The following is a 72,089-nucleotide window of genomic DNA, read 5'->3' as shown; positions in this document are numbered from 1 at the left end:
CTAGGTCTGTATGAAAACAGATTTTAATATGCTTTCAACTTCGTGGCAGTAGTTTCCTGAACTAGAGTTTAGAAGTATAAGATTACAAAACAAACAATCTACACACTACCACCTTCCACCGCTTGTAGTATGTAAGTATGGGGATTTCCATTGCTAAAAGAAAATACCGCAGTGCTTTCTAAACTTCTTATTCTTTGAAAAAAAATAATATATTGATTTATGTATGTATTTATTTATTTTTATTAGTACTCTGGTATTGCATTGCAGTTGGTATATAGGACATCTATATAAGACCTAAAACTCCACTCCTACCCTATTTAAAACAATATTTCTAAAAGCTTTATTTTACATCATGAATAAAGACAACATTAAGGATAGTCTTGAAATCACTTATTATATATATATATATGTAATCTATCTATATATTTATTATTATTATTATTATTATTATTATTTTATGATTATTGGCAGAATTTTAAGATATTCCATGAGCTTCACCTTTTATTAATATGCCTTAGTTGTATTACATTAGTGGCAAATGGAGATTATCCAAATGGACCTAACCTAAGCATGAGCCCTTTACAGCAAGTTTTCTTCCCTTTGTGGCAGAAGAGAAATTTAGAGTGATTTGATCCAAAAGAGATATTCTATTCCTGTCTCTAACTATGGAAAGGATGTGAGAGCAGGCTATAAGAGCTGAGAGTAATCTTGGCTGGCAGTCAGCAAGAAATATGGCCCTTTACCTGCAAGGAACTGGATTCTGCCACAACTTGAAAGAGCTTGAAAGCTATTCTTCCTAGAGCCTTCAAATAAATGCCCACCAAACTAACACCTTAATTTCAGCCTTCTGAGACCCTGAGCAGGACCCATCCAAGCCCTCTCAGACTTCTGACTTATTAAACTGTGAACTAATAACTGGGTGCTGTTTTGAGCCATAAAGTTGTGGTGACTGTTATACAGCAATGGGAAACTGATACAGTTATCATTACTAACAACCTACCTGCAATACGGTGCAACTGTGCCATCACCTAGACCCAGGAGTCATCAACCCAAGGCCCTTTCTAAACCATCACATATTATTTTGAAGCAAATGCCACATAGTATATCACTTCATCCTTAACTATTTCATCATTTGGTTAGTAACAGTTAATTTTATGACTGGGTCATATGGTGCCCAGACATTTGGTTAAACATTATTTCAGGGGCTTTCTGTGAGTGTGTTTTTAGATGAGATTAACATTTTAATGTAGACTTAGTAAAACAGATTTCCCTCTCTAATGTGAGTGGGCATTCTCCAAATCCTTGAGTGTATTAATCAGGTTTCTCCACAGTCTGAACTAATAAATTTCAGAAGCACTAAAACTTACTTGAATGATCGTGAAATAAATGACAAGTTTTTTTGTTTTTGTTTTTTCTCCAAGTAATTAATGGTTAGTTCTAGATCTCATTCAATCCACATCAGTTTTGGTTTGCTGACATAGCAGTTTCACAAAATGTAAGCATATGTCATAGTCTGTTTGTAGCTTTTCTTTTTAAAAATATTTCTCTGTTCTATTCAGGGGATGGTATTTATACAGTTCATGATGTATTAAAATGTGTTAATGATTTCACAATATATACATATATCAAATCATTATGTTGTGCACCTTAAAGTTATACAATGTTATATGTCAATTATATCTCAATAAAACTAGTAAAAAAATTTACTTTTATAGGATAATGTTTTGCTAGTCCTCACAATATGTACGGTACTTTACTTATAGAACTATCAAAAGCGATTTTCTACGTAGCAGTTCCTTGCTCAGTTTTTTCAAGATAATTGTGTCTCATTCTAGATGTAGAAAGATGGAGCTAAAGAAGAAGGAAGTGAGTGAGTGGACTACTACTCGTCCCATCTTATCCTTTCCTCACCAAATGTATTGAGTACATGGTTTTATAGACTTATCTATGGTGAATAAGACAAAATCATCATAGTTTTTAAGATAATATTCATGAGATGATACTGTGTAAATGGGAGATTTATTAAACTAAACATAAAAATAAACATGTAAAAGTCAAATTGTGATAGATGTGCTAAAAGAGAAAAAAAACACAAAACACAAAAAGCCCAACATGATTTTTCTGAAGTTATGACTTATAATTTAGACAGATTAAAATTAATCATGATAGAATTAATCTGATTGCTATTCCAGGCACAAAGATTCACAAGTGCAAAATCCCAAAGATGAGAATGGGTTTAAAATGTCTGAAAAAGAGACACTACATGTAGTTCAGATACAACTTAGCAGGAGATGCACATAGACTGAGCAGTGGCTTTTAATTTTTACCTGTTTTGTCAGCTACCCAATTATTATCTCTAACCTACTTGCTTACCTGAATTCAAGGCTCACAAAATCAAGTGTGTAGTCAATTTTTCTACTGTTTGCCTAGCAGGGATTTCAAACCTAATATGTCCCAAATACTTGATCACCCCCATGATAACCAATATTCTATTTCTTGAAGTTTTCTCCATCTCTTTTCAAAGAAGTATAGAAACAGGAAAGGAATGTCTTTTTTTTTTCCACCTCCTCTGTCATTATCCCCAAAGAGGCCATTATCAGTCTAATCGGGACTGTTGCAAAAGCCCCCTTCAAAACCGTTTTTGTTCCCATCCTTGCAGTCATAGTGATCCTTTATAAACACAGGTCAGGTCGCACTCAGCAGAAGAGCTTCCAATGCTTTCCTTTTTAATCAAATAAAAGGCAAAGGACTTACTATTGTCAACACAATTCTAGCTGATCTAGCCCCTCACGATCCTCTGACCACATCGTCTTTTAGACCCCACCTCTGCCACTGTATTCCAGCCACACTCAACCTTTTGCTACATCACAAGCATACACCCTCCTTGAAGCTTTGCACTGTTGTTTTCGCAGCTTGGTAGAATTCTCCCCCACCCCCTTATCCACATGGCTCATTTCTCAGTCCTTCTTGTCTTTAGTCAAAGTTCACAATACTTAAGAGGACGTTCCTGACGTGTGTTTATCAAACAGTAGCTTCAGTGCCTTCCTTATTACTCTCTATTCCCTTTCTTCTTGGTTTTGTTCTTCTTCATAGCTCTTATTGCCACCCAGAATATTATGTATTTTTCTGTGATAGCTCTCTTTCATACAGTATAAACTTACTAAAATCAGCGTTCTGGTAATTTATTTCTTCCTTTCTTTCTTATTTCCTTCCTTCTTTCCCCTCCCTCCCTCCCTCCCTTTCTCTCTCTCTCTCTCTCTCTCTCTCTCTCTCTCTCTCTCTCTCTCTCTCTCTCTCTCTCTCTCTTTTTCTTGCTTTCTTTCTTTGTTTCCACTATGTTATAGTCACAACCTAATGCATCACCTGAAACATAGTAGCTACTCAATATTTGATTGGATGTTGCTGTGTGATTGCATTAAAAAACAAAAACAAAAAACTCAACCAGCGTATCATGAGAAAAATAAATCATGCTAAGAGATTGAAAGGCTAGGCAGATACTTTGGGAAGATATTAGAGTACTCTTGAAAAAAACTGGTGTTGATTTGGACTACAGTGATAACCATGTAGAAGAAGAGATTTGGAGGTAATTCTGAAGCATTTTGGAGATAAAACACATAGGAATTGTTCTTGGAATTGAGGGAAAGAAGAAAAGGGAGAGATTGTAGACAATCCTTGGACTCAAGGTGGTATAATTTACTAACAGAAAATAAGGGTTATTTGGAGGGTGGAATCAAGGCTTTCATTTTTGCCATTTATTTCTAATGTCTATTCCATAGCACAATTGTATATTTAAATTTTGATTTCAGCAAAAAGAGGTAAAGTTATAAAATTAGGAATTTTGCTATAATAGACGATCGTGGCCTATCATTCTTTACTTCTTTTTTTTCCCATGTGACTTAATAGAATAGATTAACTAAATACCCTTAATTCAATGACTTAGGACTTGGTCAATATGCCTTGCTGTGGCCAAAGGAAAATTAAGGAAGGTGATGTAAGTGGATACCTGCTTGATTGAGGTTGTTATGTTGCCCTTCTGCCATCTTCTTATAGAGGACAATATTTCTAGTAGATACCACTGCAAGAAGAACGAAGAGATGCATGGACCAAGCCTGTGCAATTCACACATTGGAAACAAATCTAACTGCTCCCTGGAGACCTACAGCTAATTGCACAGTCATGGCAGAAATGCATTCTTGGTGAGTTTTGGGGTTGATTTTTCTACATACATAATTATTATAGTAGACACCTGGCATATGCAGAAACAGTTTGCATATAAACAGTAGTTAAAGTGCAGAATTAGGTCATTTAGGTAAAGAGGAAACAGAAGAGATGAGAGTCTAGAACATATACTAGGGCAGCCAAGTACTTTGAAGTTAGATTAACTGAGAGGGGAGCAGAAAAAGACGTTGAGTTTGGTTAGTCTTTTGTGTATATAGGAACACAAGAAAGTAAGGAAGGCAGAATTAACTGTATTGAATGTTGTTAAAAGGTAAAGTAAGTTGATACTAAAGATTTGTTTCTTATATTTAGTAGCATTGAACACAGAGCAGCAACAAAGATATCCAAAAATGATAGTTGCTCAGTTCTTTAGTTGTCTTGATAGTGTAGTTCTTTTGTCTTTGAGTGAAAAAATTCATCAAGCGCGAATAAAATATCCATCATTTTTCAAGTTCTATAAATCTTATGAGGTGAAACACAGGCACTTGATATACTGAAGTCTTGGTTGTTTTCTGTTTCTTTTCTCCTAATTTAGCATTTTGATTAGTGGCGCTCAAAATATTTATTGTATTAAAAAATGTCATTCACATATGAAATTAAGTTAGTCAAATTTTAAGTAGTCAAAATTGAAATTACTTATGGAATTCCATAAGTAAATAATACTGAAAGGAAGACATTTTGATGACATAAGTAAATAATACTTATGGAATTATTTTATTTTATTTTTTCTGTGTCTCCATTCATGTTTTACTGAGGACTAGATGTTTGACCTAATAGTTTGGTCTTTAACCACTTCTCTTACTTTGCAAATGTTTAACTTTGTCTAGTTGATAAGTTATATTTTTTTCTTTTTTCATGGAAGGCAAATTACTCATCTCACAATGTAAATTAATCTGAAAATAATACATTTGTAAAGAAGTATTTGATAGCTATGAAATGTATTCTTGCTACAAAAATTCACCACTAAGAACTTGTGAAGTTGGACAATTAAGTTCATGAACTCATCCTAGAAAAAGTGCTACAAACATCATTGCTGAATATCACTAGGGTCACCTTCAAAGTACTCCCTTTGGGAAGCTATGCACTGACGCCAGTGCCTAGTCCACCCTTCAAAGAAATTTTGGAACTCTTTTTTTCTGGAATGGCCATCAGAGCTGTTGTTATATTATCCTTGATGTCCTGAATGTCATCAAAATGTCTTCCTTTCAATATTTCCTCTACCTTTGGGTAAAGAAAGAAGTTGTTGGAACCAGATCAGGTGAGCAGGGAGGGTGATCCAATATAGTTACTTGTTTACTGGCTAAAAACTCCCTCACAGACAGTGCTGTGTGAGCTGGTGCATTGTTGTGACACAAGAGCCATGAACTGTTGGCGAAAAGTTCAGGTCGTCTAACTTTTTCATGTAGCCTTTTCAGCACTTCCAAATAGGATACTTGTTTAACTATTTATACATTTGCTACAAATGCATAATGAATGATCCCTCCAATATCAAAAAAAGGTTAGCAACATCGTTGCAACAAGTTTGCAAACATAATTGTCAGACCTCATATACATTAAGCAGCTATTTTATTTCCATAATTTCATTCACCCTTAATTTTAATTATAATTAATTCACTTTAAAATTCAAAAGTATGTAATTCATTGCTAGTATTGGGCTTATTAAGCCTTAATCAATTACCATGTTTCTGTATATATATTTTTTCCTCTCCTATCCTATTCATTTTTAGTTTCTTTCCTCTGTTGCTTCATTTCTATTTCTCTCTCTCTCTCTCTCTCTCTCTCTCTCTCTCTCTCTCTCTCTCTCTCTCAGACACACAGACACACACACACTCAAAACACTTATTGCATGTCTTTTGACAAAGTGAAAATAAAAAAGGTGATTTATAGATTCTTGTGAAGTATCACTGAATATTTTATAACATAACGTGAAGTTTAACCCCAAATTCTTTATCACTGATAAGAAACTGTTATTTTATAAAGAAAAATGTACTATGAAAAAATTTTCCTGCAAAGGCAGTGAAGTACCCTGTTTCTTATTACATCATCTTGAAATAGATTAAAAAAAATTCACTTCAGCAAGCTTCCCTCATTTTGTCATGTGTGAAAGTAATTTTCTTTTAAACCTTCTTGCACTTTGGGGTAGTGGAAGAGGGATTTATGAAGTATTTTGTGCTATTGAAATGTAGAATTTCTTTAAATTATGTTGAATATGTTCTGCTCTTTGGTTATGTTCTGAATTTTTAAATATTTGTTTTCAGAAAGCATTCTCAGATCAGACTCATATCACATAACGAGTCTTTCCCATTTACTCAGAGTTGACCATTCATTTGTGACACATACATTGCTATTGGATTCCAAAGCTTGTTTTTGATATACCACACTGCGGTTCTTTATTCAATGTTTTCTTGACTGGTTTCCTGCTGGTAAATTCCTTTGTCCATTGAAGTCAATACCAGCTGTAGATTAAGCCTTATTTCTTGCCTAATCGATCAATTTGGATTTAACTCACTGGGGGGAAAAATTATCTTTAAGACTGTAATTTACTGAATCAACATTAAACTAGCGTTGGTGCAGGTTCTGTCCTATGATAACCAAGTTTCAGTAAATGGAAAATCGTCACCAAATCTCCGGGTCCTGTTCTTCCCACTTTCAGAGACTGAAACTCAGGCCTGCATACTAAGTTTCTCTAAAATAACTGATTCCTATGCTTGAACTCCAATCTCCCAATAAGTCCCTGTTCTCTTTTCCTAGACAACTTTCTCTGCTATATGAGGTACTGGAGATATGAAACTGAAAAGACATAATCCCTGTCCCTCTCATTTCCATTTCCTATTAACTATTATGGGGATACTCACATTATCTGTCCCCTTCACACTTGTAGGCTCATCCCACATTTAATGAATTCATGAGTTTTTTATTAAAAGTATAGAAATCTGTATAACTATCCTAAGAATTATCAATTCCCTGGCTTTGCTAACCTCCGTTTAGAGATTATTCATTTTCCTAAACTTGTTATCTTGGCTATCCCTTATTTGCCTAGTTTCTGCTAACTGAGAACCACTTGTTATTTAATATTCTTTACAACAACATTCTGATTATGTTATGTAATGATGTACTATTTTAATATAAAATGAAATCACTGCACTGCATCAGCTTCAAGCTATCTCTAATTATTAGCATTCATTCTATAATGTATTTAACTCTAACAATAATGAGCATATTTAAATATGAAAATATATAAGAATATTGATATTCTTTAAAAATTAATGTACACATTACTAAAATAAGCTAAATTAATTAAATAAAAGCAAGATTTTCTACTTTATTATTACTATTATTCTTCATAGGAAATCCAAAACACTGTTATACTAATTGGAATTGGTAATCAATAATTCTTTTCTCTTAAGGAAACTCCTTAGCATATTGTTAATTTTCTCTGGTGTTTTAGAGGTGATCAGTTGTATCAGTGGGTTCCAGGATAAGTATCTAAATCCATTTATTAACTCCAGGTGTTAAAAAAATTGGGTACTAAAAGCTGTCAAATATCATGTATAAAGCAATTTTTGAGAAAGTCAAATTTTATTTGCTGTTTCATCTGCTGAGGTGGTTGTCTTTATTACTTAAGAAGTCAGTTCTACACATTTCTAATGGGACAATTTCTCATGCTTGGTATAATATCTGGGAAGAAATTATTCAAATAATGCTTTCAAGTATGTGAATTTATCACTGTGAGGCCAAGTTTGATCATGGATTTCTATTTGAAAATGAATATGAAAAGAAAAAAGAATATGACATTTCCCATTGTACATTTTAGATTATATGATAAAGTCACTTAAAACAAAAGCATGTGTTCCAATGTTTAAGAAAATACTACTCCAGACAATGCATGTATCAAATACGATGATGGCAGATTAACTGAGAAAGGGAATTAAACACAGATGTATTTTTATTTGATTATTTCTTGACTCTTTTTTTCTAGCTTGTTTATTTGATTTTTTGCCTTTTTTTTTTTTTTTTTTATGTTTAAGGAATGTAGGATAAAACATTCCTGGGGTTTATAAACCTATCTGAGATGGAAATATTCTAGCATATTTCTTCAAATTCAAGAAACTTTCAGTTAACTCAAAGATATATAGACAGTAGAAGATTCTGACTTAAAAAATATAATAGTCTGTCACCTGATGTTGACAATAACAGAGGCCAATACTAGTGACTTTAAAAATTAATTTAAAAAAGTAAATTTTTTGAAGATGAAATTGCAGCTATGCTTTATAGGACAAGTTTATTTCACCTTTATTTCTTTACACAGGTGTAACCAATGATATAAAAGTGAAAAATAGATTCATATGTTATTGAAGTAAAAAGCATGAACTATAGCTACATTGAAGATATATGAAAGGTCTAGCATTTTGAACATTATGTAATATTATTTTCCAACAACACATCTATTACCATTATCAAGAAAGTCTAGATTATGACACAGATAAATAAGCTACACAATATTTATGTAAGCCTGAATTCATAATATATCCTTTCTGTGAAACTGGAAAAAAATAGTTAAAATGATGAAAAGTATGAGCTAACTATATTTTGTTTTTCCTACACTTTCTTACATAGAAAAAGAAGGATACTCGATAAAGTTGAAATCCAATTTTCTTGGGAAAAAATATACATTTGTCTTAAAGTGTTTGCTTTTTATTGTCAGAGGAATTAATCAATTCTAACCAACAAAAATATATTATAGTAGCCAGAATTTGTCTTACATAGAGCTCATGTCTTGGATTAAAAGAAAAGGCAAGGAAGAAAAAAAGGAGATGGAAGAATGGAAGAGAGAAAAAGAGACAGAGAAATGGAAAATAGACTCTAAGTGAAGTTAGTTTTTGCATTAAAACAAATTTAGTTTAAAAAAAAAAATTGATCAACCCAGCAGTTTGGAGTCTGGGAAAATTCCTAGTCCTAGATGAAGATTGGCTTAATTAATGATTCGGGGCTTTGGTGATCCCAGGTCGTTAATCCGTATCTGGTTAAAAATGTATGGATTCAACAAGAATTTACGTATTGAAAGTAGAATCCTCAGTACAGATTCTTAAGAGGTTTATAGTCTGGTTGCAGAGAAAAAGAGTGATGAAAACATATATAACACCTCGATCACAAATTATGAATGCATGTAATCATATGCAATTTTCTGAGGTTCAGACCAGAATACTTAAGGAATTTAGATAAGAACAAGATAATCATAATTTGGGATGTGATAGACTCATAATGGTCCCCATCCAGATCTTAATCCCAGGAACCTGTGAATGTTATCTAACTGGCAAAAGGGACATTGCAGATGCCGTTAAATTAAGGATATTGGAATTGATAGATTATTCGGGATAATCTGGAGTAAATCTAAATGAGATCAGAAATACTCTTTTAAGAGGGATGTAGGGGGAGATTTGATTACAGAGGCTAGAAGCGGGGAAAGGCAATGTGATAAGGAACCATGAACCACGGAATAAGGACAACCTTCAGAAACTTGAAATAGCAAGGAAACGGATTCTTCATGAAAAACCTCCAGAGAGTGCAGCCCTGCCAATACCTTAATTTTAATTCTGACATCAAGAACAACAAGAGAGTGTGTGTTGTTTAAGCAACAAAGTTTATGGTTATTTGTTACAACAACCACGTGAAAGTAAGACAAGGTGCATTCCTGAACTCATTTTTACTATATTTGTTACGTACTATTTGCTTATAATTCTAGCCCATCACTGTAGAGATAAAGAACTTACCTGCAAGCAAGAAAAATATATGTTTTATGGGGTATATAGACTATAATTAAGTAATCACTTAAATAAGACAACTTCAGAAACTGTTAAGCATTATACCAAAAAGGGGGACAGAATAATATAAAATATAATAACTTTTAAGAGAGTGAAAGACTAGCTACACAATGGAAGAAATATATTCAAATCACCTATTCAACAAAGGTCTACAATACATGAAGACTCACCTCAGAACATAAGAAAACATGTAGCCCAACTTAAAGCCTGTAAAAACAATATGAACAGACTCTTTACCGAAGATGTTCAATGGCAAATAAGGAAGCACACGGAAGATGTTCAATATTATCAGGGTGTAAGGGAATGCAAATTGCCACAACAATGAGATACCACTAGACACATATTGGAGTAGCCAAAATAAAAACAGACTGCTTTTCGTTTAAAATAACATCAAATGCTGATAAAAGGCAGACCAACTTGAACTCTCATACATATTAGTGGGAATACAAAATGATTTGGCAGTTTATTATAAATTTAAACATATGGTTACCATCTGATCCAAGTACTCCACATTTGGACATTTATACTAGGGACATGAAAACTTTTGTTTTCACAAAAACATAAACAAATGTTTATAGTGGTTCTATTCAAATGTGCAAAAAACAAAAACAAAAACAAAACTGGACAGAACTTAAATGTCCTTCAAACGACAAATAATATGAAACAGCGATATACTCATGCAATGGAATACTACTCAGGAATAAAAACAGAATGCATTGACACAAATAAGAACTTGAATAAATCTCCAGGGCACTACGATGAGGAAAAGAAACCAGTCTCAAAATGTTACATACTTTTGATTCTATTTACGTATATAACATTCTTATACAGATCAAACTATAGCAATGGAGAACAGATCAGTGAATGCCTGTGGTTCAGAGTGGGTGGAGAATATGACTATAAAGGAAAAGCACAAGGGAGCATTTTTGGGATTTTGGAACACAGTTTGGTATCCTGATTTCTGTGTGCCTACATGAAAAACAAGGCTAATGTGTGCCGTACACAGTGGGGATAGGAAGGAAAGTTGCATTATAATGACGGCAGAGAGAGATTAGTTAAGAACTTTACTGAACAGATGGATCTTGAATAGTTATGATAACAGAGGGGTTGGATGAAACACACACACACACACACACACACACACACACACACACACACAACAAAACAAAAACAAAAACTTAAAAAAAAAGGACCAAAGACCAATCTGAAAAGGTTACATACAGTATGATTCCTACTACATGACATTCTGGAAAAAGCAAAATTATGGAAATATAATAGTAAAAAGATTAGTGGTTGCAGGGGTTGAGGAGAAGAGGAGGGTCGAATAAGTGGAGAACAGAGAATTTTTAGGAGAGTGAAAATGCTCTCTCTGATGCCGTAATAGATACCTGTCATTCATCATACATTTGTTCAAACCCATTGAATGTACACCAAGAGTGAACTCTAATGTAAACTGTGGACTTTGGGTGATTATGATGTGTCAATGTAGGTATATTAATTGCAACAAATGTTATCACTCTGGTGGGGAAAGATACACATGTTGGGGACAGAGGGTATATGGAAAATCCCTGTCTTCGTCTTAATTTTGTTGTGAACCTAAAACTGCCCCTCTGAAAATTAAGTCTTATAAATAAATAAATCTAAAACAAAAAATGATATTTTTAAAAACCCTTTTAATATTCTCCTTATATGAATATTCTTTACTATGAAATGTTTTAACTCCTCTGCTAAAGTCAGTTATTTGGCAAGAAATCTACCTGTCTTGATAGCTTAGCTCCAAACCCCCCTTCCGTCGCTTTTTCTTTCCTTTCATTCCTTTCTATACCTGTGTGTTATTTTTATATTTTAAATTATCTTTTTATTTCTTTCTTCCATGTCACCACAATCAAAATACAAATATTTTGAAAGGAAGACTGCATCTAAAACTTATTTGCAGTCTCATGACACAAGATGTAATCCTCAACATAGTACACACTTGATATATACTGGTCAGTGTTTGTTTGCTTCTACACATTTTTATAAAATGTACACATTGTAGAAAGAAATGTAATTTGAAGTTTTATTTAAATAAATTTTCTAATGTCTTAGAAAACACAAATAAGTTTTTACTATATTCTGTATTTATCTCACTAAAGCTTTCTCCACCCCAACATAAAAAAGTTATCAAGATATTTAGAAAAAAAAAAAAGTGTGGTCCTATGGAAAAATGTAGAACAGTCATAGGTATATATGTCGATTGGGAAATAAAAGGTTAAGGGGATAATTGATACCTATTTTCAAGTGTACTAAGCTTGATTATCAGAATCATGTTGACAATATTTTTCTAAATTTCTAAAGGTCATGACAAAGATAAAATTATCATAAGTTGCTCCAATACTGTTCATTAGACATATGGAAGGAAAATAAATGTTTTTAACCATGATGTTAATTAATTACTCAAGAAAGCTATCAGGAGGATTATAGAATTCTAATCCTGAAAAATGAAAAAAAATACATATGTGTATTCTTAGACCATTTCTATCTTAAAGCAAAAGTCTAGTACAAATTAACCCTCTAGAATTATAAGCTTCTCTATGAGAGAAAATACAATTTGTTTTAAATTAGGAATCTGTGAAATTAATAAAGTTGCTTAGTTTTGAAAACTCAGTGCCTTTATTTGTAAAATTAAATACAAATTATTTCTACCAGGATAGTTTTATTAATTGATTGCAATAACATTTCTAAGAGTGCTTTCTAAGTAAATTGAAAGTACTAAAAAAGTTAAATGACTTTACATTAGTCCCTATTTCTCTTCTATATTTCCAACCTTTCCAATAAAATTTATTTTATATAAGCAAAGGGAGCGTTATATATGTCTTGACTAATCTCAAAGTTTAGCACACAACTAGGCCCAGAGAGGATCACTTACTGGACTGAATGCCTTAAAGCCATATCCATATTCTACATGTTGATCAGTAGCAATTTAGCAAAAGCATTCAATCGTGGTGGTAGGTGATACAGGCTATAAAAAAGAAGTATACAACAATGTCCTTTATCAAAAAATAAAGACAAAAGCTACCGCATATGGTTACAGACATGAAAGGCTCATTTTGTAAAAATTGATGTCATTAGATGTAAAATTATATTTTCAAGTATAAGGAAGTCAGCAACAAATGAGCAGCTGTGGACAGCTTTATTTACTTATCACACTGGTTTTACTTACTTCACTTTCTTCTGGGTGGGAGTTACCAACATAGAACCTAGCCTTTGCACAGAAGGGAATACTGGGGAAGTGATGACCATTTCAGAGAGAAAAATGTAAAGTCATGGAGAGGACGCTGACGTGATATGATTTCAGGATGTTCTTTTTTTTTTTTTTTTTTTTTTTAATTTTTGATAACTGATTCTTACCAATTTTATTAAAATGATTTTATTTTACAATTGAATCAAAATGATCAATATTAGTAATGTATTTGATGATGTAGGTATATGATTGTTGTTGTTTTTTTTAATTTTATTTTATTAAATTTATTGGGGTGACAATTGTTAGTAAAATTACATAGATTTCAGGTGTACAATTCTGTATTACATCATCTATAAATCCCATTGTGTGTTCATCACCCAGAGTCTGTTCTGATAAGCAAAAGAGATCACATAGAAGTGTGAGTGGCTGAGCAGAACAGCACCAGACAATGCAGTAAAGAATGGCGTACGAAATGTTATCTTAGACAAGGAAAAATTATGTTGGGCCAATTCCCATTACACGATTAAAAGTTGAAAGAGTCCAACATTTACATGTTTGAAGTCTTGTTCACAGTGATCACGACTTTTATTTTAAGCTGGAATATATTAACAACATTGGTTGAAAACATTTCACTTTTTTTTTTTTTTGAGAAACCTGAAAAATGTGATATGTGATTTTATGATAACTTAAAAAGATCTAGCCTATGAAGAACAATAGTTTCAAAGACTTGAGACAATTTTTATTTTCCACCAACTGAATATTTTTGTTAAAGATTGTTACCAGTAGTACAGGCTTACTGTTACACTCCAAGTTCTTATCTGTGGATTTGTCTTTGCCCCATTGGTAACACTCATAAATGTAACATTATCACACAATAGCATTATTAACAACATTTCAGCAATTTTTCTCTTTCTAGATACCCACTTTAGTCTCTTTCTGAACACTTACATAACCAATGGGGATATCCTTGAGGAAGGTTGACATTGCCTGTTCCATCTCTAATAACCACATTTACCCTTCTAGTTTAAGCCTAAAATGGGCAAATAAGAAAATGGATAAATAAGAAAATTTCCCCTGCCTAAAAATCACAGCACACTGACTTCATCCATTAAAATCTGTTTCCTTTTAAAATGGAAACATTTCCTGAATGAGCCATACTCTAAGGCATCATGAATTTCTATCTGAATTATCAGCTAAGATCTTGGCAGGTATTAATTAGTAACCAAAAACTAAAACTGACCCCAAAATAAGATCTGGGTTTGTGAGAAGGTGGTTGGAGAAGATGAAGACTTTCTACAAAAAATAAAATAGCTGTTTATTCAAAGACTGAGCATTATCACATGTTGTACACTTCATAAATCTAATGAGGCATACTATATATTCTAACCCAAAGATGTTGTTCTTCAGTTTCTACAAGAATTTCTTTTTCTTCATTGTCTTATGTGGGTGGTTCATAACCTAATTCTCATCATTGTTATAAAACGATGTCTTAAAATATTCTGTGCAGTAAAGGATTTTCCATTTCTGAGACAGGGGCCAAAGCGTGGTAAGGAAGGAAGGGCAATTGAACCCATTAGCCAGGGCCAGGATAAGCTGATTGTAAACTGAGCTAAATCTGACGGTCGGCTCATCTGAGCAGCGGGAGCCATACACCCACTGAAAAAGGGCATAGATAAAGGGCAACGCTTTTAAGATCTGGTAACTGTCAAACACTCATTAATCTTCAGATTTGTAGGGGTATAAATGAGGCAGTGATTAAAAGAAGCAAAATAAAGACCTGAGGAGACGAAGAGCTAGTTTGAAATAAGGCAAACCAGGACCAAGCTATTTTTCCAGTAGTTTCGGAAGAACCAGAGGTCCCAGGGACCTACCCGCTCATAGCCGTAGGTGTTGGCTTAATGGGACGCGGGGACGGCAGGTTGGTTTAAAGACATGAGGTAAACCCAGCAGAAAGAATATCACACTAAGAGAAGGCAAACAATAAAACCAGTTGTTTTTTCTTTGTATTTCTGACCAGACTCATGACCTTAGGCAAGTTATTTAATATTCACACAGACCTCAGTTGACATTTCACACTTATGTGACCAGGAGTATGTAGGACACTGGGGATGCAAATAATGAATAAGGCATAGACATAATAATACGGCAGATGCCTGAAGGAAACTGACTAGACTAGAGGATATTGTGAAATCCCTTTATGTAATTTTGTTATAGATGCAATAAAAAATTTCTTTGTTACTGGCTTCCATATCTCCAGATTGTTTCTTTTGTGCAGAGAATCTAAGACAATGTATGCATGTATATGTTTGTGCTGAAAAGCCACCTCAATACATTGGGGAAATTTTATTCGCTAGCAGAGAATCTAAGACAATGTATGCATGTATATGTGTGTGCCCACTGGAATGTTTTTCTTTACTTCTTATCTATTTTTTAAATAGAGTATTCAATTTCATGACTAGGCAGCATGTCCAGATCATTCACGAAGAGGCACTAAGTTCCATTATAGGAACTGAGAACCATGTCTTAATTTTTATTCTGATGTCTACTTGATTGGCTATTTTTGTCAAAGTCAGAATATGCCTTATGTTGGAAAAAATTTACAATGGGACTTCCCCCTCCTAGGTTATATTACAAGATTCTATTCTTTCTTTGATTTATGAACAAAATCCTTGATGGTGGCTGCCCTTCTGTCTCCTAAATGCAATCATCATCAACATCTATCATTTTGTTATGTATTTCAAATCCATCTAATTCTTTCCAGGCTAAATGAGTATCATTCACAATTTTGGCTTTCTTTTTAATTTCCCCACTTCTTCTCTAAACCGTCCTACTTCATTCCTCCAACAGCAAGCAAGAGATCTGCTCACAATGCAAATATGATCATCTCATGCCAGTGCTTAAAATATTTCAGCAGCTTCCTTTTCTTATTTTTACATATACATAAATGTATATGTGTGTGAATGTGGAGAGAGACAGAGAGAGAGAGAGAGAGAGAGAGAGAGAGAGAGAGAGAGAGAGAGAGAGAGAGAAGGAGAGAAGAGAGAGGGAGAGAGAGACCGTCATCCTTCTTCTGCTTATTTCTTAAACCCTTTCTTTCTCCTTCTATCTGTGTGGACTTCTATGAGATCCTTTAAAGCACAATATTCCATTTTACTCAGGATCTTCTCTTGGCTAATTTCTTCTTGACATAGCTTCCTTTTCATTTATCCTTAAATGGATTTCTCTTCATTCTGCAACATTTAGAGTAAATATCATTTCCACAGGAACCTTCACTAACACCACAAACTAGATTAGGCTTCTCTCTCTTTATATACGTAGTCTAAGTATTATTCTCTGTATGTTTACTTTATAGAACTTATCAAAATTGCCAATTATGATACATTAGTAAGTGAATCATTACACTATTTATTTCCATAGGAAAACAACATATATATATATATATATATATATATATATATATATATATATATATATATATATATATATATATCAAAACAAATCACTAGAGCTAGGCTTTAGGGTTTGGGGGCCTGGGCTCCCTTAGACAAGAGAAGATTTGATAATCATTTTATATGTGTCATAAATGCCTAACCTTTAAAACCTCTCTAGGCTGCTCTTGGTTCCTGAGACCTGTGCTTTTTGTAGGCATTTCAATAGATCTACTAACTGGAGAAGGAAACATAACTTATACTTCCATTATAAAACTGGGGAATGCCAGATGCCTGATGAATATATATATATATATATATATATATATATATATATATTCACTTCCTTTGGATCATGTGCTCTATGATTGCAATAATTATGCCTATTATTATATTGCTAGACTCTGGTACTCTGACTCACATATACTAAAAATTCAACAAATGTTAAAAATGGATAAATAATGTATTATCCTAATGTTGCTTCTGCCTAAACTTTTTATCCTACTTCTATCCCTGGATTAATCTCAGTTAGTCCTCAAAATATTTAGATATATATTTACCATTTTTATTATGAATACATTTGCTTCAATGAATAACATATGCATGTAAAGATTAGAAGTTATGTAAAGATTTGAAACCACCAACAGTTTTTAACTCAATAACTTCTAATTAGTTTTTTTGAAAGAAATTAAATGGTAATTGAATTTATCCAATTTCAGTATTCACATCTCAAGGGAGAAAGAAATTTGGAGCAAATACAAGAGAGAAAATCAGAATCAAAACATTACTTTAAGAGGAAAAAGTATGACACCACCAATTTTTTCATTCAAAACATTTTATGGCAGAAATCTGTTTCCACACAATATGTTCAATAGTTCTCATTCCAAACTAATGCACATTAACTTTTAACCATACATAAAATGTCAGTTCTTAGCCAAAGAACAGAGAAATTTTTCACAAACCTTACCCTAATAAATTAAAGCTTAATGTTAGCTCTGCCAAACTCACTAGTAGAATTGCTTTAATGAATTTCAACATAACTCACAGAAATAAATTGCAGTTCAAAAAATTGCTAAAAGAAGCTTTTCAGTTTGAGTTTTCTTTCTTTGTAGTTTACTTCAAAAAAGAAAGAGCTGAGAGAGAGGGATTCTGTAAAAGGCATTGCCTTGCAAACTGAAGCTTATACCAATATTCAAATACATATGATAGATGAAGGTAAAATAGACTTAAAACATGTTATTAAGTTTACTTTTCTCTCTTACCATGTGTTCAATTTTAAATAAGAATCTTATTAAAAATTTAAAATGTTATTTTATTTAACAAACTTGAAAGTGTAGAATTTCTGAATAGAGGCAGAACAATGCTATTTTTTTACTAAGAAGCTTATATTTAGCAATAGTTTACTACTGATTCTTTGTATAAGGTCTTTTATGCAAATAGGTTTGAAATATTTTTTAAATGATCAAGAAAATGTATTAGAATCATAAAATAATATTCAGGGAAAATAACTGTTACCACCAAGACGGTTGCTGTTATATAGCAAAGAGAACAGTTTGAAAATGGGCAATTTTGTTTTTCAATAATCTTAATTGGTCTGAGGTGCAAATACCACCACAACATTTTCTCATTGTGAGTTTAACACCGATGCATAAGTGAACATAAGTGTTTGTCCAATTTATTCTTTCTTTCTTGTCCTTTTTAAAATTACAATTCTTTAATATAGTTGAATATCACTTTCTTTGTGAAGCCTTTCTTTCTGAACATTCTCACCTAAATCTCTGCCCCCAAACTACACTTTCACTGCTGCATAATAAGCTGCCTTCTCTCCTAAACACCCATAATTCTTTGCTATCACGGCCCTCATACTGTTTGCATGAGCTCTTTTCTTCTATAGCCCCACAAACCATCAAAGTCAGGGAATTTGCTTTTTATATATCTATGTATCAGCATCTAGCCTAGCATCTATTTAGAACTGTTGCGCACTTTATTATGTAAAATGTAGGTTAGGGAATAGCGCGCACATTTACAGTGAAGAAAATCTATGCCTGTGTCACATAGACTATAGCTTTTAGAGTGCTTCATTATGCCAGTTCCAGTTTGAATATATGCGATAGGTTTTGTCACTTCGAGACCAGCTTGATTTTTTAATATCCACATCGATGACTCAAAACAGGGACAGCAAAGTCATGCACTAAAGGGGAAAAGACAATCAGTATAATTGAAAAAAGAAAAAAATAATAAGGTAAATGAATGAAACAAGCCCAATATGCAACAGGCAGTGGTGGAAACTGTGACCAAATAACGTTTATTTTTGCCTTTCTGAAGGAGGCAACTACTCACTTCCAGGCAGTTGTACAGAACGAGTGTGCTTTTGGATATGCTGCTTTTTCATGAGAAACTAGATCTTACATTAACTGCTTTGCATCTCACTAACACTTGTACAATTCTTTCACTTATTTTTCTTATGCAGCGTCTCAGAATTAGACTATTACTACTCATATCTAAATTGAATAACCTTAACTGTTCCTCCAAAGATATGGAAGATGTAAATATTTTTATTACCCAATCATACTTCCACTGAACATTCTCTGACTTCTACTGCCTATGAGAGAAATCAATGTGTCTTGCCTGGGGTTCTCAGGTTTCACAGCAATCACCTAATTCACATTTATACATTTTCTCAAACTTCATAATTTAGAGCAATCAATCAAGCAATCAATCAAAGCATTATATTGTCTCTGTGTTTGAATTTGTAAAGAGGTTCAGCTCAGCACTCTCTTAAATACAATCTGCAAGAGGATTAAAAGAATCTGCGTTTCTTTTTTAAAGATTTTTGTTAGAATATAGCTGACATGCAATATATTAGTTTCAGGTGTACATCATAGTTACACAACAGTATCCACCTAGCAATATACAGAGTTATTACCACATTATTGATTATATTCCCTATGCTAAAGAAGTAATCATAATGATAAATCCAGCAACCATCTGACACCATACTCTATCACAATATTACTGGCTATATTTCCTATGCTGTATATTATATCCCAGGGACTCACTTGTTTTATACCTGGAACTTTGAACCTCTTATTCTTCTTTATCTTTCCACCCTTTTAAAATTTTTCAATTGGAGTTGACATTCAATATTATTGTATACTTGTTTCAGGTGTACAGCATAGTGGTTAGTCATTTATATAATTTAGGAAGTGATCCCCCTGACTAGTCTAGTACCCACCTGGCACTTTACGTAGTCATTACCGTATTATTGATTATATTCCCCATATTTTACATCCCCATGACTATTTTGTAACTACCAATTTGTGTTTCTTAATCCCTTCACCTTTTTCACCCTGCCACCAACCCTCCCATCTGTCACCCCAATAGATCTAGTACCTATCTGGCACCATTCATAGTTATGACAATATTATTGGCTATATTCCTTATGCTAGAATTTGAGTTTCTTAATTAACTTGATTACGCAAGGGTCTGATTTAACACAATCACTATCTGATTCACAAATTGTCTTTTCTATACCAAGTATATTCATCCTATGAACTAAAAAAAAAAAAAAAAAACATATATTTTACACACATCTGGATTGGCTTAGATTTTTATCTTATAATTTAAAAATTATTCCAAGGAAAATTTGCATTGTACAATTTCAGGAAGACCTTAGGAAATAGAAAACCTTTTACTTTTTTCCCGTATTGAACATAAAAATCAGAATTGTACTATATTTAAAGAAAGATATTTTATCCATATTTTGTCTTATTCCCCTTGATCTCATAACCATTGGAATACACATGTAAAACCTCTGCAACTCCTTCTACATTATCTTACTGATAATTTTAGTCCAGTGTTTTGATAATTCATATCATTTGGTTTTATAAAATTTTAGTCTTGAAGTCTTATTGTGACCAATAATTTCTATTAATTGTATCCAAAGCCAAATTATACTTTATTCTTATTTTATTTTTTTTATTTATAAGAATGAAATGTGTTCCTACCTTTTTGTAAACATGCCTTGTAGGTACTCATATTCTCAGGCTCCATATTGCTAACCCTAACCTCAACTTAATTTATGCACTGTGAAACATGGAAATGCCTACCATTGGGAAAACCTCTTCTAGGTCATAGTAATCCATTTTCCTGAAATCTTATGTATTATGTTGTATTCCATTGCTTGACATTTTTAGCTATTTTTATTTCCAAACTTGCTGTAAGTAAGCAGCACAAGAACAACGTTTTTTGTTTGTTTGTTTTGTTTTTGTCCTCTTTGTGTTATAATTAGTGCAGTGCCTTGAATAATACAATTGGGAAATAATCTTATAAAAAGAGGTACCAATAAAATCTAGGCTGGCATTGTAACTCAGAACACAAATTTTGACTAAGGCTTCCTTTAAATCAAAATATAAATGGAGACAAGTCAGTTATAATGCTCTCATCATCTAATAAAAAGGAGGTAAATACGTGTATAAGGAGAGAGACATAAACTTTTCCTAGTTCTCATGTAAAGAGAAATTCACTGTGTAAAATTTTTTGAACAACTTAATGGACATGCCTTTCATAAAAGTCATAAGACTGATTTGTTTCTTATGTCTATCCACAATAAAAACCAAAAGCAAAATGCACAAATTTCTATGAGGGAAGCTCTGTAGGATTGAAGTATATTACAGCACAGGTTTGAAGAGTTCTTGTTATGAGAAAGAACCATTGTATATTTTCATATTCCTGAAAGGGTAGGTAAAAGTGTAGGTAGAATAGGAGATGGAAATGTTAGAAAGGTAGGTTGGAGGTAGGTAATGAAGAACTAAATGCATTTTGATTTAACTATGGGGAAGAAATGGAAGGATTATTATGTGGGAGACACATAAATAGACCTGTATTTAGAATGACAGTTCAGAGTATTTGTACCACAACCTCAAGTTCTGTACATTTATCCTATTGAAATCAGCATGCAGATATATTTCCAAAGGTTTCTATAGAGCAATGTTGTATTGAAAAATAGAATAACTTGTGACCATCAGTTAAGATTCGGTTACATAATATACTACAAATCCATATTAAAAATTAATCTATAGCACTGCAAAATAAAGTCGATTTATGTTTACAGATAGAGAAAAATCTATAAAATGTGCTAATCAAAAACAGAGTGAACGTTCAGCCTCAGGCTTTTGCTCTTGGTAATAGGAATGCTGGAAAAAAAGTCTTTCCTACCTTGGCAAGAAAGAGCCAGACTAACTTCAAATTCACTTTTTTCCCAATGCATTGGAGACCTAAGTTTATAGAGTCACCACCTGGCCCCACATGTGAAGTGAGGTGGGAGAGAGAGAACACATACAAGATGGGTTAGAAAGTCTTCTGCACTGGGTGAAGACTAAGTGTGGGCTGGCAGAGCAGTATAAAACCTTGGATGGGGTGGAAACTAGGGGGATTCATAACCTCTGGAAAGCTCTTTCTCTGTGAAGCCTCTAGAAACACAGAAAGACATGGAAAGGATCCAACAATGCTCATGGTGGTGCAGACTTGAGGAGAGAGCAGTAGTCATTGAGGAGGGGCAAAAAGTTCCACCAGGAGCTTTCTCCTGCCTTCCTTACAGGAGAGGAGTCTTGGTGTTTGGGGAAGGGTAACAAGTGCTACTGCCTATAGGCATCAGTGAAACTCATTGTAGGTGGGTGAAGGGAACAGGGGAAACAGAAAGAAAAGCAAACAAACACACTCAAAAAGCATTAATCCTGGGGGAGGAGCGTGATTGTACCCTGAGCTCAAAACCAGTGAGATAGAGTGATACAGGAGAAATATCTGGGAAATATTTCAGCAGGATTTTTGTGGCAAGATTTTAAGATAGATTCAACTCAATTAATAGATCTAGGGCTACTTTGGTTATCTATTTAATCTTGAGTGAGTTGTGGTTATTTGTGTACTGTTTGTTTGTTTAAGAATTAGTTTACCTGAGTAGACTTTTAATGTTTGCAGAGACTGTGGTAATATCATATCTTTCATTCCTCCTATTGTTAATTTGTGTCTTTCCATTTTCTTTTTCCATTTTGTTGGAGGTTCATCGTTTTATTGATTTTTTTTTTTTTTTTTTTTTTTTTAAAGAATCAGCCTTAAGTTTCCTGGATATTTGTTCTGTTGTTTCATGTTTTCAACAACCTCTTTTGCGCCCATCTTCAATATTTTCTTCATACTGCATACTTGGATTTTGTGATTCTTCTTTACTAGTTTTATAAGGGAGAAGCATAGATTATCAATTTGAGACCTTGTTTTCTAATATAAACACTTAATGATATAAACTTTCTTATAAGCATTGCTTTAACTACTGTCATACATTTTATATGTTATAGTTCTTTTTTGTTCAGTTCAAAATGTGTTACAATTGTTCACAGTGACCTATAAATTATTTAGAATTATGTTGTTTTCTTTCAAAATGTTTGGAGATTTTCATCCTATTTTTCTGTAAATTTCAGTATGGTCAGAGAATAATTTTATATGATTTGAATTAAAAACTTTAAAGTTTGTGTTATGATGTAGAGCATGGTCTATTTTGGTGAGCATTCCACATGCAGTTGGAAAGAAAGTACCTTTTTTTTTTGCATTATGTTTATAAAATTGTATTTTGAATTGTTTTTATGTTATGATATTCTGGTCTTGTTTAAGTCCTATGAAAGACAATGGTATTTTTGGTTTAGCAGATAATTGGCCTGGTGACAGTTAGGCCTCAAGTTTCTGTTAGACTTCCAAGAGTTATAATTTTAATATTCATACCAGTTTTAAAGTCTTTGCGGAGCTATTCTAATCTATCCTGCATTTTCTTATCAGTGACCAGTTTGTAATCAAGGTAATGGTATATCACTAGTTCAGATTTCACAGTAGATTGTGTGCTGCATAATATCAGATCAATTAATTTACACCTAATATTCCATGCATCACTGTCAGGAGCTTCTCCCTGTCTATGATATTTCTAGTATTTTTCTGGTTTCCTCAAGCTTTTCTGTTTTTCTGCCAGAGAAATAAGGAACTGTATTTACCTTTCACTTCCAGGCACTCCTGCATTCGTACCTGCGTTCAGGGCTAAGATTCAAGAAGTCAGAAAGGGAGAAAAAACAACAGCAGGGCTTGGCCCCACAGTTTAGGGACCATAACTTGTTTAATTAAAGAGGAAGATACCCCATCCTCAGAGTCGAAGCAACCTGCATGCTCTCCGTTGCTGCTGAACACTGCCAAGCAATCCCTCTACCCTTCTGTTCCAGGAAACTGAATGAAAGGAATTACCCTGAAGTTCTCTCTGCCTCTGATGATGACTAATTCTAGAAGGGAAAAACAAAGACAAACACAACAGAAAAAAACAGTTAACTCAATACCTGTTTAGTGAAACTGTGAATTCCATTTTTCCCCAATAAAGCTGCTTGTGTCCTGTCTAGGTTTTAACCTGCTTTCAGTGGAAAGGAGAGAGGGCAGAGTGTACTTATTCTATCTTACCCAGAATCAGAAATTATAAGCACTTCTTATAAAGGTAAACATGCACCTATGCCCCAGCAATCCTACTCCTATGTATTCACTTAAGAAAAATTTAAAAAGATAAATTCACACAAATATCTGTATAATTTGTCTTAGCTCAAGTTGCTGTAACAAAATACCATAGAGTAAATGGCTTAAACAACAGGATTTATTTTCCCACTTTTCTGAAGGTTAGGAAGTCCCAGAGGTTCCAGCAGGTTTTAGTTTCTGGTGAGAGCTCTCTTCCTAGATTATAGACCAGCTGCCTTTTGCTCTGTCCTCACCTGGCAGAGAGAGAATTAGAGAGGGGGAGGAAGAGGAAGAGGGAGAGGGAGAGGGAGAGGGAGAGGGAGAGGGAGAGGGAGAGGGAGAGGGAGAGGGAGAGGGAGAGGGAGAGGGAGAGGGAGAGGGAGAGGGAGAGGGAGAGGGAGAGGGAGAGGGAGAGGGAGAGGGAGAGGGAGAGGGAGAGGGAGAGGGAGAGGGAGAGGGAGAGGGAGAGGGAGAGGGAGAGGGAGAGGGAGAGGGAGAGGGAGAGGGAGAGGGAGAGGGAGAGGGAGAGGGAGAGGGAGAGGGAGAGGGAGAGGGAGAGGGAGAGGGAGAGGGAGAGGGAGAGGGAGAGGGAGAGGGAGAGGGAGAGGGAGAGGGAGAGGGAGAGGGAGAGGGAGAGGGAGAGGGAGAGGGAGAGGGAGAGGGAGAGGGAGAGGGAGAGGGAGAGGGAGAGGGAGAGGGAGAGGGAGAGGGAGAGGGAGAGGGAGAGGGAGAGGGAGAGGGAGAGGGAGAGGGAGAGGGAGAGGGAGAGGGAGAGGGAGAGGGAGAGGGAGAGGGAGAGGGAGAGGGAGAGGGAGAGGGAGAGGGAGAGGGAGAGGGAGAGGGAGAGAGAGAGAGAGAAAGAGAGAGATTCTCTTATAAATCCACAGTCCTATTAGATTAGGGCCCTACCCTTAAGATTTCATTTAACCTTAATTACCTCCTAAAGATCCTATCAAACTAAGGGTTAGGTCTTCAATGTAAGAATTTTGGGGAGACATAATTTTGTCAATAGCACACATATACAAAACACACACACACACACACACACACACACACACACATCTTAAAAGCAATTATCATGATTTAGTGTTTGTTTTTTGGCCTTTTCACATCTAACATTTTAGAACTTGCTTGGCAGTCCTTTTTTGATTTTCCCAAATATTGGACTTTTTTTTTTCAATATCTCCTACTGCATTTCTTTTAAAAAGTCTCAAAAGTTTTCATAACTATCTGAGATATGTCAGAATTGCAATTTTTGGTTCTCCCTCCCTAGATAGGAGACAGGAAATTGGAGACCAGTTTCCTATGGTAAAAAATCTGAGAAAGACCCTCCCATGCTCTTGCAAGAGAAAGGGAAAACTAATCTTTGCAAAATACACTCAGCGTCTTCTCTATGAAAAAGGCCTTTTTTCCAGGGCCAAAGTTGTTGCAAGACCTTATCTCTTCTGGGAAAGGGAATTCTTCTGTGTCCCGCTCCTTCCAACCTTCCTATGTTACCTAAGGGAAGAGAAATACCTTACCAACAGGGGTCAAGGCTTCAAGAAAATAGATTCAAGCTCTGAAACCAGGGAGGGGAGTGGGGGAAATAAAACTATAGCACTGGAGAAATACCTGTGAATGTTAAAGACCCAGGACACACCTTGCCTTCACCCCAATGGGGTTCTCGTGTAATAGACATGCATGACAAAGATTCTCTTGAAGGAGGAATAAATGGGACGGCTACAGTCAGAGGGGACATAACAAGGAAGACTGGAGAATTTGAAACTTTGATACCTATGGCTACCTAATAAGGTTTTCATATGTGTCTGATAAATGAGATGGGAATATAAAATCATCCTTGAAAGTAATAATATCCTTATATCGTTCTTACTACATTCAGAGTTACAGTCAAAAGATAATTTCAATCCTATTTCTAACATTAATTTGTTTATATCATTGATTTTTCTGGTCTATATACATTTATGTCTTTCCCGATGACATTTGAGGTAGGGTGATTCTTAGGAGGTAATTTCCAGAACATTTCAGGCACTTAGCAGACAGGGCCACTCAGGCACTCAATTCCAATCAAACCTACAAGACATTGTGACAACCAAAATGTCCCCTTCTATTTTTCAAATGCTTTTTGAAAGAAACTCCCCTTGGGTTGAGAAACACTAATAGGTGATCTGAGTATTATACCCAATTCTAAGATTAAGAGATAATAGTTCAAGTGATTTTTGCACTCTAAACAGAATCAAAACACTGTAATTTCATCACCGATAAGCTTTGTGGTTAACATGCTAATTATCTGAAAGAATGGGACTCAATTATATTTCTCACTTTTTATGTTTATGAAACTATCCTTATTTATGTCACTTAGAGCCTGTTTTTTATCTGAATAACAAACAATTTGAATAATCAGTAGCTGTGTTTTTTTCTGACTAGAACTCATTAGTCTACTTCTATATAGGCCCATTTTGCAAGCTAGAGAATTTACAATATAATGATAACTGATATTCTACATAGAGTAGTGGGAAAGACAGAGGTTACCAAGGTCAATTTGCACTAATTCGCACTTAATCAACCATCAAAGATCAAATTATATTATAATAATATAATTGCTTTATCTCCACTAGTGGTCACAATCATAACTCTCTAATGTCAACATCTAGTCATGAGCTGCTTACTTTGACCACACAGCCTTAGCAATTTTATTTATCTTAAAATAATGCTACGTTAAGGTGATATATGGATACATATCACCTTAATATAATTATTATGGCAATATTCACTCCTGAATGCTTATTTATCACATGGAATTCTTTTTAGTTATGCCCATTATAATTCTGGTAAGAAATAGTGATGCAGATTTGCTAGAGCTTTTATCTGGGTTCAGATGAGAAGAGCTGCCACATAAGGGCTATCATAATTGTCTTTGGTCAACTGAAAATTTTTTGATTATTTTCATTGGCATATTATTAAAACGTAGTGTTTATTTTCATCCCACAAATATGTATTGTGGTCTAGAGAGTCTGCTATTGTTGAGAGAAGATTGTGAATCAAACATATGTGATCTGATCCTCGTAGTCCAGTGATGGAGACAGACAATTAAATATACAGTTATAACATGTGAATATGTTGTCAGGAGTTCAGCATGTAATGAGAGCACACAGGAAGAAGTCCCACACACACCCCACTAAAGGAAGTGAAAAACCAGAAGGATGGCCCATAAAAGATACTGAAGTTGTTTCCTATGGCTGCAGTGGGACGTGTAAGGGCATGATAGTGAATGATGAAACTAGAGAGGAAAGCAAATTCCGAAGTTTGAAGTGTCCCTTCGTCTCTGGAGAGGAGTTTGTCCTTCACACATTGAGAAAAGTAGGGAAACATTGAAAGACTTTAATTAGAGAAGGGACATGACCCTTTGGATTTAGACATCTAAGACTTTAGAAAAACTCCTCTGGGTATAGTCTAGAAAACAGATTATAAGAAAAAAAAAATCAATGACCTTCTTCTTGTCTCATTAGATGATTACGTATACTGTTATAACTGCACAGTTTTATTCAATCTAATAATATGTCATATACTAGTAAAATCCTAAAACTTTAAAAATAGAGTATTTTAAATGCTATGTTCTTCTGATATGCTTTCCTATCTGCCCCTACCCTCTCCTTTCATAAAAATAATGATCTTCATTGTGTTTTATAGTATATTTGTTGGGCTGAGAAAATCTTACGAGGAAAACTTTAATCATTTAACCTTGGATATCTTAGTTTTCTAGGACAGTGTTAAATCGTGGCCATCATACATCATTGTGAAATTCAAGTGATGTTGATTGACCGCGAATCCTTGGCCACAATAATTGGACCAGGGAAGAAAAGGTGACTCAGTATGGATAGATTGGGCTCTTTCTACCATGACATTTAAACTCTGACTCTTAATGATTGTCATGGATACCTGTGTCATATGAATGACAGAGGTAATATGAATGTTCTTAAAAAGTCTTATGTTAAGGTCCTTGTAATAGTGTGTGATTGCGATTTTTCTTGGGACTGATTTGCCAACTCTACCTTGGATTCAGTATGGTACCAAACACCCTTAAAATAAAAATCAAAGTCCCTTGAGCTACAATATTTTGATTTGTGTAAGTTTCCTAGAAACAAAATTGTATACCTTCTATATTATCAAAGTAATCATTTGGCAAGCAAAGAAGTTAATGTCTGATAGTATTAAAGTATCTAGTGAATTGGCATCTTTCAATCTGAGGATAAATATTCATGTTTGTGTTCCCTCAACTTATTTAACATACTGTTGTTAGATTTTGATACCTGTTAGGATGATTCCATCTACATAAAACAGAAAATCCTAATTCACCAAATATGAAAATTCAGGAAAAAATATTGTTTCATATTACTAGAAACTGAGATAGGATGATGGTTAATTGCAGATTCTATGAGGATTGCATATGAAGACTTAGTTCCTGTTTGTAGGAAATTTACAATGACATTGGCAAGACAGAACTAACACAAAGAGAAGGTAATTTATTGCTAAACGCTAACGGTAAAATAAAGTGCTGTATTGTATGCAAAATATACTGCACAGGCTTTTAACATTTTAAAAGTCGCTGTATATATAAAGGTTACTGCCAGTCACTTCATTTGGGCACAGACGCTTCAGCTAAAACAGCGTTACTTTATCTGTTTTACACATTGAGTTTCCACCTAATATTATATTTGAAGAAAAGGAGACAGTCACAATGACCCGGGAAAGAATTAGAAAGTCATGGAAGAAGTTGTATCTGAAGTAAGGCCGGAAAGTTTGGTACTATAAATGCTATATTTCAATGTTCTTTTTCCTCATGACACCAGTGTAATATAAATATAAATATATATACACACTAAGTATACATACAGACTTATAAATAAGTATACACACACACACAATGCCAAAAATACATATACACATTTTAAAAAAGGAAAAAAAAAAACTATTGAAACTGTAATACTCAATATATACTGATAACAAAAGATGAATACAAGTCACGTTTGACTTCTGCAATTACAAGAGGTGCTCAAAGTGGTTACCATCAGCGTCCAGACACTTCTGATTACAGTGAACTACTGCTTGAGCAACATTGCAAATGTATACAAATACCCACTTGTATACATTTTTTTTTGGCACCCTGGTATATATATCTCTTGACATGAACATCACAAATAAAAGCAATAACAACCTTGTTTTCATATTGATGGCAACAATGGCTTCATATAACAACAAATGCTTTTTTATTGAGTTTCCATATATGTAGCTTCTCTCTTTTTTATATACAAAGTTTCCTTTTGTGGTTTCTTTTCTATAAAAGTTGAATGTTACATATACACATAAGATAAAATAAACCTTCAGTCAAGATATTTCTGTTTTTAGCCACCGTCTCTATTTGACCACAAGAAGAGCAATGAAATCAATTTTGAGAGGAATTTCAAAGCTAACGCAGCTAAAATGATATGTTCTCTGAGATCAATAGAAGCTATCCTTCACCTGTTCTTGTTTTCTATTTCACTTTGTACCTCTTGGTTTTTGCTGAGCTGAATCCTAAGTGTCAATTTGGAAACCTGCTTTTCATACTGAGGATTCTGATATAAGAGCAGCTAACTTTGGAGAGAGAAATGCTTACTTGATTGAATTCAGTGGTCAATTCACTGCTTTTAATAATCTATCTGAACAGTTTTTCTGAAATATTAGTTTAAACACCATTTAATTGACAGATTAAAAAGAAACCAGATTTTTTTTTCAGAGCAATTTTAGATTCATAGCAAAATTGAGGGGAATGTACAGAGAGTTTCCATATACCCCACACACGCATAGCCTCCTCCATTATCAACATCCCTACCAGAGTGGTATATCTATTAGAATCATGAACACACATTGACCCACCATAATCACCCAGAGTCCATAGTTTTCATTAGGATTTCCTCTTAGTGTGGAACATTCTATGGGTTTGGACAAACGTATAATGACAAGTATATCTATCTTTATGTATCATACAGAGTAGTTTCACTACCTTAAAAATCGTCCGCACTCCAACTATTCATTCATTTTCCCCTTCCACAAACTCTGGTAATCACTGATCTCTTTACTGGCTGCATAGTTTTGTCTTTCTTAAAAGGTCATTGACATCTGACAATTACATTCATAAATTCATCCTAAAAAAAGTGCTACATACCTCATTGCTGAATATCACTGCGGTCACCTTTGAAATACTCCCCTTGGGAAGCTATGCACTGATGCCAGTGCCTAGTCTACCCTTCAAAGCAATTTTGGAACATTATTCTGGAATGGCCATCAGAGCCGCTGTTGTATTGCACTTGACGTCCTGAATGTCGACAAAATGTCTTCCTCTCAATATTTCTTTTACCTTCGGGTAAAGAAAAAAGTCATTGGGGGTGGGGGCCAGATCAGGTGAGTAGGGAGGGTGTTCCAATACAGTTATTTGTTTACTGGCTAAAAACTCTCTCACAGACAGTGCCGTGTGAGCTGGTGCATTGTCCTGATGCAAGAGCCATGAATTGTTGGTGAAAAGTTCAGGTCGTCTAACTTTTTCACGCAGCCTTTTCATCACCTCCAAATAATAAACTTGGTTAACTGTTTGTCCAGTTGGTACAAATTCACAATGAATAATCCCTCCAATATCAAAAAAGGTTAGCAACATTATTGCAACAAGTTCATGAACTTAATTGTCAGACCTTGTAAAGTTGATATAAACATCAATGTGCATGGTTTTGTGTGGACATGTTTTCAGCTCCATTGAGTAAATACCAAGGAGCACTATTGCTGGAATTTTATTGTAAGATTATGTTTAGTTTTGTATGAAACTGATAAACTGTCTTCCAAAATGGCATTTTGCATTCCCAGCAATGAATGGGAAATCCTCTTGCTCTATTACTCTGTCACTGTTTACTGTTGTCAGTATTCCTGATTTTGGCCATTGAATAAGTGAGTAGTGGTATCTCATTGTTGTTTTAATTTGCATTTCCCTAATGACATATTAAGTGGAACATATTTTCATATGCTTATTAGCTGTCTATCTTATTATGTGAGGTGTCTATTAAGGTCTTTGGCTCTGTTTTAAATTAGGTTGGTTGATTTCTTATTGTTGACTTTTGAGAGTTCTTTGTATATTTTGGATAATAGCCCTTTATCAGCTGTGTCTTTTACAAATATTTTCTTCATGTCTGTGGCTTGTTTTCTCATTCTTTTGACATTGTCTTTTGCAGAGCAGCTGCTTTTAATTTTACTGAAGTCTAGTTTTTCAATTATTTCTTTCATGGATTGTGCTTTTTGTGATGTATCTAAAAGATCATCACCGTACCTAATATCATCTAGGTTTTCTCCTATGTTATCTTATAGGAGCTTTATAGTTTTGCATTTTACGTTTAGATCTGTGATCCATTTGGAGTTAATTTTTATGAAGGGTGTAAAGTCTATGTCTAGATTTTATTTTATTTATTTATTTATTTGTTTGTTTATTTATTTATTTATTTATTTATTTATTTATTTATTTGGATGTGGATATCCAGTTGTTCTAGCACCATTTTTGAAATGACTATCTTTGCTCCATTTTATTTTCTTTGCTTCATTGTCAAAGATCAGTTGACTATATTCATGTGGGTCTATTTCTGGGTTTTCTATTCTGTTCCGTTGATCTTTTAGACCATTCTCTTATTGATTCTATACTTTTTTGATAACTGTGGCTTTATAGTAAGTCTTGAAGTTGACTAGTTCAGTCTTCCAACTTTGTTACTCTCTTTCAACATTATATAGGCTATTCTGGGTCTTTCGCCTTTCCATATAAACTTTAGGATCAGTTTGTCAATATTATCAAAAGAACTGCCTGTGTTTTTTGTTGGTTTTACATTGAATCTATACATTACATTGGAAAGAACTGATGTCTTGACCATATTGAGTCTATCCATGAACATGGAGCTCCAACTATTGAGTTCTTCTTTTATTTCTTTCATTAGAGTTTTGCAGTTTATTCAGATAGATCTTGAACATATTTTGTTAGATTTATGTGTAAGTATTTCCTTTTGGGATACTATTGTAAATGATATTGTGTTTTTAATTTCAAATTCCACTTGTTTATTGCTAATACATGGAAGAGTGATTGAATTCTGTGTATTAAATCTTTTTTATTTATCCTGCAGACTTCCAATAATTTCTTATGAGTTGCATAAGTTATTTTTATTTTTTTATTTTTTATTTTCTACATAGGTGATCATGTCATCTAGGAGCAAAAATAGTTTTCTTTCTTTCTTCTCAATCTGCATGACTGTATTTCCTTTTCTTTCCTTATTGCATTAGCTTCAACTTCCAGCATAATGTTGAAAAAGAGTGGTGAGAGGGACATCGTTGCTCTGTACCTGATTTTAATGGGAACGTTTCAAGTTTCTTACCATTAAGCATGATGCTATTATATAAAATATACACTTCCACTACTTATACTTTTTCTGTGTAGTGCAACAGAAGATAATAACAAAGTAAACAAGGAATAAAAATAGTTACAGATATAAATATGTTACAAAGCAAAACAGACTAATAAGAAAGAATAATGTAGGAACAATCTATTTCAGGTGGATTAGTGCGGAATGGCCTTTTAGAGACCAGACAACTTTTTAAGGACTGTCACCTGATGGAAACAGCTAACCATGAGAAGAACAAGGAAGAGGGTGGACTATTTCAGGAAGAGGTAATAGTGTGATCCTGGAAGTGGAAGAAAAAGTGACTTTCTTGAGAAGCTCCAATATAGCATGTGTGATGTGAATATAATAAAGAAGAGCAAGAATATGTAGAGTTAATTCATAGATTTTTATGTCAAAACTTAGCTTATATTTTATTGTAAGAACAAAGTGTTAGTGGGGGTAAAAGTAGAATGATCTGATTTACAATTGAATAACCTTACTCTGCCTAAAACAAGCAAACAACAAACAAAAAACACAACAAAACAAAACAAAAAACAGTTGGAAGAATGAATGAGAGGGTTACCAATTTAGAGGATTATTGCGTTATCCCAGGCAAAAGTGGCTGAGGTTTGGCCAAGAGTGGTGACAGAGAATACAATGAGGTGGATTGAGTTAAATTTTATTTCTGAGGTAGAGTATATGGATTTGGTTTTGATTTTGAGACTGTGATTCAGATAAATTAAAATATTGAATGCAAATATCTGGACCTCAGAAGAGATATTAGAAAATATTCAAAACCATGAGAAAATTCAATATCTCTTAGGAAAGTTTTCATCTAAATAAGTGGACACAGCATCCTAATATTAAATGTTCAATGGATTAAGAGTATTAAAAAATGAGCAGAGGACCTGAATAAATATTGTGCCAAAGAGGACATACAGATGGCCAACACTTATGAAATGACGCTCAACATTACTAATCATCAGGGGAATGCAAATTAACACCACAATGAGATATCACCTCACACCTTTCAGAATGGCTGTCATGAATAAATCAACAAGTGTTGGCGAGGATGTGGAGAAAAGGGAACCCTGGTGCACTGTTGGTGGGATTGTAAATTGGTGCACCAAAATTGGAAAACACTATGAAAATTTTTTAAATATTAAAAATAGAAGTATTATATGATCCAGTAATTCTCGGTATTTATCTGAAGAAATCCAAAAGACTAATTTGAAAAGACACATGCATCCTCATGTTTATTTACAATAGCCAAGATATGGAAGCAATATATGTGCCCATTGATAGACAAATGTATAAAGAAGATGTGGTACATATATACAACGGGATATTACTAAACCATAAAAAAATGGAATCTTGGGCCGGCCCGGTGGCTCAGGCAGTTAGAGCTCCACACTCCTAACTCCGAAGGCTGCTGGTTCGATTCCCACATGGGCCAGTGGGCTCTCAACCACAAGGTTGCCAGTTCAATTCCTCGAGTCCCGCAAGGGATAGTGGGCTCTGCCCCCCTGCAACTAAGATTGAACATGGCACCTTGAGCTGAGCTATCCCTGGATGGCTCAGTTGGTTGGAGCACGGGCTCTCAACCACAAGGTTGACAGTTCAATTCCTCGAGTCCCACAAGGGATGATGGGCAGCGCCCCCTGCAACTAAAATTGAACACGGCACCTTGAGCTGAGCTGCCGCTGAGCTCCCGGATGGCTCAGTTGGTTGGAGAAAGTCCTGTGAACCACAAGGTTGCCGGGTTTGACTCCTGCAAGGGATGGTGGGCTGTGCCCCCTGCAACTAGCAATGGAAACTGGACCTGGAACCCTGTGCCCTGGACCTGGAACCCTGGAACCCTGGACCTGGACCTAGACCTGGACCTGGACCTGTGAGGTGCGCCCCCCACAACTAAGACTGAAGGAATAATTTGAAGCTGAACAGCACCCTCCAGAACTAAGATTGAAAGGACAACTATTTGACTTGGAAAAAAGGCCTGGAAGTACACAATGTTCCCCAATAAAGTCCTGTTCCCCTTCCCCAATAAAAATCTTAAAAAAAAAAAAAAAAAAAAGGAATCTTGCCATTTTAAAAAACGTGGATGGAACTAGAGGGTATTATACCAAGTGAAAAAAAAAATCAAAGACAAATATATGAGTTTACTTTATGTGGAATCTAAAATACAAAATAAATGAACAACAAAAAAACAGAAACAAACTCATAGATACAGGAAACAAACTGTTGGTTGCCAAGATGGAAGGTGGAATGGAGGGATGGGTAAATAAGGTGAAGAGATTAATAAGTACATATTGTCAGTTATAAAAATTACAGGAGGATACAAATACAACATAGGGAATGTAATCAATAATACTGTGATAATTGTGTATGGTATCAGATGGGTACTAGAATTATTAGGGTGATCACATCACAAAGTGTATAATTGTCTAATCACTATGTTGTACACCTGAAGCTAATATAATATTGTATGCCAACTATAAATAAAAAAAATAAATTAAAAAGTGTATATAACAATGGAATATGAAAGCACCTTGTGTGGGTAATATGTGCCTTCCTGTTTTAGTTGAGTCTTGCTTGCTGCTGGCAAATCAGTGACCCTCAGGCTGACTGGCTTTGAGGACTAGCCATGACTATAGTGGACAAACTGTAGGGTGGGGGCTGACGTCAGAGAGTGGGGTTCACTGTAGCAGGGCTTTGGTGACTGCCAATTCTACCCTTTGGGTGTGTCATTTGTGGAGCTAATTGGGTGGTGTTCTAATGTGATTTGAAGCCACCCACTGGGTGTGCTGGTTCTCTGACCTCTTTTGAGGTGCTCCAGTATAGGCCTAGGTCAGCTCCTGTCTGTGCCCAGTCTGGGGTCACTTATTAGAATTCATAAAGTGATCTGTGGTTGGTAGCTCCCTGAGCTGGACTTGTAGGTGCTTGGGAGAGCCTACGCTGTGAACTGAAGCCAACTGCCAGTGGTACCAGTGGCCATTTAGCAAGAGATACAGGGCATATCGAGGCCAGCTGATGCTTAGTTGGAGATTGTGGAACTTTGAAAGATTTTAGAAAAGTTCACAGTGTGAGCTGAGGCTGTCGGTTTGTGAGAAACAGCCACTGAAAGGGGTTTAGGCTGTTGCGCAGATTGGGTAGGTTAGATTCTTGAAATCACCAGGGTGGGGCAAGTTTGATGGAAAATCATATTTGCTACCCACCTGTGCCTATAGGTTGGGTGGGGGAGAGCTCAACAAAATAACAATGGTGTTTGCCAGCAGTTTAGTTCCAAAGAGAGCTGCCTCTTCAGTTCTCACCCTGAAACCAGATAATCTAGTTCCTCCCCATATGCTCCTAATGCTTTTTGAGCTGGTGCCCTTGCATTGGAGCTCAGACCAAGTGAGTCCCATCAGTGAGTAAGGCTGCATGCAGGCCCTGTAAGAGGAATGACTAGGACTTCAGCAGCCTTCTGCATTACTTGGATTGAATCCCTGCCGATTTTCATAGCCAGATGTTGTGGGGACTCCTCTTCTCAGTATTGGTTGTCCAGGCTCAGGAGTCCTGTGTGGGGCTGGGACCCCTTATTTCTCATGGGGAATTTTTGCAGCAGAGATATTCCTTCCGATTCTTAACCATAATATATTGGTGTAGGACCAGTTCTTTTCCCATTACTTCCCCACCCTCCTCTCCCCCACCCACACATATTCTCAGCGTGGTTTCTTCTTCATATCCTTAGTTATAGGTATTCTGTTTAGCTAGTCTTCAGGTGGTTCTCAGTTGTGGTTGTTCTATAATTTAGTTGTAGTTTTGGTGTACTCATGGGAAGAGGTAAGCAGGAGGCGAGCATAGTGTTTACCTACTTTGTCATATTGACTGGAAGTTGATACCTTCTAAATTAGTACCAAGCAAGCCTATTTTTCATGTTTTAGCCTCTAAGGATCACTTGACCTTGACAACCCCTGTAAATAGCATCCTCAGTGAAGCCAGCACCTTCCAACCCTCTGGTCTTTGGACCACCCCCTGCAGTGACAGAGCCAGGGGTTCTCTATTCCCTGCCCCAGAGCCCCATTTCCTGGTGTGTCTTTTTTTAGGTTTTCAAATGCTGTGAATATACATTTTGAAGTGTCTCCTTCTGGAAGAAATACTTTTAAAGAAATAAAATAGAAAGAGCACAAATCAATTTTTATTATTCTTTGTTCACAGCTTCTATGACATTATTATATATAAGAAATAAAATATTTGCCTTGAAGAAAAAAACAAAATAACTTTTGATGTCATAAAGAGACTAAACCCAATTGTATTTCATATTGGAAATTGTGGCTCAGCACTATTTTGAGATAGAATGGACTTTTTTCTTTACCTACTACTCATTCAACATCTGTCTATTTTTACTTCCGTATTTAATTAAGACACATTACTTGAACTTGAAAGAACATACCAAAACAATGCAAGTGATCTTATAAGTAAGGCAAACAATAAGTTTGATCAGAACTTTAAGTTTCTCTTCCAATGAAATCAATACTATCAATATAATTATATCACTATAATTATATTAATTTCACACTAGTCAGTAAATTGTTTGGAGGAAGAAACTAAATACTATGATTACAGTAAGTATCTGAATATTTTAATGTATACATTTATAAATAGATATGTAAATGGATAGTAGAATATGTATAAAGACTGAAAGAAATATCTGAGGATACTGTTATTACAGCATCTGACCCATTTACTGAGTAGGCTTCTTACAAATTAATATGACTCATGTACACATTTAATGTAAGCAATTTACTTCTAAAACCAATTCTTATATATTGATACATTTGGATTATTTAAACCATATTACATTATATAAACCATATTCATTTCCAAAAGAAAATGTTGATAATACTTAATATAAATTTCTAAGATGATATATAGTATTTTACAAAATGAAAAGAACATGGTTTTATATAAAAACATTTTATCTGGATTAGACTCTAGCTTAAGTCCAAAATGCTATTAGTTTTCAAAATTTACAGTGAATAAGAAGCAATGAAATATTCATCATTCATATATTATGCAATATAAATTGAACTGAAAGAAAAATAAATCTACCTTGTTAATTCTCCATGCCATTGTTACCAATAAGAACAACTTTAAAATCAGAATAGTCGGATAAATCAGATTCTAGGTTTTGCGTGCACAAGTAAGTTGCTTGAGCTAGCGACTCAGACTCTCATAGTGCATGTTCTTAAGGCAAAGCTACCTTTCCTTCTACTTAAATTTCCAGGCTTTGGGGCATTGCTTTTAACCTCAGTTGGCTGTGGAAGAAAATACTGAGGCCTGACTTATAGATAATCCCGCACAAAATGGTGGTATTAGCCAAAAGTAGACATGCTGTAGCATTATAGTCCTATCCTAGTGAACCTGAAAAAAAAAAAAAAATAGCGGAGAAGAAAAAGCATTCAAATGGACAGAATTTTGAGCATTGGATATCAATATCCATTTTATTAATGAGGAGGGGGCCAACACTATAGATACATGCTGATTATTGAGAAATATCACCTAAGTTTGCTAATTAGTCAAAGATTTAGGAAAATAAGTCTGGAGGATTCATGACGAAAGTGTCTGATAAAGAGGAATATGGTGGGACTTCTGGAATCAATGCATAATAAGGTTTTAGTGTCCCATGTAAATGCTCATTAAAGGAATCCACTACAGAAAAGGGACATCTTGTCCATTTACCATCCTTCCTTTTTTACCAGTTACCACAGTGTTTGGTGTAAAAATCAGTCAAGGTGGCAGGGATGTAGGTTAGGTAAATCCCAGAATAGAGCCCCTCAACACAATTACTTTGGTTTCAGAAGTGCTGAATATCCAAACCAACAGCAGAGGCCGTTACTTAACCATTAATATAGCAGCACTACCTGTGCAAACAGATGGCAGGGCTGATTAAAATGGAATGTTTCCATCAAGGAGGAGGCATCAGTGGATCCTTAATTTAATAAACACTAATTCAGAATATGAATTTGCCTTTCCTTCATGCATAATTTTTTCCTTCCTCGTTGTCAATGAATTACTTAATTCCTTACCCATGATCATAGTAAGACAACCTACATTTCTTCTTATTGAATAATTAATTCATTTTACAGCCAAAATTGCATCAAAAAAGTGCTGCTGAGAGAATTTTTGGTCTTACCATGTGCTCCATCAACCAAAAATAGCTGGCTTGATAAAAATACTGGAAACACCCATTTAGAATTTATTATGGTTAGATCATTGTCTTATAAGAAGTTTTCTTACTGTGTGATGTTTTGACTAAACCTAAATATATTAGTCCAGGAGATAACAAGAGTCATTGGAACTGACTTTTCTCTCTATTATACTAACTTTCCACAAGTTCAAATTTTGAGCAATTGTTCCCTGAACTGCAAGTGAAGACTGCCCCTTGGTCATTTAAGTCTTTTCATACTGCTGAAACCCAGGTAAAGGTGAGAATTACTGGAGTAATAATAGATCCTGGTATCAAAAGAAAATCAGATTGTAAATCAGGTTATTGCTACCTACAAAGAGAGGAAGCCTCATGTATAATCCATAGCTTTTTCTAGCATTTTCTCTTAAAACTTTAATTTTAAGAGTAAAATTAAAATCAACTTATAACAATCTGTGTAAAGCAAGGGTCACTAAACATTCAAATTCTTCACTCTGCTAGTTGAGCTGAAGAAACCCAATTAGCTAAAGTGCTGGTTGAGGGGAAAATGTGCATGGGATGGTCAGTGGAAAGGAAATTTATTTGTATCAATTAAAGACTCATGATCAGTCACAGAAACAAGCATTTATGCAGATATGTGGCTTTTTTTTGGTTGTTAGTTATATATTTGCATAAAATAACTTTTTGCCCATTTCTTTTCCCCTCTTATTTCCTACTGAGAATATAGGTTGTGGTTAACTTAGGATATCAAATCTAGGTTATAGGTTTTCTAGGTAATAATTCTCAAACTTGAATAAAACATTAAAAATACATTCCAAGACAAAAAAAATGTCTCATGAACTCTTTTACATTTCTGTGTTAGGTATTGTTTTTCAAGGACAATCTGATCTCAACATAGTTTATTCTATTCCCCCTTACCACTGATCCTATGATATTGCATATATTTGTCTATAAGACTGACAAAGTTATGACAATTAAGACTGTATTACTACCCTCCAAAAAAAAAACAAAACAAAAAAAAACTTTTGATGTTTCACTATTGCTTATCACATACACTTTTTTTGTTTTTAAATTAAAGTTTATTGGGGTGACAATGGTTAGTAAAGTTACATAGGTTTCAAGTGTACAATTTTGTAATACATCATCTACATATATCACATTGTGTGTTCACCACCCAGAGTCAATTCTCCTTCCATCACCATATATTTGACCCCGTTTACCCTCATCTAAACACCCATAGAGATAGACAATAGTTTAGTGGTTACCAGAGGACAACACATACAATCTACTATTGGCTATTATAGCTGAAATGTGCCCAGTCTCCCTGTCTAGCTTTATTCCCATCACGCAACTTGTCACTGTGTACAGCGACATCATTGCACAACTTTTCATTTTCCAAATATACTGTCATTCTCTGGTCCATACTCACACCCTCTCACTGGGGTGTCAATTGCCACCAAATCCATCTTTTCACTCATGAAATCCATGATATGAAATCCAGATCAGCTCCTGTCTCTTAGAAGAGAATTTCCTCCTCCCTTTAGTGGAATAAGTCACTCCTTCTTTTGTTTTTCCATAGTACATTTATTTCTATATAGTTCTAATTATAAAAAAGATAGTGTCTGAGAAGATGAACACATATCTGCATCAGGGATTCTCCGATATTCACTGTATTCTCATTGTTTAACACATATATAACATGAGCTGGCTGGATTAATTTATAATTACATGGAAGTATTATAGCATAGTTCGTGGTCTGAACAGAGATAAACAACATAACAGCAGAGCAAAGCTAGTGGGTAAGGGCAGTGAGATCTTGCACAAATTACATAATTTCCATAATCTTCAATCCCCCAAAATATAAAATGAGAACAATAACTGAATCTATTTCCTCAATTTGTAGTGAGGACAAAGCCAGAAAATCTGCACATAATTTAGAGTAATCACCTTTCTATGTAGTAATTTCTCAGTAAACATCAGCTGTAAAGGCACTTACTGTAATTATCAGGTTTATCAGCAATATGTTATTGTGATTGAGCACACGATTCTGGAGCCACCTGTTTAGATGAGAGGCCCATTCTGCCCTTCACTAGCTGAATAACCTTGAATAAACTTAGTCTTAGATCTCTGTCTCTAGAAAGCATAATAGTCCCAACTTCATCAGGCCTTTATGACAAATAATACACTCAAGATAATTAGACAGTACCTAAAAACAATAGATACTAAATGATTAGCTCTTATGACTAAACCTAGAGTAAATTTAAAATAAATAATTAAATAAGGTATAGTATAATTCACTACCACACCCTGCTTAAATAATTTTTACAGTTAGGTGATGGTATGTTTTCTAATTTGAATTAAACATTCAAAATTGAAAGTATGGTAAAGGGGGGTCAAATATATGGTGATGGAAGGAAAACTGACTCTGGGTGGTGAACACATAATGCAATATATATATATATGATTTATTATAGAATTGTACACTTGAATCCTATGTCATTTTACTAATCACTGTTACCTCAATGCATTTAATTTTAAAAAGGCAAAAAAATTGAAGGTATGCATTTTTTCATTGCTACCTCCATAAGGCTAATTAGACTAAACTTTTAAAACATCATTGCCATGCACACAATGTATTAATATTTCATTAACCTGGATTAAAAGAAAACATAAATAACCAGAAACGTTTTCCCCAAATAATGTTTTAGAGTAGAAATTCACACACACACACACACACACACACACACACACACCACACACAAACACACACACCACACACACAAATACACACACACACATTCTATGATTACAATATGGATTATACATGGAATTTTCTGCAGATAGTGAGTCAGGCACACTTCTCATGAAGTCAGCCAGCCCATATTTATTCAACATCTCAAACAAGAAAAGTTGAACTAACAGCTTTCTGACTATTTCCCAAGTGCATCAATCAGTAATAACACAACCACTCTAGGCAAAGTCTTTAAGGAGTATCTATCAATTCCTTTAATTTGATCTCTTATTACTTGAAGATTTGCATGAAGTAGTTTAATGGCACATTCCCTAAGGCAGGTGAATTTGTTACATTTAAAAAAGGCTCTAACATGTTTACAGTTGTATGGAAGACTCAGTTATTCCTGATGGCTACAAAGCAAAGAGATACAAAAGAAACAAAAGTGAGCAAGTGAGCAAGTGAGAGAGAGAGAGAGAGAGAGAGAGAGAGAGAGAGAGAGAGAGAGAGAGAGACAGAAAGAGAGATCATTTCAGGTACAAAGTGTTTAATAACCGATGTATTCTTCAATGATTTTCTCCAGGGTTAGTTCTACACTTTGAGTTAGTGATTTAGTGATAAGATTTCAACATGTTAACATAGCTGCTCTAAACTAGTATTATCACTGTGTAATCCTGATGGCTGCTGAGAATTTAACAGAATCATCATTTATTGACGTCCGTGGGTAATAAAGAGTACACTCAGAATAAGTGCATTAAGGCTCCATATTAAATATTTGGATAATATATTTTATTAACATAACAGTGCAAAGATCAATTAGTCCTCCTGATAAGAAGATAACTTCCACTTCAAACATGAACTATTTGTGAGATTATTAAGATAGTTCATATATAGAATGTTCATTTTTTTTGGATATAAGTGGCATCTGACTCACAACTATTATTATTTCTTATGTGACAGCATCATGTAGAAACAATTACTGTGAAACAAATGGGCTAGGTTTCTTTTTCCTTTTTTTTCTGAGATTAGAACTTAAACAGTGACAATTGCGTCTTCAATTCTACTGCTCTTTAACTTTTCAAATTTTTAAACATTTACTTTAAAATATATGATTCACAATGTGATGATTGGAGTTTTGGCAGCAAGAAGTTAGGTCTGTAGCTGTGAGGGCTGTGAAAGCTATGCATGATTGAAGCTGCTAAGATCAACAGGCTGTTTTACACTCTACAAAACAATTTAAATTCAATTTCCCTTGTCAATGTGAATGTGTGTGTTTTAATACCTACTTAACAACATCCCTGGTACTAGTATGTCTACTTCAAAATGTGAAAAGTGAAATTGGGAAGTGTTAGTAACATTTGAAATGACAGAGAAAATGCATCACATCTGACCTGGAGTAGTGTTCTTCTAGCTGAGTACTAAGGCATCTGAGGATGTATTGTGGAATTCACCCTAAGGGTCATTTCCCCTGTCACTTACACAGCACGTAACCTCTGCTTCACAGGAGGGAGTTGAATTATGTGTGGCCAGGGTAGGAAGGATAAGATGAAGGAAAATGGCATTTCTATCTTCAGATCTGGCATGCGTCTCCAACAGCTCAGCCCCTCTGTTAAAAATGACATCAGCATCTATAGCTTTGGAAAATGAAGGAAACTATGCAGAAAAATGTTAAATGAAAAGAGTAACTATAAACTGATAATTTGACTCTCTTGCACTAAAATAATCTCTTTCATCTTTAAACAATGGCTAAATCATGAGCTTTTGTTAGTGATGTACATGTAGAAACTCATTTCATAACAGCTAACTTATACAAAAAATGATAGAGAGTAACACAATTGTTTTACAAATGACTTTGAAAAAAAATCTTTTTACCTTGAAACAACTATAGACTCACAGGAAACTACAAAAATAGTACAGGGCGGTACTATGTGCCTATCATTCATTTCCCCCCTTAATAATAAATCTTACCTGCCTACAGTGCATTATCAAAACCAGGAAATCGATCAGTGACTTTTTAAAGACATTATAATTACAAAGACAATGAAGACATTAACATTTTAGTTCCCATTTGGTACTATAATTAAGTCATTAGAAAGTACATCTGTTTTTGTTTTTATTTTTAAGCACTCTTCTACCCATTTCAAAGAAATAAAATATGCACTATTTCACTGAAGAGACTATAAGTATCTAGGACTGCAAAATAAATCTGTCTTTGTTTAGTAAATATAATTTGTTTTGCATTTGCTGAATATGTGGATGGTGTAAATTTCTATGTGATAAATGTGAAGGAATAAATTTACTTTCTTTTAACATTTTTTTCATTTATACAATTACTGTTTTCATAAAGCTTAGACTACTAACCAATACTGCAAAAAATGCCATGCATCCTTATGCCATTCCTGATAAGCTAAAGAAAATATTGAGGCTTTCCATAGTTAAATTAATTAGACAAGGATACCGTTAGATAGAGGTGGCTCTAATACTATGGTAGCCTACATAAGCAAACAAAAGTTAAACCAATAAATGCCTCAAGGCTACAAAATCCAAGTGTGAACATCAACCAATCACAGACAACTAGGCTTTAACCTATAGCCAATCAAATAATTTTCTTTCTTTGCTTCCCTATAGTCTGGATGACTATTTCCACTGGTTCCTGTCTGTCAGACTCCTAACCACTTGCAGTATTTCTAACATTTATTTGTAAATCGATTGATTTGGGATTTACAATGCATTTTTCTATTAGAAAGTCAGAAATAAAAACAGTTTCTTAGGTTCACCCGTCAATGACTATGATTTACATGTGCAATGAAACAATAGGAAAACACTGTTGCTAAACAAGTATTAAGCAGAAAAAAAAAAAGTCAACACACGAAAAATAATTTTAAAAATACATAATCTAAAGAAAGAGAGCATAATTAGAAAAAAATTATTTTGGTGGAGGTTTTGAAACTTTTCTTACATATATTCAAATGATGTAGATAGATAGTCAGGATCCTGGATTTTACTATGCCTCATTTCCGTTTTCACTTAATATTTTACATTTTATACAATACTCTGTATTATCTCTATAATACATAAATTATAATTAGAGTCGTTTAAGATTATTTTTTATTGTGAAGAAAGGTTTGAGCAGGAATGATTTGATTGATATAAATAGAAAGGTGGGGAATAAATATAGATGTTATGATGATATATATGCATATCTCAAGAAGAAAAAAATATGGCATTCTGAAGTGAGATTAAGCTACGTATACATAGTAGAGAATTCTAAGTTCTAAGCAAACATTTATTGAAAATTATTGTTACTATTGTTTTTTAATTAAAGTTTATTGGAGTGACAATGGTTAGTAAATTTATATAGGTTTCAGGTGTATAATTTAGTAATGTATCATCTATATATCACATTGTGTGTATGAAAATTATACATATTTTTTTTCTTTCTGAAGTAATTTGTTTCATCAGCAGAGTGATTACTTTCATCCATTCAATCAACAAGTGTAAAGTATACTGCTACTTTTTATCAATCGCTTTGTCTTTAAGTCACCAATCACATAAAGTACTTTTAGTGCAAAATGAAAATAAAATTATGTATGTACCCAAATACCTCCAAACAGAAATATACACAAGTATTTTTGGAAAAAAACAAAAATAAGTTAATATTGAATTGGGCTGGAATTGAAAAAAGGAAGTCACTTTTTAGCAGGTAATAGATAACTCAGACTTAAGATATGATGCCTATGAATAGAAGCATATACTAATTTATAGGGAACATATTATAGAATTAATTTAGGAGAAAATAGGAAAGGTAGGTTACAATTTTATTGTGAAGGATTCTTAATTCTAAGCTGATTATTAGGGCCATTTTTATGTGACCACTGGGTAGGGAATTACGTATTTTCAATTGGAGGTGATGTTATTAGAGTCGGATGAGCGGTGTGTAAAATGGATTTGCAAAGAAACAAGGTAAGTGATGATTTCCACAAATATAAGAACCAGAACTAGAGGTATGGCTTAGCAAATGAAAGCAAAAGACTGAGTGAGAAACAAAGACGATAAATAGATACGTATATATAATTTCCAAAGAAGAGGGTCAGTCAAAATTGACTTTAGTCTCTGGTCCAAGTTGCTTAGAAGATTTCATCACTGAAAAATACTAAAAGCTGAAAAACGACTTAAGTTAGGTGAGAAAAAGAGATGAGTTCAGTTTAAATTTATTGAGTTTAAAGGTCTCATGATAATTATAGTTGAAATGTCCAAAGGGACAGATGAGAACGGATGTAAGTAACATTGTTGTTAATTAGGAATTTTAATAAAGAATGGGAATTCATTAAATTTACTTCAAATTGTATGTCTTTGGCAAAAAAGACACACAATTAAATGAGCATCTAAGAAAATTCCAATGAACAGGACTTTACAGAACAATTACCAGAGGGCCATTGTTGACTTAAGGCAGCTCTAGGGCCTTCACCATTTGGAGTCCATGTGCAGTATTGTCCAATGAGCTGTGTCTGGAGGAAGCAAGTGCTGTACTCTTCTCAACATGTACTCGGGATTTTCACCTGAAGGATTCCGTGGGTAGGAGAATAATCCATAGGATGGGCTGCACAAGTTAGTGGGCTGGGGTAGAGAGAATTCCACGTGATTACCAAATAAATTTCATTTTCATTTTGGGTGCACAGCCTAGCTATACTTTTCTGCTTCCTCTGCAGTTAGGTAGGGCCTTGTGATGAAAATCAGAGCAATGAAATTTGCATTTTAGAGATGTTTGCCACTTCCGGTCCTGATGCCTTAAACATGCTGTATAGTTCTCCATAATATCTCTCCTTTCCATCTGTCAGCAGGATGATAGGAGGAATCCATTCTCTGAATCATCACTTGGGATAAAGCCAGTGAGACCAACGAGTGAAAAATAAACTTTTACTATACAAAGTCAATGAAATTTGGAGGCTTGTATAGCAGGGAATATTAATTATCCTGACATATTTATACAATGGCATATATAGTATAGTTTTTCCCAAACTTAAGATATATAAGGAAATAACATTTTAGGAAAAAAACTACCTACCATAAAGAGAAAAGTTTGTTTTGATTAAACTAGAATCCTTTTGTTTATAAATATTGTGCAATTATAAAACAAATGCATTAAACTCTATTTACAATAAAATTCCAATGTACATGAATTTAATGTGCCTGTACGGCATTTGCCTCAGATTTGAGATGACTTGTCTCTCTGGGTCCCAGCACATTTGATGCTTTTAATCACATTGGGAAAGAAATGTCAGATAACTAAAATTTAGAATTCCCATGAAGAGTTTTTTTCTAATTCCCTTAACATGCTTCATTCTTACTGGTTCTACACACAGCCCTCTAGCAGCATCTGGAAACTTACAAATTTTTCTGGGCTGAGATCTGAATCATTCCAACATTTCCAGGAATGAGTGTGGCCACCTATCTGTAGTTGAGCTTTTGCGTTACCGTGTTTCCCTGAAAATAAGACCTAGCTGGACCACCATCTCTAATGCATCTTTTGGAGCAAAAATTAATATAAGACCTGGAAGATAGATAGATAGATAGATAGATAGATAGATAGATAGATAGACCCGGTATATATTATATTATATTATATTATATTATATTATATTATATTATATTATATTATATTATATTATATTATATTATATTATATTATAGACCTGGTCTTATATTACATTAAAATAAGACCGGATCTTATATTAATTTTTGCTCCAAAAGATGCATTAGAGTTGATGGGTCCTGCTAGGTCTTATTTTTGGGGAAACACGGTGTATTGTGTCTGTCCTCTTTAAGCCAAGCAGTATTCCTTTTATTCATTGTTTTTTTTTGTTTCCTTGCCTGGTCAAATGGCAGAGATGATGAATGTCCTCCAGATCTTAATACTATTAGGACTTGGAACAGATATGTCAAAGATCACTAAGGTCCTCTGATCTCAGTTTGAAGAATCCTGATCTACTAAGACAGGGTCCTGCAAAATAAATTAATAATAATAATAATAATAATAATAATAATAAAAATAAGGGGAAACTTTGACTCTGATGTTATATCTGTTTTTTATTTTCTCCTTATGGAATTTTGTTTAGATTTAAACTAAGTTATTGTGACACAATTTATATTCCATGAAATATTCCCACTTTAAATGTACAATTCAATGGTTTTTAGTAAACTTACTGACTTGTTCAACCATCACCATAATCCAGCTTCAGGAAATTTCATCACCTCAATAAGATCCCTAACATCCCCTTAGCAGATAGGCCTTTGATCCTTCAAAATCATATTTCTCTTGATTAGAATTTTGATTAGAAAAACAATCATCAATTCATATTAAAAGTTCAAAAATATTTTTATGCTAGATTTTACTGTCGATAACCTTCCTTTTTTTTTGTTTAACTTTACATCACTCCCATCGAGGTATGCTTTATTTCTGAGATATTTATTTATTTATTTATTTACATCATGTAAATGATTAAGATCTATTTTCATTTAGTTTCTCCCAAAGCACAGCCTGATTCAAGGACGTGGGCGTAGATATATTCTTTGGATAATGATTACCCCCAAAAGGAAGTGAAATTAGAAATGACTGAAAGCTAGCAAAAGGGGTATTGTTGAGCTAGTCTCCTCTGTGGCCACTTGGGGTTACTACCACTGGGGACCCTCTGAGATATCTGTACAATGTGTCTCAGGATTTTCTCTTTGAAGAATAGGAAATAGGAGCACTTAGCCACTAAGGACCTTTCCCTCATTGACTGAGGGTTTTTCCCCAAGGTGGGAATTCACTCACACATCAAGGCTGCCCTTTGCCTGGTTGGAACTAGATCTCATGGCTTCAGGGAAAAGCCTTGAGAGAGGAAAGTGGAAGATTCAGAAAGTATTTGAGGTGAAACAGGAGCAGCAGACACAGAAACTGTCAACCGAATGGCAAGCATTGTCAGATCCAAGCTTCAAAAAGTCCTCCCATTACCCTAGGGGCATCATCTTTAGATTACTTGCAAAGTGTCATTGTTAGGATTTTTAATACTGAGCTCTCGAATGGTGTTTCTAGGTCAATAACACCCCCTGTCATATTTCCTCCCGCCTTGGTCCTACATCCTTAAAATCCATTCCCAATTATATTTTCCGAGTTCTTACTGGTATACATTCTGTACTTCTCTTAGTGAATAGGATATTTCTTCTAATATCAAGGACCATAATTCTCTGCTTGTGCTATGCTGAGCCCTGACCAAAGCTATTTTTAGAGATTATAATGGGAGATACGGGTGAATTTGAGAAGACATCATGCCATTTCTCAAGGCATTTGACTCAGTGGACATCTTAACGTGGACCAGGAAAGCAGAACCTTTTAGTATTTAGGAGAGTGAGGGAACTGTTTTAGCAGTCTGGAGGATTCAGGGTATTTCACCCACATGCTGCCATCTGAGCTCTTAACAACTCACTTCCTTCCTGCCTAGTCCTCAGCAGTGGGTGAGTTATCCAGTCCCAGTATCTCTGTTTTCTATGGCTACTGCTAGTAGAAATTGTTTTTAATAGGGTTCTCCTAAGACAAGACCTGAGACAAGCACTTGTGTACAAGTGGTTGCTTAGGGAAAAGATCCCAATAAGTGGGAGTGATGGGATGGGAAAAATGAAAGAAAGTAAGATGCATTATTGATTTGGTTACTGCTCTTGGCACCTGGAGTTCAACACCCTAGAAATGCCATAAAGAACCTTGTAGAATGAACCTCATAATTTCTCTTCTGAAAGGTGAGGGGCTGTGGCATCTATATATTGAATCTTGATTCCCATTTGTTGATTATTGCCTCTGGGAAATTCAGTGACCATGGATTTCTATCTCCTAGGTTGTGCAAGCTCATGGTTTTGAAGAAAACTCAAGCCCAAACATCAGAGAAAAGAGAGAAGTGGAGTGGGAGTTAGGGAGAGAGGATTGGAAGGGAAGTTGGCAGTGTGCACATTTGTTTTTGTAAGCAGATAAATGGGGATAAGGGAATGTGATTTAAGCACATGTGATAAAATATGGATTTGGGAAAAGGTGAAGCTGGACAAATCTTCTGGAGAAGTTACCCAAATGGGGCCTTGAGTTAGGAAAGAAGCAGTTACAGCAATGCCTTACTTTGAAATGTCTACTGGGACCAACTGAAAACAAGGGCCACCCCATTGGTTGACACTGTAGACAGGACTTAACCAAAGGCTGTTTGCTTGCTCCCTCCATCTGGGTAAAGTTATTAGATGTAAGAAAATTGCTTTGAAAATGATAACCCTGAATTGCCTAAAATTATTTTTTGGCCACTCAGTGGAACTAGAGATGCAAATGGAAACCATGTTGTATCTTTGAAAGAGCAATAGACCTACATTCCTTACACTCTGATGGATTGATCTTCATAGCCACTTCATGTCCTTGAGTCCTTCTGAAATTTTAAAGAATCCTTTTACAGAACATAACTGCAACAGTAGCCGTGTAAAAGTTTAGTACTTGAATTAAAGGCAATTCACCTTGAAACAAGGGCTATAGCCCTGTAAAAAAAAAAGAAAAAAAAGTGATGTGCAGAGATGAGGTACACTCTCACAAGTCCTTAGTGATTTTAAGACTACCAGTAAACTGTGGCAAGGCTGTGTGATAGAGTACTGTCAGAAGTTTTAAACTATTTTGTTGATTCAGTGGTCTCTAAAGAGAAAAAAATAGTAAAATGCAAGTTTATTAATTTATTGGGAGGTTTAAATCATCTGCATTCTAGACAGAGAGATCATAGGCAGTAACAGGGAGAAATGAAAGATGTGGTATTTAAAACCACTATGCTATAGACTACATGTTGTGTGCTTCCCAAATTCATATGTTGAAATCCAATCCCCAGGGTGATGGTATTAAGATGGTATTAGGCCTTTGGGAGGTAATTAGGTCATTAAAATGGAGCCTTCATAAATGGGAGTAGTGACTCCCTTGCCCCTTCCACCCTGTGAGATAGTCTGCTATGAATCAGAAAGCTGACTCTCACCATATGTTGAATCTGCTGATGCCTTGATCTTGGACTTACCAGCCCCTAGAACCATGAGAAATAAATTTCTATTGTTTATAAGCCCCTCAGTCTACTGTATTCTGTTAACAGCAGCCTGAATGAACTAAGGTGCACTACATAAATATCTGAATTTTTTTAAGATCCTAGACTTTTCCTATTGGGCAATGTTCTCAGAACCTGCTCAAATCTCTAAGGCAATCCATACATCGGCAATCTGTGACATTTCTTATTGTGGTATACTTTAGTGTGCCATCAATACATTGGTCTAGGAGACTATAGGGTAGCATGGAATTGAAGGGAGAAACTCTAGTCAAAGAGGTTGCTGTCCTACCTAGAGCCCATTTACTGGCATTTGTACCCTATCCCCAGCTACGGGAGGTGTTACTCCCTTCTCTGGAGAATCACCTATTATCAGGTACATGAGGTTAGAAGAGCCCTACCCTCTTTCCTCAAGGTTTGACTAACTGAAGCAATTTGTGCTACAGAGTTTTCCCTGTGAGATTAGACATAACCTGGTACTCACTGAGACAACATTCTTGCTTAGCTCTTCCTTCTAACCCATGTTATTTCCTTCAATTACTCTTTTTTGAAAACACTCACCATTAAATCACTTGAATATGATTCCCAATCAAAGGCTTTGCTTTTAGGAAACCCAAAGGACTTGTAATCTTTGCAATCTCATAAAGTCCTGTGCTTGGCTTAATGTTCTGCTGTTGTCTTGAAATTCTGAATTTCTGAATAAGGAATACCTAATTTCCACTTTCGCTCACCTTGGCAGCCACCAAACTTAGGATCTTGAAATACTATACAATTCTACACATAGAACAGGTCTAGATATTATCTAAGAGTAGGTACATTTCAACTTGTTGATATGCAAGAAGACAGCTTGGAACAAGGAGTACCCACAAAGGGAATCCACAAAGTATAAACCAGAGGGGTAAAGTCAATATTGGGACACCTCAGGAAACTGAGGAGGCACTAGGAGGACACAGGGTCAAGTCTTACCTGACATTGTTTTGCCAGCTCAGTAGAAACATCTAAATTGTAGACTCTCTGAGGAGAAAGAAGGCATAGTTGCACAGTTCATTTGGGGTCTCAGATTTTATACCTCCCACCACTAAGAGAAAGACAGCTGTGGACTCCTTGTTATTTAATGTGATCATGTAGTCTTTATTCCAGCCCAGGGTAGGTTCCATGTAAGAAAGGACAAGCATTTTCAAGAGCTCTAACCAGAACTACGTTAACATAGATCTTCCTGGAAAAAAGGTATCAAACTTACATAGGTAGAGGATGAGAACTGTAACCAGTAAGGAGAACTAAAAAAACATGACCTCACAGAACTTTGGAGAAAGGGCACTATTGCCTTACAACTGCCAAACCATTTGCTCCCTGAGCTCTTTTCAGGATTTCACAAGAGAGTGCTTCAGAAAACTGAGGCCCGATGGAGAGATATTAGAAAAGCTTCCTTGAGGGGAAGTCTCAGCAAACTGAGACCCGATGAAATAATATCGGTCCCTCCCCTTTAATGGATCCCCTAGAGTTATGCGTGTGTGTGAAGGCACAGTACGTGCTGGAGCACAATGGGGACTTCTGGAAAGACAGCCAGCAGGCACATAATTCACAGATCTTGAGATGAACAAGCTTTTCTTCCTCATTTGTTAACCAATAAAAGCTATGTGTTGGCCCAATTTGGGGCTCAGTCCTTGAGGCTTCAGTCCCCGCTTGCACTCTATTCTTGTCTACTGTCTTTCTTAACCCTGCACCGCCCTTCTCACTTCCCACAGCTCTTGTGGTGCAGGAGGAGACAGGGCACACTCAGTTAATGCACTGTATTGTACCAGGAGTTAGCTTTCAGAGTACCCTGATAAAATCATCATCATGGCTCCCCCTCTCTTTCTTGGAGATGAATATATAGAGAAACAAAGTCCAGTTAATGTGATAAAGAAATAGACTCACAGATTTATTAGGAAGGAAGTGCGGGGGTAAATGTAGAAATTTGCTTTGTTTTTCAAAACATGAGGCCTTGATGCCTTGATTTCTTTTTATTTATGTATTATTATTAAATTTATTGCGGGTGATATTGGTTAGTAAAATTATGTATTTTTCAAGTGTACATTTATATAAAACGTCATCTATACATTGTCAAGCACCATATGACTTCACTCATATGTGGGATATAAAACTGAAAGCAACAAAGGAATAAGACAAACAAAAACTCATAGACACAGACAACAGTTTAGTGGTTACCAGACGGTAAGGGGAAAATGGGTGGTAGAAGAGGGAAAAGGGAGTCAAATATATGGTGATGGAAGGAGAATTGACTCTGGGAAGATGCTATTTTGATTTATGAACTCTACCCCGCTGTCATTCTTTGTCTCTCTGACCTTATCTATAGTCCAGGGAAGTACAGAGTATTTTATTTTCATCATTCCAGGGATGGGCAAAAGATCTTTCAAGATGCAGATATTTAAATAATCAGTTTTTGATTAAAATGAAAAAGTGTGAATAATTTTATTAAGTACAATTTGTTTAAATTTCTGAAACAGAAAGTATAATCCATAACATGAAATGCTGCAGAATGTTTGAATAAAAGCTGCAAAGAAGCTGTAGGATCTCCACTCAATCAGAGGAGAGTGGACTCTAAGCCCTGGATACTCACCAGCAAGCTGATTCTTGAGCAGCTTATTGTCTGGTTTCTCTCCAAAGCCTCACTGAGATCACTGATTTTTAAATCTGATAAGCTAAGGAGCATGCTGGTCACTCATATCGCTAATCCACCTACCACGTTTAACATCCTGGCATAATGGGGAGGCTGTGGTGGTTCCATCGCCTACTAACTGCAGTAAAAGGTGACAGCAATGCCTATCTTAGAGGCTGTCAGAATATTCTACATAATGCATGCAATGTGCTGGCCCCGTTTCTGGTACACATAAGAGCTCAAACAAAGGCATTATGCCTTTCATCACTGGAAAATTCTATTTTAGAACTCAGTAGTTTAGTTCCCAGAGAATGCTTTCACTAAGTGATGATTTAATGGTTTTATATACCTTTTTATGAATGATTTTCATTAAAAGTTTTTATAAAAATTATATATAATTATATATATACTGAAAAACTATAGTTGAAGACATTGTCCATTATGTTGTGCATTCAATAACTCCAGTTTAAAGATACGTGATAAACTGCTTTGAGGTCAGCATCAGAAAGTGGTTTCCTATTTTTATTTGTACCAGTGAGAAACAGTGTTTTCTTTTCTTTCTTTCTTGGTCTTTTTAAAATTTTTTTTATTTTTGGTTGCCAGGGACCCCAGGGCTAAATTAAATGTAGTATTAGCCTTTGTCTTTCTCTTTCTCCCTCTATGGGCTTTGGTTTTGACTCTTATTTTAGACCTTTTTTGAAATATATATGCTACCATTACTATACTATTACAAAATGATAACCACTACTGCCAATACCTAGCATAGGATAGTAATTTGCTAGATACAGAGTGTCTTATATATTATCTCATTAAAATTTTATCACCAGTGTATAATATGATCAATGTTCTTAATATAACTCTCAACTTAGCAGTGAGGAAACCAAGGCTGAAGAAATAACTTGACCAATAGGTGAAGCAAGGATACGATGTCGAACTTTTGTCTTTAAATTGTGGGTTATTTTAATACACAATCACAGATCTTTTTTTAGAAGTAGACTGAGCATACATATAAATGCTTTGCACAGTATAAAGAAGAATGTTTTTCTCTACTTCTTTCACCCTTTTGCATCTGGCCCAGATATGATTATTCACATGACTTGTAAAATTATTTTTTTCTGCTTTTGTTCATTTGTTTTTAGGTTGTTTCTCCAAAAGCATTCAGCTATTGTGGTGACTAATGGCATTCTGCCATGAAGATGGATGGTAATCCCATGTGAAGTGGTTTAGCACAAACCCCTGCCCCTATTCAAATCACAATAAATGTGAATGTTACTACTGGACCCTGGGTCGGGTTACTAAACTCATATTTTGTCTAGTTTGAAATGAATTTGAGGTTTAACTTAGTGACCTCATTAATCTCACAGCTCAATTAGGTATATGATTATCTTTGTTGCCCATGAAGAAATTATACCTGAGTCAAGCCTTTGATAGTTTGGTCTGTGATACCAATAAAAACAGTCACCAGTTACTATATATCAAAGAGAGAGTAAAGTGCTCCACAAGAATCATCTTTTTCAATCCTTGCGAAAAACACCACAATGAGATATATACTATTGTCTCAATTTTTCAGAGGAGGAAATCTAAGGAATATAATGATTTATTCAGTATATACCAAAGTCCAGTCTACTGAAAGTTCCTAAACTCTGCCTCGTCTTCTTTCCCTCCCCTCCTAGTCTCTACTCCGTTTATACTACTTTTTAGCCATCTGTTTTATGATATCATCCACATATCATAAATTTGCCCATTTAAAATTCACCCATTTAAATTATTTGGTATACTCAGAGTTGTGTAACCATCACACAATCTAAGTTTAGAACTTTTTTGTCATCCCTAAAATAAATCTGTATGCATTACATAGCAGTATCTCCCCATTCTCTCCCATTCCCTCTCCAGCTCTGGGCAACCACTACACTACTTTCTGTCCTTATAGATTTGTCTTTTCTAGACATTTCATATGAGTGGAATCTTGCATTATATAGTCTTTTATGTCAGGCATCTTTCATTTAACCTAATGTTTTCAAGATTCATTCACATTGTAGCATGTATCAGGACTTCATTCTTTTTATGGATGAATGATACACCACATTTTGTTTATCTGTTCATCAAGAGATGGACATTTGTGTTGTTCCCACTCTTTGACAATTGTTTATAATATTGCTGTGAATGTTTGTGTGCAATTTTTTGTGTATGTTTTCATTTCTTTTGTATATATACTTAAAACTGGAATGGCTAGAGCTTTACATTTACCAATTTTAGAGACAAGCTGTTTTCCAAAATGGCTGCATCATTTTACAATTCCACCAACAAGTGTGGCTACCAGTTTTTCTATAACCTACGTGACACTTTTTATTCTCTCTCTCTTTTTTTTATTATATCCAGTGGGTGGACATAGGTATGAAGTGGTATCTAATTGTCGTTTTGACTTTCATTTCCATGATAACTATCTTGAGCATCTTTCTACATGCTTTTGGCCATTTGTATAGTAATCTTTGATTAAATACCTATTCAAATCCTCTAATGCTGTTTTATTGAGTTATGAGTTCTTTATATCTTTTAGATACAATCCTTTATAAGGTGTATCATATACAAATATTTTCTCCTGTTCCATTGGCTGTTTTTTCTTGATTTTTGTGTTATAAGTATTATATCTATATATGTTCCATATTTACAATACATCATTATAGTTATTAGTTTATATAAATGTTTATCTTTCAAAAATGAAAGGAGAGTAGGTATATAATTGTACAGTTTGTTATTTAACCTTATTTACCACTTCTGATTATCTTCATTTCTTACTGAGGATTTGACTTCCCATCTCATACCATTGAATTACCCCATATAGCTTTGTTCCCACCTCTTTTGTGTTGATATCATCAAATGTGTTACATTTCTAGACTTGAAAGCCCTCAAATCCAATTATATACATATATTTTATTTCATTGATTTTTAAAGTATCTAAAAGAGGAGATGTGTAATTATTTATATTTGTATTTTATAATTACCCTCAAAGTCACCTTTTCCAGTGCTCTGGATTTTACTGTCATTTTGTTTAATGCTACTTTTGTCATGGAACTATGAGCTCCTTCTTTTTTTTTTTTTTTTTTATTAAATTTATTGAGGTGACAATTGTTAGTAAAATTACATAGATTTCAGGTGTACAATTCTGTATTACATCATCTATAAATCCCGTTGTGTGTTCATCACCCAGAGTCAGTTCTCCTTCCATCACCATATATTCGATCCCCCTTACCCTCATCTCCCACCCCCCACCCCCCACCCCCCTTACCCTCTGGCAACCACCAAACCTTTGTCTGTGTCTATGAGTTTCTGTTTCTCATTTGTTTGTCTTGTTCTTTTGTTGTTTTGGTTTATATACCACATATCAGTGAAATCACATGGTTCTCTGCTTTTTCTGTCTGACTTATTTCGCTCAGCATTACACTCTCAAGATCCATCCATGTTGTCACAAATGTTCCTATATCATCTTTTCTTACTGCCGAATAGTATTCCATTGTGTATATATACCACAACTTCTTCATCCATTCATCTATCGAAGGACATTTTGGTTGTTTCCATGTCTTGGCCACTGTAAACAAAGCTGCAATGAACATTGGAGCACACGTGTCTTTATCTCTAAATGTTTTCAGATTTTTTGGGTAGATACCCAGGAGAGGGATTGCTGGGTCATATGGCAATTCTATTCGTAATTTTTTGAGGAACCTCCACACCGCCTTCCATAACGGCTGCACCAGTCTGCATTCCCACCAACAGTGTATGAGGGTTCCTTTTTCTCCACAGCCTCTCCAACATTTGTTACTATTTGTCTTGTTGATGATGGCCATTCTGACTGGGGTGAGGTGATATCTCATTGTGGTTTTGATTTGCATTTCTCTGATGATTAGTGATGTTGAGCATTTTTTCATATGTCTATTTGCCATTTGTATGTCCTCTTTGGAGAAATGTCTCTTCAAGTCCTCTGCCCATTTTTCAATTGGGTTGTTTGTTTTTTTGTTGTTGAGTTGCATGAGTTCCTTGTATATTCTGGATACTAGCCCCTTATCGGAGGCACTGTTTGCAAAAATCTTCTCCCATTCAGTTGGTGGCCTCTTTATTTTGTCAATGGTTTCTTTTGCTGTGCAGAAGCTTTTAAGTTTCATATAGTCCCATTCGTTTATTTTAGCTTTTACTTCCATTGCCTTTGGAGTCAAATTCATAAAATGCTCTTTGAACCCAAGGTCCATAAGTTGAGTACCTATGTTTTCTTCTATGCAGTTTATTGTGTCAGGTCTTATGCTTAAGTCTTTGATCCATTTTGAATTAATTTTGGTACATGGTGACAAATAGCAGTCCAGTTTCATTCTTTTGCACGTGGCTATCCAATTCTCCCAGCACCATTTATTGAAGAGGCTGTCTTTGCTCCATTGTATGTTTTTAGCTTCTTTGTCAAAAATTATCTGTCCATATTTATGTGGTTTTATTTCTGGGTTCTCAATTCTATTCCATTGGTCTATATGTCTGTTTTTCTGCCAATACCATGCTGTTTTGATTATTGTGGCCCTGTAGTACAAGCCAAAGTCAGGAAGTGTGATACCTCCATTATAGTTCTTTTTTCTTAAGATTTCTTTGTCTATTCGGGGTCTTTTGTGGTTCCAAACAAATCTGATGATTTTTTGTTCTATTTCTTTAAAATATGCCATTGGGATTTTGATGGGGATTGCATTGAATCTGTATATTGCTTTGGGTAATATGGCCATTTTAACTATGTTGATTCTTCCAATCCATGAGCACGGAATGTCTTTCCATTTCTTTGTGTCTTCTTCGATTTCTTTCAGAAAAGTCTTATAGTTTTCAGCATATAGGTCTTTCACATCCTTGGTTAAGTTTATTCCTAGGTATTTTATTCTTTTTGATGCAATTGTAAAAGGAATTGTTTTTTGTATTTCTTTTTCTGAGATTTCATTGTTGGTATATAGGAAGGCAATGGACTTTTGTACGTTGATTTTGTAGCCGGCAACTTTACTGTATTCGTTGATTGTTTCTAATAGCTTTTTGGTGGAGTCTTTAGGGTTTTCTATATATAGCATCATGTCATCTGCAAAGAGTGATAATTTAACTTCTTCATTCCCAATTTGGATGCCTTTTATTTCTTTCTCTTGCCTGATTGCTCTGGCAAGGACTTCCAACACGATGTTGAAAAGCAGAGGTGATAGGGGACAGCCCTGTCGTGTTCCTGAACGTAGAGCAAAGGGCTTCAGTCTTTCTCCATTAATTATGAGATTAGCAGAGGGCTTGTCATATATGGCTTTTATTATGTTAAGGTATTTTCCTTCTATACCTATTTTATTAAGTGTTTTAATCATAAATGGATGTTGTATCTTGTCAAATGCTTTTTCTGCATCAATTGATATAATCATATGATTTTTGTCCTTTATTTTGTTTATATGATGTATTACATTGATGGATTTGCGTATGTTGAACCATCCTTGTGCCCCGGGGATGAACCCCACTTGGTCGTGATGAATAATCTTTTTAATGCATTGTTGTATTCAATTTGCTAGAATTTTATTTAGGATTTTTGCATCGGTATTCATCAGAGATATTGGTCTGTAGTTTTCTTTTTTTGTGCTGTCTTTACCAGGTTTTGGTATCAGGGTAATGTTGGCCTCATAAAATGAGTTGGGGAGTACTGTTTCTTCTTCAATTTTTTGGAAGAGTTTGTGCAGAATTGGTATTAGATCCTCTTTGAAGGTTTGGTAGAATTCACTAGTGAAGCCATCTGGTCCCGGACTTTTGCTTTTGGGAAGGTTTTGGATGACTGATTCAATTTCGTTACTGGTGATCGGTCTGTTTAGATTTTCCAGTTCTTCATGGTTCAGCCTTGGAAGGCTATATGTTTCTAAGAACTTATCCATTTCTTCTAGGTTGTTGAATTTGGTGGCATATAGTCCTTCATAGTATTCTTGGATGATCCTTTGTATTTCTGTGGTGTCCGTGATAACTTCCCCTTTTACGTTTCTGATTTTGTTAATCAGTGTCTTCTCTCTTTTTATCTTAGTAAGTCTAGCCAAGGGTTTGTCAATTTTGTTAATCTTCTCAAAGAACCAGCTCTTTGTCACATTAATTTTTTCTATTGTCTTTCTGTTCTCTATTTCATTTATTTCTGCTCTAATTTTTGTTATTTCCTTTCTTCTGCTGACCTTGGGTTTTACCTGTTCTTCTTTTTCTAGTTCTTTAAGGTGTAACATGAGGTTATTTATTTGGGAATTTTCTTGTTTCTTGAGATAGGCCTGTAATGAGATGAATTTCCCTCTTAAAACTGCTTTTGCTGCATCCCAAAAATTTTGGTAGGATGTATTTTCATTGTCATTTGTTTCTATGTATCTTTTGATCTCTCCTCTAATTTCTTCTTTGACCCAGTCCTTCTTTAAAAGTATGTTGTTTAGTCTCCATGTATTTGTGTTTTTCCCCGCTTTCTTTTTACAGTTGATATCCAATTTCAAAGCCTTGTGATCAGAGAATACGCATGGTATGATTTCAATCTTTTTAAATTTGTTGAGACTGATTTTATGTCCCAATATATGGTCTATCCTTGAGAATGTTCCATGTACACTAGAAAAGAATGTGTAGTCTGATGTTTTAGTATGAAGTGCTCTATAAATGTCAATTATGTCCATTTCATCTAATGTGTCATTTAGGGCTACTATTTCGTTATTTATTTTCTGTTTGGATGATCTATCCATAGCTGTCAATGATGTATTTAAGTCCCCTAGTATAATTGTGTTTTGGTCAATTTCTCCCTTTAGTTCTGTTAGTAGTTGCTTGGTGTATTTCGGTGCTCCCTGACTGGGGGCATAAATATTGATGACTGTTATGTCTTCTTGTTTTACAGTCCCCTTCACATTATGAAATGTCCATCTTTGTCTCTTGTTATCTTTTTCACCTTGAAGTCTGTTTCATCTGATATCATTATGGCTACACCTGATTTTCTCTGGGCACCATTTGCTTGGAGTGTCAATTTCCACCCTTTCACTTTGAGTCTATGCTTGTCCTTGTAGCTGAGATGTGTCTCTTGGAGACAGCATATGGTTGGGTTTAGTTTTTTGATCCAATCTGCTATTCTGTGCCTTTTTATTGGTGAGTTCAGTCCATTTACATTTAGGGTGATTATTGATATGTGAGGATTTCCTGTCATTCTATCTTTAGTTTTCTGGTAAGGCTGTGTCTCCATTGTTTCTTTGCCTTTTTGTTGTTGTCTATTATTTCTGTGTGGTGGTATTCTATGATGTTTCCCTCTGTTTCTTCTTTTATTTCAGTATATATTTCAGTTCTGGATTTTTTTTGAGTGGTTACCCTTAAGTTTATGTAAAAGTAAGTTTGATATTTAGAGTATTCCATTTTCTCCAGCACGCTTACTTTCTCCATTCCCATATTCCGGTTCAGGCCTTTATTCTCCCCCTTTTTGAGTTTTGGTTGCCACAAATTGTCCCTGTTGATGGTGGTCGAATAGCCTCCTTTAGTATTTCTTGTAGTGCAGGTCGTGTATTAGAAAATTCCCTCAGCTTCTGTATGTCTGGAAAGGTCTTTATTCCTCCTTCATATCTAAAGGATATCTTTGCTGGATATATTATTCTTGGCTCATGATTTCTCTCTTTCAATAGTTTGAATATTTGTTTCCACTCCCTCCTGGCTTGTAGAGTTTCTGCTGAAAAATCTGATGATCATCTAATGGGCTTTCCTTTGTAAGTTACCGTTTTCTTTTCCCTGGCTGCCTTGAGGATTCTTTCTTTGTCGTTGATTTTAGACAGCTTCAGTACAATGTGCCTTGGAGAAGGCCTGTTGGGATTGAGGTAACTAGGTGTTCTATTTGCTTCTTGGATTCGAGGGTCCAGTTCTGTCCACAAATTTGGGAAGTTCTCATCGATGATTTGTTTGAATATATTCTCTGTTCCCTTCTCTCTTTCTTCTCCTTCTGGTATGCCCATTATTCTTATATTGCTCTTTCTGATGGAGTCAGAAAGTTCTTGTAGAGTTCTTTCATTTCTTTTAAGTCTCAAGTCTCTTTCTTCTTCTATCTGTGTCATTTCCAGGTTTCTATCTTCGATGTCACTGATTCTTTGCTCCATCTGGTCAACTCTACTACCTAAGCTGGTTATTTCATTCTTAATTTCTTCTATTGAGTTCTTAATCTCCAGAAATTCTATTTGGTTCTTTTTTAAAATTTCAATCTCTTTCGTAAAATGCTCATACTGTTCTTTAATTGAGTTTCTGAGTTCATTTAACTGCCTATCTGTGTTTTCTTGTATCTCGTTGAGTTTTTTCAGAACTGCAGCCTTGAATTCTCTGTCATTTAAGTCACATATTTCTGTATCTTTAAGTGCCTTTTCTGGAGATTTTTCACTTTCTTTCTGAGCTATCTTGTTGCCTTGGTTACTCATGGCAATTACTGGTTTACTATTTCTCTTCCTAGACATCTACAGGAGTGACTTCTGCAACAAGTTGATAGGAAGAGGTCTTTCTTTTGTTCAGCAGTTCTGTTTACTCCTGCAGGGATCCGCCCAGATAGGTGGGGCCAGGGGCGGGGTGAGCTGTGAGAGGTGGCCCAGAGCAATGGCAGCGACCACCACCACAGCCGGTCCTGCTTCCACAGCTCTCTTCCCTTTGCCGGAACTAGTTGGGCTGTGGATTTGTGTTGTGGGCCACAGTTCTCAAATATAGCAAATTTTCTGTTGTTTTGATCTGACACTGCTACTGTTTCGCTTCTAGCACGGGACAGGTGGGGGCGGGGCGAGCTCTGGGAGGGGAGGGAGGGGGCGGCTAGTCTCAGTGCCTAAGGCTATGAGCTCCTTCTTAATTGCTCTCGACCAATATTGATCGGTATAGTTTTTGACAATTGTCTTATGCATGGAATTATCCACGCTTTTTTCCAAATAAAAACAGTCTCTTTAGGCATAACTATGGAGTTTTCTAGCATGCTTGTCTTTTTAGGAAAAAAACTCTGCACCACTGCATATGAGCTGAAGGAAGTGACAGCTTTACAAGTTGGCACTGGAAAGTGCAGTCGCTCTTGATAGTCTCAAGTACTGTTTAAGAAAACCAAACATCTTGGAAGAGCTAGGAAGATTTTTGGTAATATAAACATAATTGTGACTCCCCATTAGATCTTAAATATAACACGACAATTACAGTATATAATTTTAAAAAAAATAGACATATGACTATCCAGAGTAACTATTTTAAGTAATCTCCATTCTTCTTAAAAACTTCTTGTATCTCTTCTCATTCTTAGAAGATGACATTGCTTTCAACTTTTCAGGGGAAAAAAAAAAAAAATAGTGTAAGTCATTTGATGGAAACACTTTAACATCTGCTACCCAAACTCCAAACTGCCTTGCATATGCCCAGTGTTTTATATTTCAATACTCTTTTTTTAAAGTGATGTTTTGGATAGTTTCCTCTCCAGAATAGTCAACTTCAATTCTCTGTTAAAATTTTCTCACTAAGTAATTGCAGTTGTCCTCCATATTAAAACAAAGCTAACCCAAATTAAAAAGTGCCAGAAACAAGGACAAAAATATCTATAGACTCCAGGTTGCTTTCTCGCTATTATTAATGTCTTTATTCCATTATTGTTATTCACTCCTCAACTTATTTTATTCTGGCCTTTTCTTCAATGACTCAGAAAAATGATCTGCAATGTTCTCTTACTTTATATGAGCCTCCAGTTTCAGTACAAATTTAGCTCATTAGCATCATTCAGTGCATCATCTATGGAGACCTCCTTCACAAAGTAATCTCTCTAATTGATTTGCTTAGCACAATTTACTTTTAATTTAACACCTTCTCAGCTCAGAATTTACTCATACTGTATTTACCCTAACATAAGAACTAACCAGAAAATAAGCCCTAGTTTAATTTTTCAGGTTGCTTATGATATAAGCCCTGCCCCCCAAATAAACCCCAGTTAAGTTCATCAGCCAGATGGACACATTTAGTATGTCCATTGCAACACACGATGGACGTATTGATTTATAAAATAATAATATTAATATATAATTAAATATAAATGAATAATATTATTGACATTAATACTTAAAATACCATAAATGATAATGCAAATTATAATTAAGTATTTGTTGTGGGCGTCTTTGGACAAGAGGTAAACACTTATGTGAACAGATGAACTCGAGACTTATTGCCGAATGACCAATCAGAGTACAGGCACAAGGCACGAATAATGTGCGCACTTGATAATGAATGGACATGGTTGTGTCTAATATGAATCTTCATAATTCAATATGTTGTGTGTTGTAATGGACATACTTAATGCACTCGTGTGAAATAAACGTTTTCAGAATTTCGGTGCCTGCAATTTTTCATCGCTTTTGTTGTGGACCATCCTTCTTAACTGTCATCATTTTTGTTGCCACTCCTGTCTTGTAAGTCTTCAATTAACACTTGATTTAATGGAAATAATATTTTGACCCCCAGAGATGAATGCAAAAAGAAAGAGCTATTCCATCGAGTACAGGAAAGGAAGCATGGAGGGCTCCCGGGGCAAGAATCTTACGGCTTTCTGCAAAAAGAAGTTGGATCTCCAAATGGTCTGAAAATGGCGAGCAGAGTACCTTAACCTTAGTCAACGTGGACGAGGGAAATGCTAAGAAGCACAAGTGTAGATTACATTGGCAACCATTATTTCCTGAGCTGGTAGACATCATCTGTGAATGGACTGCTGACAGGAGAGCAAAGGCTTTGGTTGTGAGCAGGGCTGATATTCAAGGATTTGCCCTTGCAATGGCACCACAGTTAGAAATAGCCCCAGAAGAATTCAAAGCATCACAACACTGGCTGGATGGCTTCCTTCAGCGATATGAACTGTCTCTAAGATTGACAATACTGTTCAAGATGGAAGATGCTGAAGTTATTAAATGTGAATTTGCATTCACGTCCTTTGTTGATGTCATCAACTTTTCTAAATACCAACTCTCCAACATGATTGTTATGGATGAAACTGCAGTGTTTATGGGCCAAGGATCTCAAATGACAATTGATCAGAGGGGTGCTTCATCAATCTACATTCCCTCCACTAGTTATGAAAGTGCACGTGTTACCTGTATGTTGGCAATTCGTCTGGATGGAAAGAAAGCCCCACCTCTAATCATCACTAGGGGCAAGAAAGATAAGGTTGAACGTGTTTCAGGCATTAATGTTCTTAATACCAAAAAAGCCTGGGCAGACAAGCAGTTATAAGGAAGTAGGTCGATTTAATGCTGCCACTTGTTTTGCGAGGTGGCCAAAGAGGTCTGCTAGTCTGGGATTCAGCCAGCCCTCACCACGCTAAAGACATGAATAACTTCCTTGCAGAGAGAATAATAGATCAACTAATGATTCCTGCAGGAATGACTGCCTATCTCCAGACTCTTGATATTGCAATAAACAAGCCATTTGAGGACCATTTGAGCATGGAAATCAATGACTACATTGAAAATAGAATGGGGAGAAATTAGCATGGAAACTTTGTGACGACCTAGCCTGCAAGAGGTCGTGACTTGGGTGAAGAATTACTGGGATAAAATCACTGACAGCTGTGTTGCCAATGTGCTATGAGCAGGCTACATGGACAGGAAGTGTTCATTTAAGGAGAGCTCTGTTGATGGACATGAGATATTGGGGCCAATGGTTCTACAGGAAATGGGTTTGCAAGAAATTCAAGCCGGAATTCGGGGTTTGGAGCGTTATGACAATGTTCCAGAAGAAAATGAAATGACTGTATTTGAATAAATGTAGATTTTTGTACATGAATAAATGTAGATTGCTGTACATGAAAAAATGTAGACTGTTGTACATGAAAAAATAAGACATTCCCTGAAAATAAGCCCTAATGTGTCTTTTGGAGAAAAAATTAATATAAAGCCCGGTCTTATTTTCGGGGAAATACGGTAAACTCCAAATTTGTGTGTTCACCCATGTGAATAATATTTTATTTGAATGACTCAAAATAAGCTTAAATTCAACAGATAAAATCCCAAGTAACTGTTTGTTTGTTTTTTATGGCCCTTATCTCTGTAAAAGTTTATTTCTGCAATGGCAACACAGCCTATCATGTTTTTAATAATAGAGAACTGGGACTGGTATGTGTTTAGCGAGGTCCTCCTCTCTCATTTGTCCAGCCTCATTCGATTAATATCCAATTCTGTTGCTTCTGATTCACAGGTATCTATCAGATGCATCACTGTATCACCTTCCATAATGCCAGCCACTCTCATAGTCAGGTCACAGCGATCCCAAACTTATAGCAATACAACAGCATCTGACTGATATAAGTCCTCACCTAAATGGACCTCCTGTGTGAATTGCTGCCCCACCCCGACCCTTTCCTAATCCAGTCTGGACATTTTAGTAAAAATGAACTTTTAAAATACTATGTTTTCATATCATTTTTCTGCTTACCATTATCCTTAAGATAAATTCTATAATCTCTTCCAAGAATTTTAAAGTCCTACAAATAAAGCTTGTTCACCGACCTCATTATTTTCTACATTCCTTAGGGCTCCAGCAATAGCTATTTTTAATTTGTTTTTCTTTCTTTCTTTCCTTGAGTCATGGAATAGAAACATGATATTTCTCAGTCATATAAATCCCGACTTCTTTGCTTTCTGCCAATATTCCCTTTCCTTCTCCACTAAGGTAAGCTCTTTTTTTTTTTTTTTCTTTCCTAAGACAGACCTTTCCTGACCCAGCAGATTCTGTCAGCTCCTATCATTATATGCACTTTTAGTTCTCTCTACTTCCTCTTTCTTACACTTGCAATTGTATGTTTATATTTTTCCTCTATACTAATGATAGAATCCATGAGGTGGGGAAAGCATGCTTATCATGTTCCTGACTATGACTTAAGCATCTGGAAAATTCTTTTGCAAACTCTGCTTGCACATTACGGTCTATGGAATGAATAAATAAGCAGTTGTGACCAGAGACAATTCCATCCCCATTGTCATTAATAACAGAGAAGAAGAATAGTTGCTGCTATCAAGAGAATCAACTACTCATAGTCAAAAGGGAAAAGGGGGGCCAACCTGAAGCAGCTACAGAATCATCAGTGGGTCTTTCCCTTGGGTTTTATCTACATTCATTTTTTCACATTATGCATTTTAAGATTATATTCACAAAGTCCATAATTTTAAACGTTTTAAATTAAGATAAGGCAGAGCATTCAGGAAACAAATTAAATAAACTAATAAATCAATCATAAATGTTCATTTCACGGCAGTTAGATGGACAGGAAGGCTAAACAAACTAAGAAAAAAATGCGTTTTTGAGGGTGCATTTCAAAGCTGAAGTTAAATGATATGAATAACATACACTTTCATAAAAGTAGTCTGCTGGGTTCTAAAATAAAAAGTTTAGTCAATCTGCTCAACAACTTATAAATGAAGTGTTATTTATATTTCAGTTATTTTAAAATGGCCAAAACACAGTTGATCTCTTCTAAAATCTGCCACTGCCATTTCTCCCAATCTCCATTTTCTTTTAAAACAGGAACTGTTTCAGAAAATAATTAACACAACAAGAGCAAATCTAACATGCCATGATATTTAATGTGTCTATCTACAATATTTTTTCTCCACCAGATCTAAATCGTTCAGGTGAGTTAAGAGCTAGTCTTCTAAGATAAATCTTTAATGCAACTCTTACCTACAGACATACTAGTCACTCTAGGTCAAAAAATTCAAGGAAATGTGTTTTTATAAGTCATTTTTATGATTTGCAGAGACTGACGTATCAGACAATCAAATTAATTATCTAGCATGTATAAGGCAGAAACAGGTCCACCACTAAAATTCTATTCTTATTTACTATAGGAAAAATTGATATTTTAGCTTTTTCTTAATCAAGGCAATAGATGTGGATTTGCTAGTGGCAGATTAGTGGTAATTTCTTTCTATATAAACTTTTACTATCTTCAGATAGAGATATTCTCTTAAGATTATGCTGTTTCTTCCTTGAGAAAAAGTTGATAGGCAGAGCAAAAAAGCTTTCAAAGGATCAAGAATCTTTAAATATAAAATTTAGTTTTAAAACAAACCACATATCTCATATTTTACAGCTTCAATAGTAATTATTCCAGAATAATAAAATTGCCTATTATCATTCGCATTTTCCTTTCTGATACTTGGTATATCTTGGAAATGCTATTTTTCATAAGTTTCTTTTATCCTTTTGGATCCTTTCTTTTATTTTCCTTCAGAAGTTTTTATGTGCTTTCTGTTATATTTGTAGATGGAGTGATAATCTAAGAAAAAAACCCTAAAATGTAATTTTCTTAAATGTAATTTAAGAAAACGGAGATGGTAAACACATCATATAGCTGTATATCTGTAGATCTATAGATATGGTACAAAATGCTAAGATGAAAATGCTCAATAAAAATTACCACAAATTGCCACTCCTGAATTTTTCTTTTTATCTTGTACTGTGAAAATGCTACTTTTGCCTTAATAAAGGCAGAATTTGAAAATTGACAGGCATTTTAAAATGGTTAGTTTGTAACAGTTTATTGAATTGACAACAATTATTAAGAGAAATTCTTCATAATCAGTGTTCAGTCTAAGTTATTCATATTACTTTATGGAACAGTTAAATAAAATAACAATTTTGATTTAAAACTAGGAGTTCAATTTTCCAAGGAGATTTAAAAATTATTTGGGAATTTTTTTAATCGTCAAGTAGTAGTTTTGATTATCTGCAGTTTGTATTACATGAAAATTATTTATATTCCTAGTTTTAGACCTACATCATAATAAGTCATCATTTCAATAAGAGTTAATATTCTCAATGTTTACTTGACTTTTATGGCAGACTTGTTCAAATCATTTAAACTATATCTCAAAATGAATAATGTTATGATGGTGTCATACCTTTTTTTTTTCCATTTTAAATGAATCAACTATTTTCCAAATGATAAAGAAGCAAACTTAAAACAATTTTTGCTCCAAATAAAGAAACAAAATGCTTTTACTTTTCTTTAATTTCCACTATGTTTGAGTTTCATAAAATTATGTGTACTAATGCATCAATATAATAATTTTATAATTCTAGTTGACTTTTTACAAACCAAAGAACACAATTGGTAGTAGAGAATATCTCATAAGATTTCAGGACAAATAAAATAAAATAAATAAATAAATAAATACATAAATAAATTGGAAATTGAATATTCTTGAAGTAGCAATTCAAATATGTAGTTAGTGTTTAATTATGAAGACTAATTCTTAGATTATCTCCAGTTGCCATATACATAGTACTACAGCCTCTCATTAAGTATCTGTTTTCTACTTTCTAGCCCACAGCCTAGAAGGTAAGCATTATGTAAAGAATGTATAGTCTAGATAGTAAATGTGGTTTAGATTTTTGCAGTTGGTATGGCACAATGTGCTTAAATGAAGCAATTTTAGGTTAGTGGTGATGATTTAGCAAGGGAACTTTTTTATTGAAAAGTGTTATACCAAAATATACATTGTTTTTATGAACCAGTTGTATGATTATAAGAACTAAATGCTATGCTGTTGTGTATTCCATCTTTTATCATGACATGATTTAAGAAAGGAATAAAAATCACAGATGAAAACCATGTCCCTTATGTTTTTGAAGGATCTTTGGAGTTGCTAATTGGCAAAAATCTGCAACCACAGGCTTTTGAGGTATGGTTACCATGGCAAATTTGCTTTGAAGTTGGCACTTGTGAATATTTGACTTAATTTTCTTTTCAAGTTTAGGGACAGGATGAAAAACGTTGTCATCCTTCCACAAACAAGTAATTTTTGAGAAGCCCAACAAACTATTCCCATCACAGTAGGTGTAAGTATTTGTACATAGGTTAACGGAGCGAATCACAAAAATACTTAATGGTTTGTAGTTATCTTCAATCTCTATTTTTCTTTTGGTATATGTGATTCATAAAAAGATGAAGGGAAAACTTTAAAACTCATTTCTATTATTGTAGAGGATCCAGAAGTATGGCAATTCAAATTTCGGTAAAGTGGAAATATGAAACGTTTAGTTCAAAATCATAGTGTTTAATACTTAAGTTTTATAAATGTAGACTATTTGTCAAAGTTTGTGACCATGTAATAGGATTTATTTGAACATAATGATCTTGTGCTTTCTGAAATTATCAAAAAAGAAGCAATGTGGTTTATGAAGAAAGATTAAAAATGTTAAATTTATAAAGAGAAGATCATTTAGACTGATAATTTAACAATAAAATGCATATTGGATTTCCTTCTTTAAATTTGTATTTATAGAGTATATTATATGAAATATGCAAAAAGATGTTGAAATCAAATAGATTCATAGTATACATTTGAATAAGCAGATATAAAGACAGGTGTGTTAAAAAGAGGAGAATTTAAGAATATAGCAAATAAAAAAAAATTAAGGGAGAACAAAATGCTGTAACACAGAAACTCTAATGCAATCATACTGAAAAACAGCACACAGAAATACACTTTTAAGTGTTCTATTTTCTACTTTCCTTGCTCAGTAGCAATTTTATGTTATTTCTCAATGATAGCAGCAAAAATAATCATTTGAAATTTTATACAAAGTATGTCTAAATTAGTCAGACTAAAATTATATATGAGTTGGAAAAAGGTTTATTAAACAGAAGGCCATATTTGTACTAAAAATAAATAGGTGTAAAAACATTTCTGATTTTAAGATGCTGTGAATCCCTAGATTAAAATATAGATGGCCTAATATTTATCAATTCTCTGGGGTATCTGAATCATCCTTACAAATGGAACAGACATTACTTAATTATTTTCCTAGTATTTTTCTTGATTTACCTTCTTGAAAATACTTCAGAACTAACATATATATATATATATATATATATATATATATATATATATATATATATATGTAGAGAGAGAGAAAGAGAGAGAGAGAGTGATATTTAATATTCGTTATTGTAGTCGACTTTTTTAAAAGCTCAACTAAATGACGTCCTCTTATTTTTGTTGATTTTCCTTATAGTTTTGTTCAATGACTCAAGTAACATTGTTTTCCAAAAATAGCATTTATTAATGTGCACATACATTATTTTTAGAAAAAATGTTTTAAATAATTGATTAAGAGAGTCATATCTTTTTGCATTGGACTTCCTGAACAGCAAAGTTTTATATAAATTTCTTGGAGCTATATTATAAATGAGTGGAAAAACTAATTAAGAAAACTGATGAAAGAATCCGGTAAGTGCTTTCCTGAGTATACCTTAAAAAGAATAAGAAATAGTAATATGAGCAATTATATAATATAATTTTAAAGCTCTTAGAGCAGCAAATTGTCTTGAATAGAAGTAGCACTAATCACGAGGTTGTATACTGTACGAAAACATGGACTGTTTATTTTTTATCCTCCAGTGAGTAACCTAGTGCCTTCCTAGTAGGTCTTCAATAAACCTTTTTTTTTTTTTTTTTTTAATAATTACAGTTTCTTAAAAAAACAGTAGCTTAGGTAATAATTTAGGGTTTGTTTTTAAAGGTATAAACTCAACGTATTTTTAGAGTATTTAAAATCATATGTCTATGAAGACAAATCAGTTCCTGCGTCATCAACTTACACAATGTTTAAAATAAAACTGGATTGAATCTGGGAACTATTGTTTCCTGAAAATAATAAATTGTACATCTGTTTATTCTGCAATCTCTTCGTGGCTTAGCTTTCTTATCTACAATTTGAAGGAATAAATTGTATATATAACACCGGACCGTGGCGAGGATTAAATGAGTAATAAGTCTGGAGAGTTTAAAGTAAGGTTGGCATATAATTAGCATCCAGTGGATATTTGTATTTGCCTATGCAGATATTTAAAATGAATAATACATAATACATGTTAATGTGCACAGAAAATCTCACTGTTTTTAATTCATTGGCTGTTAAAGCAGTTAAGCAAGATACCCAAAGAAACATCTAAGAAACACATAAGGTTGAGAATCCTGATTTCTCCTTTTCATTATCTTTATTTCATGATTGCCACAGTAAAGATTAAATGGATGCTTATTTGACAGTCAATTACAGGCTGCAATGCAAACCCTGGGTCTCTAGTACATGCTATTCAGTCCTATTGCTATAACAATCCTTGAGTTTATACATTAACATAGTTTATATTAAGAACATGTGTTGGATAATAAAAGTCCTAACCTAATAGAAGTTAATTTTAAAAAGTTAGAAATACTTAAATATGTTCATAAAAATTACACTTCTAAATCCATTGAATGCTAAATTTATTAAATGTTCTGGAATTGCCCAAGTAAAACATAATTACTCCATATTTTGCTAAAATATTGTCCAGCAAATAAATTAAGTGATAGTTTCTTGACTTTGCCAAACATTTTGAAATCTGGATTTCCAAATCTTTTTTTTTTCCAAATCTTAATCATGTAACACTAGTTTTATATATTTGCCAAAATTATGTTTCATCTAAATTGTCTTAAAATTAAAATAATCTTAATGGATGTCTTTTTATTATTCTAAAATTTCAAGGTTTATAAGAATAGTATACAACAACCTTACATGTATGGTTTCTTAAGACCAAGCAAACATTTTAAGTTATACTTATTTTTCTGGTCTATGCATCATTTTAAGTTTGCCTTTTTCTAAATATAACACTAACATTCTTCCGCACCTTCAAATATATGACCATGTAAAAACTAAGTCAGCAAGAGTAAAATAGTTTGAATGCATAACTTGACTTTCCCCAGACTTCAGAA

Source organism: Rhinolophus sinicus, chromosome 17 (assembly GCF_057876585.1).
Source record: "Rhinolophus sinicus isolate RSI-liver-muscle chromosome 17, RSI-T2T, whole genome shotgun sequence".
Classification (NCBI taxonomy): Eukaryota; Metazoa; Chordata; class Mammalia; order Chiroptera; family Rhinolophidae; genus Rhinolophus; species Rhinolophus sinicus.
This window is presented reverse-complemented; position numbering follows the sequence as displayed.